This window comes from Hibiscus syriacus, unplaced genomic scaffold, assembly GCF_006381635.1.
Source record: "Hibiscus syriacus cultivar Baekdansim isolate YM2019G1 unplaced genomic scaffold, ASM638163v2 tig00117000_pilon, whole genome shotgun sequence".
Classification (NCBI taxonomy): Eukaryota; Viridiplantae; Streptophyta; class Magnoliopsida; order Malvales; family Malvaceae; genus Hibiscus; species Hibiscus syriacus.
The window spans coordinates 187,966-248,913 of NW_024063516.1; the positions used below are offsets into that span (position 1 = coordinate 187,966).

Below are 60,948 nucleotides of genomic sequence, written 5' to 3' on the forward strand. Positions count from 1 at the left end.
AATCATCATTAACTAAAGAAAAAGGAGGGGAATGAAGGCCCACTTGGAGAGGAGACAAGGTGCTTGGATGGATATCCAACACCAGATAAAACTTGTACAAAAGTAGATCCAAGGCAATATTCAACTTAAAACTTTCATATCTGCTTGAAAACTTTACCAAAGCAAACAACACATGATGGAAATGTAGAAAAAGTTTGAGCTATCAGTTTTCCCTTGATCATATGGAATCGGGATATATGATGCATTTTACAATTTGATAAACAAATGGAACATCAGTATACATACCAGCAAGTGCACATCTTATGCACCCCGAAACAGTAAAGAGATAAGAAAAAGGCACAGGTCACCAAAAGTGCATTCTGAACTTAATTACCTCAATAGACTGCAAGTGGCATCGGCTGGCTCGCAGTTCCAGTTACCTGCAAGGTAATCTCCAATAACATTCCCATTGCCACATAAAATTTTAAAAAAGTGAGGCCATTCTTTCCTTCTCAGTCTCACCACCACAGATGTGAAATAAAAAGTTATATATATGCTATTGGGAAGCAGCTCAGCAAACTTCCAATGAAGGCAAACCCTGTGAGAAACTGACTTGGTCCACTGGAGTTGATGCGGCAGAAGTTGGAAGAAAGGTATGCCTACGATGCAAGTCACTCGTCAGGAGATTTAGCCTAAAATAAGCCCAACTTCAAAATGAACAACAATCGATGCTTCATTTTAATATGTAGTATACTAAATGATGTATTCAAAATAATGGCATATACTTCCAGCTGACAACAACTTAAAATATCATTAAGACCCCTGGAGAACTAATTGAAATTATCAAGCCGATAGACCTGAAAGGAGAAACATTTCCACATGATTTACTCCAAAACAACTGAAAGGAATTTTAGTTAAAACCAACAGACTTGAAGTTATCAAGCCGACAGCCAAACCCATATAATTAATCTCGATCATCAAAATTTAGTATCCATCTTGTGAATCCAATGCAAAGCTCCGCGGAACAAGCACCAAAAATCGACATCAAGGAAGCAAAATCAATGGAAAATTTCGTTAAGTAAAGCCTGGGGCAGATTAGTTAACTTAATATGGGAATTAATCAAGTAAAGTTGGGTGAAGTTGTAATTGTTAGCTTGCGTGCTGCAAAATTTGGTTTTTAGACATTATATTATATCTCTTACATGCGAGTGTAGCTGTGTAGGGCAGGTTTTGCTTGATTTTAACTCTTGTGAATGGCCTTTCTGTGGCTTAGAATCCGATGTGGGAAAGTGGTATAAAAACGAGAGAGATGTCAGTCGCGTGGGCTTTGGCCATGAATAAATAAATTCAGTCCAGACTGACTTGTGTCAGCAAATAATGGACCGAAGATGGCCACTAAGCCCAATTTCTCTGACATTACAAATATTTTTAAATTTTATTTTTAAACTTAACACTTGAGGTTTGTGTTTTTGTTTTGGTTGTGAGAAAGTTTTAGTATAGAAAAGCTTTTTACCACGTCTGAATAAAATATTGTAGTGGAGAGTTTTGTCCTTCACGAATTGGGGAATCTTTGCATACTAACAATGAATGTCCATTTCAAAACTGATAATATTGTAGAGGAGAAAGGGCACGAAGGGAAGGACCCTAATCAAAGGTAAAGTTCACAACATCTAGGACCGGACCCGACCCACCAGACGGGAAGAAATATAGGAAACGGTTCAAATCTTAATTCATTATTAATCTCCTCTCCCTTCTATTCCACCAATACATACACATATATAATAAAAATAAAAATAATAATATTTCAAGAAATAAAATGAAGAGAGTAGATATGATAATATTAAACTCACAATTTATCCCAAAAAAATATATTAAACTTACATAAAAACCTTACAACATTAAAATACTGCTGCATCTTTATTTACTACTAATTATATTAACTTTCTCTTCCTTATTTTTTTCGGCTAACGACGACAACAATTTTGAATCTTTTGGGTATCAACTATCAACTATCAATTTTCTTTTTTTCTTTTTCTTTTTCTAATTTTTAATAAAAATAATTATGTCTATGCGGTATTTTTTTTATCTTTGTGGTATATTTTTTATCATCTTTCTCGATCATTTATAATGATACTCAGTTTTGATTTGCAGTTCTTGATAGTATTTCAATAGCTCAATTTCTTTTGTGGTTCGTTCGCCGATGCAGTTAAGATTATTTGTATCTATTCCGTTTGAATCTTTTGATTGAATTTTTAATATTTTTCATGTATGATCTTTATATGATAAAAATGATTAGTTTTTTGTTTTAATGTTATAGGAAAATATCCAAATTATGTATTTAGTTTATGATGTTAATTGTAAATTCTCATTTTTGATGTTTTCACATTTTAATAATACTAGTACCTTATATTAAAAAGTTTAAGGGTCATTAGACTCTATTTATCATTTTCATCCATATAGTATTATCGTATCAATTTAGTTATCAAAGTTATTTAATTGTATCATCCTATACTCTAAACCCAAAACCCTAACTTAAAATCTTAAATATTAGTAAATATTTTAAACATTGATGCGACTGAGCAACTTCAAAAAACAAAATTGATACAAAAAATATCATAAAACGAAAATGATAAATTGAGTTTAGAGGTGAGCCTTCAATCGAGTCGAGTCAAAAAATTTTGAGTTATTCGAGTTGACGAGTTTTATTTTATAACTCGAAGTTAACTTAAAATTTTTCGAGTCGAGTCAAATTTTTGATTTTTTGTTTAAATTTACTTATAAATATTTATAATATTATGATATTGTTTGATTTTAATTTAAATAGTTTTTTATAACCATAACCATAAACAATATATATATATATATTTCATATTTTTTATATGTGATATACATATATCATAAAAATTTGAGGGACTCGACCCAAACTTAAAAATCAATATACTAGTTAATAAAAAAATTCGAGTTATATTTTACAACTCAACTTGAACTTGATTTTTTTTGAGTTGATTCGAGTTTATGAAATTATAATTCGAAGTCAATTCGAATCTAATTTTATAGGTTAAGGTTAAATAAAAAATCATTTTTCGAATTTAGTCTAATTTTATATTATATAGATAAAAGTGGGTCTTAAGCTTAAAAAAATAAAAAAAAAGGAAAAGTGAAAAAAGAAGCAGCACTACGTACAGACAACACACAATTCCCCCAGACACCTTGACTGTCTCTTTCCCTGGCGATCTTCCCGAAAAATCACCTTATGCGTCTTTATTTCATTGTTAGGCACAGTTTAGATTATATTTTTTGATCTAACACTATTTGAAGGAAAACGTATTCCTTGCATCGCGTTTTATGCTGATTTGACGTCACGTGAGCCTACAATGCGTCTTGTTAAAAATATAAAAAAATTCATGTGTTAATTTTATAAATATTTTTAAACGGGTACCTAATATATAATTAATTTATGTTAAAGTGATATTTATGTAAAAATATTAACTTTATCTATTTATTTTTTTGTGATATTATTTTTAACAACAGTTAATAATGTTTATTGACTTTTAAAATTAATTATTTAAAAATATTAAAATAAAATTTTAATTACAATTGAGAGATTAAATGAATTATTATTCATTTTTTTAAAAATAAATAAAAATGTAATAAAAATGAATTAAAAATGAATAAAATTCAATAAAAATTTAATGTAAAGCTAAAAAATATCATCTCTTTATTTAAAATATTCTTTCTAATATTGATTTTAAAAAATATAAAATAAATATTAAATTTTCATTTTATTAAAAATGAATAAACATTATTAATTGTTGTTAAAAAATAATAATTAATGAATAATAATTCATTTGATCCCTCAATTATAATTAAAAGTTTATTTTAGTCAAATTTATAATTGTTAAACAGTTATATGTGTGTAAAACTACAGGAATCGAATGAAAATTCGATTCTACAAAGTTAATAACTCAAAATTGTCTAATTACTGTCTAAATATTAACTCAATTGTACCACAAATAAATATCTAATCAAAAAGTTGATATTTTCTGCTAAATCTTCACAAAAACTGTTTTGTCTCATCATTTTCTCATGCGTATGAGCTCCTTTTTTTCAATTCTTTTCTATTGAATATAGTTGCTCACGTGCACACATAAAATTCAAAAGTAAAATGACTTTTATTGCAAAAGTCAATTGTAATTAAAAGTTTATTTTAATGTTTTTTATATTTTTAAACAATTAATTTTAAAAGTCAATAATTTTTTTTAAAAATATATGAAATTTATAATTTTTTAAATTATAAAATATTTATTATCATCATCATCATCATTTTGTAAAAGAAATACTAGTTATAAAACTTTTATAAAATTATTCATATTTTAAAATACTTTTAAATATTCTTTTATAAATTATTTTATAACTCGACAAATTTTGATTTTTGCATGAAATTACGCAATACATATATTCTTTTGCATGAATGTTATAAAAAGAAAGGAGCTCATACGCGGGAAAAATTGATGAGACAAAACAGTTTTTGTGAAGATTGAGCAGAAAAGATCAACTCTTTGATCGGATGTTTATTCGTGGTACAATTGAGTTGATATTTAGACAACAGTTAAACAATTTTGAGTTATTGACTTTGTATTATCAAATTTTCATTTGATTCTTGTAGCTTTCTACACCTACGACTGTTTAACAATCATAAATTTGACTATAGGTATTGAGAATAGAGAATTTTAAAATTAATTTTTTAAAAATATAAAAAATATTAAAATAAACTTTTAATTATAATTGAGAGATCAAATGAATTATTATTCAGTAATTATTATTTTTTAACAACAGTTAATAATGTTTATTTATTTTTAATAAAATTAAAAATTAATATTTATTTTATATTTTTTAAAATTAATATTAGAAAATATATTTTAAATAAAGAAGTGAAATTTTTAATTTTACATTATATTTTTATTGAATTTTATTTAATTTTAATTCTTTTTTATTGTATTTTTATTTATTTTTTAAAAAAATAAATAATAATTTATTTAATCTCTCAATTGTAATTAAAAGTTTATTTTAATATTTTTAAACAATTAATTTTAAAAGTCAATAAAAATTATTAACTATTAAAAATAATATCACAAATAAAATTAGTGTTTTTACACAAATATTATCATAACATAAATTAATTACATATTAGGCACCAATTTAAAATATTTACAAAATTAACATTTGAATTTTTTACACTTTTGACGTAAAGCGCGTGCAGGAGAACGTCTTATTTCACGTGACGTAAAGTGAGGTGCAGGGACGTGCCTTTATATAAAAAGTGTTAGATTAAAAAATATAATTTAAACAGTGTTTGACAGGAAAATAAAGGTACATAAGGTGATTTATCGGGAAAATCGCCTCTTTCCTTTTCACACATTATTTCCCTGTTTCTCATCGTCCCCTTCCTCGTTATCTGCCTTGAATTTTTCGTCGCCCTTCAAATCTCTCCTCTCTCTTTTTCTTCTGCTTCATTATTCTCTGCTTCTTCAATCTGTAAGTTCCTTTTTTTTTCCTACAAAAAATTAATGTTATTTTGTCGTTTGAGCTTTTGTGTGGATGTTGAATGATTTTTTTTGGTAGAACTGTAAATGTGACGCAGACTAATTTTTGGGGTTATGCCTTTTCTTTGATAAAGTGTACAATAAAACTATGCTTTGAAATAGTTGAACTTTGAAGGCTTTAATTATGCAAATATTCTTGAATTAAATATTTTAGTTTACGTTATTCTTATTCTTATTCTAATTTTTGAGAAAGCTAGGTAATGCTTAATTAAAGTAGTTGAGGATGATTCTTTCTACTAGCTGGAATTTTCGCGTTTACTGTTTATCTTAACTTGCTATCTGCTACTAATCTATTTTTCACTTCTACTATTATTTAGTTTTGTTCTTGATCTCCACGAGCACTTCAAACTGAGAATATAACATAATGTATACTACTCTCAAGTAATTTGCTCTTATTTTAATTGCTTTTTTTCCCCTTAAGAACTGATCTTCTTGGGCTTTTATATAAAGAATAATTTTAGCTCTAAATTTGACCCCAGGTTTTGATCTTGGACTTGGACAAATGAAATGAAATTGTAAAATTGCTCTTAGAAAATGAAACTTAGCAAGTCGGTTGTGGTTTGCGGAAGTTTGAAGTAGTTATCTTTTAAGTTTGATAAGTTGGTTTAAGCTGTATATTCTATCAATCTTTGCAATGTTTAATTGTGATTTTTTTTACAGGAAATTCCTGGTTTTATCATCTATGCAATATTTTGCCTTGAGTTCATAGCTGGGATCGGTGTTGCAATTTTGTAAAAAATAATTTTTTAGGGGGTATTTCAGTGATCATGGGATCCGCTTGTTGTGTTTCCGCAAGGGACACAACCCTCCCAAACAGAGGACATGGGGACTTTGCGCAGAAATGTGAGGTGCTCGCCATCATGGAGCTTCTGCCAAGATAACCGAAGGCGTGTAGCTGGTGAAATTGATGGGCCTTCTTATCAGGTGTCTAATGGAACTAGCAGAAATGTTTGCATGGAGATAAAAGGGACATTAGGATCTGATAGAGGTAATCTATCTGATCAAGGAAGTCCACTTGAGATTGAGACCTTCGGAACTCCCACTTCTGAAAAATCACCAGTCCATGAAGGAATGGGTGGGAATATGATGACCCCTCCTTCAGGTAAAATCACTTGCCGATTGAAATAGCCTAAAGGGGTAGCTTTTTGTATCACTATTTTGATTATGCATGGGGGTTTAGGAAATTTTTGTTTTATGTCAATTGTTCCATTTTGATATCATGTAATTTATGTAACTTTGCCCATGAATGCAAAAGGTTACAATGGTATTCTAATCCCATATACTGCTGGCTACCAACGAGGCTGTTGATAATCCCTAACCTTTAAAGTGCAGAGTAGCATGGTCGAATAAATATAAAGCAAACATGTTTATGTATATTCAAGTTGCATTTCATTATGTTATTGTCTACGTCAATCATTTTTCTCCCAATACTGTTCTGAGTAATGTTGCTGGCAGTCTGTTCCCTCTATTTTGTAATTTGTTTCTGTTGTGTTTGATATTGTTTTACGTTGTTGGTGCAGAGATATCAAGAGCAAGCAATTATTCAGTTGACGTAAGTTTGATTTAGCTGATATTGATTTTACTTGAATAGCCTTTTATGATTGTGTGTGTTTCCTATGACTTGTGGTGATACACTAGCCTATTCTTCTGATGGCTAAAATACCTTTCCTGGTTGCATTTCAGGTGAAGAATTTGGCAGAATTGCCTGATATCATTGATTCATCTACACCAGAACTTTCATTTTGTGTACCTTCATCGTTCTCACCACCAATATCCGATACTTCGTCTAGACATGCTCATTTTCTTCCTCCAAATTTAACCCCATCACGACGGGCTCGCTGTTCACCTGGGCAGCAGCTATTGAGGCAGGTGTCTGATAGTCGAATCTTGGGATTGAAGTCACCAAATAATTATTCAATGTCTGAAGCAAGGTCATCTTTTGTACTCTCCAGATGTAGCAATGACTTTACAGCTGGGTCTTATGGTGGCTCTTCTGATGGCTGGTCCATGCGCACTTTTTCAGAGCTTGTGGCCTCTTCTCGAAGAGAAAGGAGGTCTTTTGAGAGTGAACACTTAGGTTCTGGTTATGGCAAGATAAATGGATGTAGCAGCAGATTCTCATATTCTCCAACCAAAGATTTGCGAACTTGTGGTGTTTGCTCAAAGCTTGTAGCTGAGAGATCCGCATGGAGTAGCAATGAGATTTCAGTGGTTTCTGTGCTTGTCTGTGGACATGTTTATCATGCTGAATGCTTGGAGATAATGACACCAGAGGCTGACAGATATGACCCAGCCTGTCCAATATGTATGGTTGGAGAAAAACAGGTCTCAAAGATGTGCAGAAAAGCATTAAAAGCTGAAGCAGAGTTGAAGGCAAAACATCTGAAGTTGTTCAAGAATAGAGTTATAGATAGTTCTGTTGATGGTGGTTGTGATAATATTGAACACGTAGAAAACACCAAACAAGGAAAAGCACCAAAGCTGGAACTCAGTTCAAGCCGGAGAAGCTCCTTGTCAAAGCCTTTCTTGAAACGCCACTTCTCGATAGGGTCTAGGTGGGGTAGATCACTATCTGAGAACGATTCTTCTAGGAAGAAGGGATTTTGGATAAGATATCGAAAAGATTGAGTTCCCGCTTACTGGCATGAGGTGAGGAGCCTGTCTGTTACATCATAGAAATTTATCACTCACTGAATATGCTTTTGTTAAGGGTCTGTGAGGAGCCTAGTCTCAGCTTCTTAAATTTAGAGGCTTCCCTGTTCAAGCTAATATCATCAACAGGATAGGCATTCAATTTCCATTGACCCACCTTTGCCCTTTACATTTTTGTTTGGGTAGGGCATGACTGTTATAAACTTTGAATTGGTTAAAATGTAAATGCTTAGTTTTGGAATTTATTAGGTACTGAGATATCCAAAGGTGGAGTTTTGGGAGTTCAAAGTTGTCTAGAAATGAAGTTATTTTCTTGATTTCTAGATAGCTAGTAAGGTTGTTCATTGTAGGTTTTACATGCCATTATGGATGGCTGATCCGATGATCGTAGGCCTTCAGGCTTCGGCGGTTGACAGATAAACTACGAAGCATTGAATTGGTTAGAGAAGTGGCCACTAACAACTCTTCTTTGCTTTATTATCAGTTTATCAATTTTCAGAACCAAATGGTTCATATTGCCGTTACTATTTCAGCATGTGGTAATTATTCGGTTTTAAAACTCATTAAAACTCAGATAAGGCTGGTTCAGTTTCTTCACATGTGCGCTAGAAGTTGCCTTGTGAATTAACATTTCAACCGTTCTTATTATCGGAATCTTAAACAACCGAATCGTCAAACAGGCCTAAACTTTAATATAAACTTAAATGGAATATTATTTTATTTCAAATCGAATTCAGGTTTCAAAAATAAAATCTAACTGAACTTAAATTTCGAGTTGAAATCAGACTTGGGAAAAAAGCGAGTTGGTATGTCATCTTACAAACATCAACGGTTCGGAGTTGGAAACAAAGCAAATAATATATAACCAACTAGGCTTTTTAGTACCCCTCAATTCTCTAGCGTTTTCTGCTGCATCTTCTGTCTTCTTTGGATTCATTTTTCATAGTTTCTCATAGCTTCGACTATAGATGATTACTTGAGGCCATGTCCTTCTTTTAGAGCCCATGAGGCGTATAGGGGGAGGGCTCGACATAGTGGTGACAAGGAGACTAGACTTAGAGTTTGCTCGTTGAATGTAGGCACATTAAATGCTAGGCTTATGGAGCTGACCGGCATACTTAATAATAGGAAAATAGATTTTGCATGTATTCAGGAGACTAGGTGGAAAGGGGCTCGCGCCAGAGAGTGTAATGGGTACAAGTTGTGGTATTCAGGCGTAGATAAAGCTAGAAATGGGGTGGGTATCTTGGTATCCTCTAGGCTCAAGGAAAATGTAGTTGAAGTTTGTAGATACCGGAATAGGATCATGATGATTAAGGTTATTACAGAAGAAGAAGTGGTGAATGTTCTTTCAGTGTACGCCCCACACGTTGGCCTAGGGGAGGGGGAGAAACGTTGCTTCTGGGATCAGTTAGATGATGTACTTATGAGCATTCCGGAGGACCCAAGAGTTTTCATAGGGGATACTTCAATGGCCATATAGGTAGTGCAACCGACGGGTTTGACGGTGTTCATGGGGGTTTCGGTTATGGTAGCAGGAACGATGAGGGACGTACGTTGCTTGAATTTGCTACTGCACACGATTTGGTGGTCACTAACTCCTTATTTAATAAGAGAGATGCGAACTTGATTACGTTTCATAGCGGGGGACATTGTACCCAAATCGACTACATCCTGGTTCGAAATAGGGATCGATGGGCTTGCATTGACTGTAAGGTGTCCCCTGAAGAGACATGTGCATCACAACACAAATTGTTGGTTTTGGTGTTCCGCGTATCGCACGGGCGGAGCACTCATAGGAGGGCTAAACTGGGTAAACCTAGGATCCTTTGGAAGAAGTTGCATGCAGCTGATGACTTTAGGAGTAAGGTTTTGTCTAATACAAGTTTTGGAATTACAAACTCAAATAATGCAGATTTGTTATGGAAAAATATGGCAAATTCCATCAGAGAGATGGGCAAAAACACTCTGGGGTTGTCGACAGGGAAGGCCAAGGAACATAAAGAATCGTGGTGGTGGAACGACGAAGTCCAAACTAAGGTGAAGACAAAGCAAACTTGCTTCAAGGAGTTTCTATAATGCAATTACGACGAAGAAAGGTCGAGAGCTAAACAAAGATACAAGGAGCCAAGAAAACGGTGGCTAAAGCAAATGATAAGGCATACGAGGAAATGTACAAGAGATTAGACACCAAGGAAGGACAAAACGACATCTTCAGGCTTGCAAAATCTAGGGAGAATAGGAAAAAGGATCTAGGTAGCATTAGGTTTATTAAGGACAACAATGGTGTTCTTTTAGCGAAAGATCATGATATTAATAGGGTTTGGGGTATTTACCTCTTTGGCTTATTTAATGACGGTGCCTCTCCCTGTAGAGATAGTACCGTTTATGGGTCAGCCGACCATCATACTACGGCCAATGACTGCCCTACAAGTAGGATTGGGTTTGAGGAAGTCAAAATGGCTCTTAGAAAGATGGGAAGGGACAAAGCTGTCGGTCCTGATCAAATTCCTATCACTGTGTGGTTGGCCCTAGGAGAAGAGGGAGTTAAGTGGTTGACCAACATCTTAATATTATTTTAGAGACTGCCAAGATGCCAGAGGAGTGGAGAGAGTCCACGGTGATACCAATCTATAAGAATAAAGGAGATCCCCAATGTTGTGGTAACTACAGAGGTATTAAACTACTCAGTCATACCATGAAGCTATGGAAAAGGGTGATAGAGGCTAGGTTGAGACAAGTTACTAGGGTTTCGGAAAACCAATTTGGCTTTATGCCAGGCAGGTCTACCACGGAGGCGATTTATCTACTTCGACGACTTATGGAGAAATATAGGGAAAAGTCTAGAGATCTTCACATGGCGTTCATTGATCTTGAGAAGGCTTATGATAGCGTTCCCCGAGATACGATCTGGAAGACTTTGGAAACGAGACGGATTCCAACTGCTTATATCCGGGCGATTCGTGATATGTATTGTAGATCTACTACACACGTCAGGACTACAGTTGGCGACATCGAGGCATTCCCGGTGGAAATCGGACTCCACCAGGGGTCGGCTCTTAGCCCTTACATCTTCGCTTTGATTATGGACGACATCTATTGTGCGACACCAGACGGTGTACTATGGTGTATGCTTTTCGCTGACGACATTGTCCTAGTTGCTGAAACAAAATCTGAGTTGAATAGTAGACTGGCTACCTGAAAGACTGCTTTGGAAGAAAAAGGTCTAAGGATCAATATTGAAAAGACAGAGTATTTATGTTCAAACTTCAGTGGGGACCAAAACGATGAAGATGTAGAAGTATACATAGAAGGACACGTTCTCCCCTCAAAGGATTATTTCAAGTACCTAGGGTCTATGATACATAAAGATGGGGGTGTAGATGATGACGTTACACACCGTATAAAGGCGGGATGGCTAAAGTGGAGGGCCGCTACTGGAGTTTTGTGTGACAAGAAGGTGCCTCTAAAACTTAAGGGAAAATTTTATAGAATGGCAATAAGACCAGCGTTATACATAGAAGGACACGTTCTCCCCTCAAAGGATTATTTCAAGTACCTAGGGTCTATGATACATAAAGATGGGGGTGTAGATGACGTTACACACCGTATAAAGGCGGGATGGCTAAAGTGGAGGGCCGCTACTGGAGTTTTGTGTGACAAGAAGGTGCCTCTAAAACTTAAGGGAAAATTTTATAGAATGGCAATAAGACCAGCGTTGTTGTATGGATCAAAATGTTGGGCAACCAAGAAGGATCATGTAAGGAGGATAGAGGCCGCAGAAATGAGAATGTTTCGATGGACATGCGGTAGGACTGTGGGATATGGAGGGAAGACTATGGTGGTTTGGGCATGTCCTTAGGCGACTACCGTCGGATGTGATCAGGAGGGTAGAGTCGATTACAATCGACAGTGCAAGAAGAAGAGGACGACCAAGGCGGAAGTGGGAAGACTGCTTGAGATCTGATTTGATGGATTTAGCCCTTACCGAGGACATGACCTCTGATAGGAAAGTATGGAGACTTAAGACTAGGGTAGTCGAGTAGTGTGGGTCACATCTCTAGGGTGTATTATCTCTGTCTTCTTTTAATGTCTTTGTAGTAATTTCCATGACTTCTACTTTTTATACGTTTCTGTTATTGGTATTTATGAAGGCTTAGAACTAGGCTTGCTATCGTTGACTTCTGTGTAACATTCTCTTTTAAATTTAGTCGGTCTTACGTTTCTGTCTATATGCAGAGATTTTTTCGGTGGGATTTATTTGCAGGGATTACTGCCCATTACAAACGCGCATATGATATTAATGATATTAATGACTGCATATGCATACTGTTCAACTATGTATTTATTTATACATGCATTGCATTTTATCTATATTTTAATTTCCTGACTGCCGGAGGTCTTCCACGGAAGCTACTCTCAACCTGGCGTTGGGGGCAGCCTACTACCCTACCTCCCCCTTACCCCATTGCATATGGGAATTGGGTTTTGTTGTTATTGTTGTTGTTGTTGTATTGGATTTGTAATTATAAAAGCATCTAAAAATTGCATGAAACAAGTGACTTCCGTGGTAAAGGAATTGTTATTATTCCTTTAAGACCTGGGTTCGTGCACTATATGTTGAAAATTGGTTTTTCGGTGCAAGTTGTTGCACCGAAAGTTGTAAGCACCGAAAATGTTAAATTTTGGCATGGTAAAATCACAAAGTTAGTCCTTTTACTTTATGGTATTTATAAGTTTAGTCCTTAAGCTTCAACTCTAAATACCCTAACTCGTTTAGTTTCAAAACCCAAATCATTCTAGCTTTCTCTCAATACTAGAGAATTTAGAGAGTTTTCTTGAGAGTTGTTTTCTCCTTTTTATCAAGAGAAAATTGTTATTGTTTTATCATTGTTAGATCGAGAGAAGTTGTAATTCCTATTTTCTTATAGTAAAATTCTTCTATCGTTGCATGTGGTTTTTACCCTATATTATTTAAGGATTTTCCACGTAAAATTTGTGTCTTATTTATCTTTATTTTTATTTTCTCAAATTATCAGTTGCGATTTTGCTCTATCCGATAGCCGTATTCCGCAACACTATAGATACTATGAGCGTGGGCATTCATGTCGAAAGACTGAGAGTTGTTTATGAATAGATATTATCTTGTATTTACCTTATAATAATAAAAAAAGCATCTAAAACTTTTATTACAATTAAATAGACATTTTTAGAAAACTTATAATTTATGATTATTTTATACCAAATATCATACACTGGAATACATTCCTAATACAACACATCGATATATATATATATATAATTTGGAGGTCTTAAAGTACAATTAACCTTATTTGAAATTAAATTTTGTACCTATACTTTCCCTTTGAAGATCACTGTAAAATGACTAAAATCACATAAGACAATGGTAATAAATAGATTAAAAAGAGGCAGGACTTAGGAATCAATATTAATTTAATAAACCAATATTTGAATAGGACTAATTGCATTTTAGATCCCTTAAATTTTTAATATATATAATAGGGGTACATATCAATGTGTAGCATTGGTAGTGCATTTTATTATAGAGTTTTCCTTTAAATTATACCTAAAGTTGATAATCTTTCGTGTAAAAAAACTCAACTCTTATTATAAATTCATTCCTTGGTTGTTTCAAGGAATGGGAATAATACTTTCCAGAGTAACATCTTTTTTCAATTTCTTCACGCCAAGTACCAAATTTATTACTCTGCATTCGAAAACAAATATGATGTGCACTACCTCATAAATTTATATAGTTTATTTTTATATATAATTAAAAGCCCCAGGAACAACTGAGTTTAGGTTTGGAAGCAAAAGTATGGTCCCCGTTATTATATTAAAACCCCTTTATAATTTTTGTAAGAACAACCCTCGCAATAACCCTAAACTATCTTGCATTTTACAAAAAGTGAAGTCGGACCTCATGTTTTACTAAAAGTAAGTTTGATGCATTTATTATTGTTTTTATCTAATATTAAATGATTTTATATGAAAAAATTGATGGGGTCTCGCGCCTTATAAAACGCGAGATACATTAAACACGTTTTACAGAATGCGAGATAATCCTACAACAACATTTTAAAATTTATTTTTCTAACAAATCTACTAAGAGACAACAACAAACAACAACAAAACTCTAATCCCATATGCAATGGGGTAAGGGAGAGGTAGGGTAGTAGGTTGCCCCCAACGCCAGGTTGAGAGCAGCTTCTGTGGAAGACCTTCTGCAGTCAGAAAATTAAAAATAAAGATAAAATACAATACATGTATAAATAAATAAATAAATATATAGTTGGACATTATTTATATGCAGTCTTCATATGCACGTCTGTAATGAGAATTAATCCTTGCAAATAAATCCCTACGTAAAAATCTCTGAATATCGACAAAAACGTAAGTCCCGACTAAATTTAAAAAGAGGGAACATGAAGAGAATGATGCACAGAAGTCAGAAATAGAAAGATACGAGAAGGAATAAAGTCAAATGAGTTAAAACCTAAACTAAGGCAACACTACTCCGTTACCCTAGTTCTAAGTCTTCATAATTTTCAATGACAGAAACATATAAAAAGTAGAAGTCTTGGACATTATTTATATGCAGTCTTCATATGCGCGTCTGTAATGAGAATTAATCCTTGCAAATAAATCCCTACGTAAAAATCTCTGAATATCGACAAAAACGTAAGTCCCGACTAAATTTAAAAAGAGGGAACATGAAGAGAATGATGCACAGAAGTCAGAAATAGCAAGATACGAGAAGGAATAAAGTCAAATGAGTTAAAACCTAAACTAAGGCAACACTACTCCGTTACCCTAGTTCTAAGCCTTCATAATTTTCAATGACAGAAACATATAAAAGTAGAAGTCATAGAAAATTACTACAAAGGCATTAAAAAGAAGACAGATATGTTACACCCTATGGCTGTGACCCATACTACTCGGCTACTATGGTCTTAAGTCTTAATACTTTCCTATCAGAGGTCATGTCATCGGTAAGTGTTAAATCCTTCAAATCAGCTCTCAAACAATCTGCTCACTTCCTCCTTGGTCGTCCTCTCCTTCTGGCACTGTCGACTATAATCGACTCTACCCTCCTGACCGCATCCAACGGTTGTTGCCTAAGGATATACCCAAACCACCATAGTCTTCCCTCTCTCAATTTTTCAGATACAAACACCACCCCCAAAGACATCCTAATTACACAGTTTGGTCACCATCCAAAAGCCATATCATATGCCCTTAGCGATGACAGGTAGAGCGACGGTAGCTTTCACGAAATCACTTCTTTTACTGCATGTTTCTGGAATTTGGAGAAAAAGATTGGGCATGTCATGTCATGTTCTAAAGTTTCTTCCTTTTGCACCTCCTTTATTTAGGGATTGTCTCAGGAAAGACGGGTTAATATACGGCTAATATACAGCATTACCGGATACATTAAAATGTATTTAATAAATTCGGTTTAGCGGTACCTATTATGTTGACAACTAATAATGTTTTAGGTAGAAAATATGAAAAACTATTAAAAAATTTGGTAACCGGTAAACTTTGGTTATCGGTAAGTATCTATCCTTTTTATAAAAGTGTCCATACGTTTAACATATCAAGTAAATTTTACCGGTTTTGTCATAATGAATCTGGTTTTGTCATATTTTTACCTGTTATATTGTAAATTATCTATCCTTTTTATAAAAGTGTCCATACTTATTTCACTGTGAAAATATATTTATTATTATCTTTAGTTAATATTGTTAAATTTAAAATCTAAATAATATTTTATAAAATATCAAAACAATCAAATAATTTTTTGTGTAAATGAAATTATTAAATTAATATTGTAGGTGGAAAACATGAAACACTATTAAAAAAATTGAAACATAAATTACATAACTTTCAAAAAAGTATATATCATTTTTATAAAAGTGTTCATACTTATTTCACTGTTGAAAACATATTTATTATTATATTTGGTTAATATTGTTAAATTTAAATTCTAAATAATATTTATAAAATATCAAAACAATCAAATATATTTTGTGTAAATTAAATTATTAAATTAATATTGTAGGTGGAAAACATGAAACACTATTAAATAAATTGAAACATAAATTACATAACTTTAAAAGCAGTTTTAAATCCTAAAAGGTGTCGATACTTTTAAAAAATATATCGATCCAAAACGATATACCAGGTAAAAATATGATAAAACCGGTAACAAAATGATAAAACCGGTAAATTTAAAAGTGTCGATACGTTATATAAGGATCGACACTTTGTGAATTTAAAAGAGAAGCAGTTATAGCGCCTATAATGTGTCGATACTTTAAAAAAATATATCGATCCACAACGATATAACAGGTAAAAATATGATAAAACCGGTAACAAAATGATAAAACCGGTAAAATGATACCGGATATATTGAAAGTGTCGACACTTTCGTAAGTACGTGTAATAAATTATCGACACTTTCAAAGAAATAGGTAATTATCCTTTCGAAAGTATCGACACCTGACATAAAAGTATCGACACTTTTGTATTTGTATCGATTAAATATAAATAACATATCCGATGAAAATATAAAGGCCATAGCTAAATATCCTCTGAAAAAAGATAGAACGGACGAGTTTTTGAAATCGAAGAGTAATTGTTGCTGCATTTCAGAAGGCGTTTCTAAAGCGAAGTTTGTTTGTTGCTGCAGTCGAATCGAAAAGTATGTTGTCGAAAACCTAATTTTTTATTATTACAGTAATCGCGATAGGGTTTTTTATGTGTTGTTTGGGGTTTTGGAGTAAGGAAGCATTTGGGACCGATTGCAGGTAGAAATAGATATTCAAGGAAAAATATAAATGTCGATACTTTTATTAAATATTATAGGTAGAAAATGATATTATAGGTTGTATAAATGTGCCGACACATTTTGGTGTGGCCATTCAAATTCTTTTGAAGAAAACCGTTTTACCACAAGAGTAGTTATCTATATTTGTATATTGAAAAGTGTATGTAACAAAATAATTTGATTTGCGTAAACTGATATATGAAGGAAAAATGGAGTCAATGGGTTGGAAAATTGTTGGTGGAGCAGATGACTTTGAAATTGAGGCCGAGACTCGAAAGCAACCAAAGGGTGGATATATGTACTTCTAGTAAGTATCAATGTCTTTTTGTTATTATTGTTGAAATGGTAATTGGATTAAAGTATCGATAAACTTTAAATTGATTACAAATTTTAAATGTTAACAGTATGGCCGAATGCAAAAGGATGAAGGGAGATGGCACACAGAGCGGTTCGGTATGTAAAATGAAATTGACATTGAGTAGTATTAGTATTTAGTGTTAATGTATTGATTAAGAAACGTTTATGTTTAATATTAGGTGAAAAAAGATGTGAGGTCCAAATGGAATTCAATGAGTGATGCTGAAAAGGAACCTTACATCACACAGTCAAGGAATGATAGTAAAGAATACAAAGAACGGAGGAAAGCACATGAAAATAAGGTATTCATTAAACTTGTAAATACGTTGATACAAAATATATAAGAACTATAACATTATATATTGTTAAAAATGTAGGAAGTGTCGACAAGATGCAGCATTAAAAGGGTGAATTTATTAATTAAACACCTTAAGGAGAAGGGTCAGTTGAATGTGCTGGGAGAAATAGGTTTTGGATCGTTGATCGGAGTAAGGGATCGACCTATTCGGAGGGAATTGTGTCGATCCTTGATGGCACAATTTGACGTCAGTCAATGTATGGCTAAGTATGGTGATTATTCATTCCCTCTGGGGGTATCGACTGCTGCAGCCGTATTGGGGGTACAAAACAAAGGCAAAGTGTTATAGAAGTCTGTAGGAGTAAGAACTGGAAAGCACTTGCCTCCAAATATGGTTTGAATCATAAGGTGACATATACTGAAGTTGAAGAGGATATCAAAAGTGGATCTTACTTGGGGGATGAGCTGAAGGCCCGAGTTCTATTGTACCTTGTCGGGATATTTCTTTGTCCAACGGGTGATACGTCAACGAACAAGGAATATATGAAGCTCATTTGCGATGAAGGCTTGAAGGGTGAATTCAATTGGGCTGAATATATCCATTCGAGATTGATTGAATCAATAATCACCTTTAAAAAGGGTAGCCAGAGATACCTCAAAGGGTGCATAGCAATCTTAGAGGTAAATGAGTGGAATCACTTTTTTGTGTTTGTATATAAAAATATAAATTTTATTATAAATGCAGGTTGCACTGTTCGATTTTTGGTCGGGCTGTGAGGCAGTGCCGGCTTATGAAAGAACCGGAGTGGCACGCATCCATGCATGGGGGAAGGAAGAGGTGGTTAGAGTGATGGTGAAGTTGAAGTTGGATAGAGAGAAGAAGCAAGAAATGGTAATAAATGTAATTAAATAATATTAAGAATATAATCAATGTCTTAATATTGTAATTTAATTTTTTGAAGGTTATTGGCAAGGATGTAGAGGAGGCAGTGGAGGCAGAGGAGAAGAAAGGAGGGATGGTTGTATTGGGGGATGAAGGTGAGTGGGACGACGGTGAAGCAAAACAGAGTAACTTCGACATTTTGATGTCTGAATTGGCTGATATCAAAAAAATCCAATTTGAAATCATGCAAAGACAATCAAGAGTCGAAGAGAAACTTGATCAAGTCGTAGAGAAACTCGAGAGAGTCGAAGATACACTCGAGAGGAATAAGGGGGAAATCCCGACCATTTTATTTTTTGGTCAACTTGATCAAATCATGTAATTGGAGTTTGAATTTAAATTTCAATTTGAGTTTGAATTTCAATATATATTTCGGCTCCACTATAAATATTAGCCCAAGCCAATATGCATGTTATCATTGATTATTCCTAATTTCCATTGTTTTTTTTCCAACGTATAAACGCGAGGGAAATCCCGACCATTTTATTTTTTGGTCAACTTTAAAGCGTCAGAAACGTTTCGGGCGTATGATCTGGGTGGTATACAAGAAATGTAACAAATAGCAACTAAAATCATAAGTTGAGTACCACCCAAATCATAAGTCTGAAATACTTCCGATGCTCATCAAAATCCAAAGCTCATATGGTGCCAAGCAAAAGGAAATCAAAATCCAAATCTCATATGATGCCAAGCAAAAGGAAATCAAAATCCAAATCTCATATGATGCCAAGCAAAAGGAAATCAAAATCTACAACTTGAGTTTGAACATTGATATGATATGTTCAGTTGTTATCATGTTGGGATTTTCTCGTTTTTGATTGCTTGGATAGTTGTTCTCTTGCTTCTTCAAGTGTTCTTAAGGTTATCCTTTGAGTGAGTTTTAAGATATTAATTTATTAATTATAGGCGTCTAATGATTTATTTCTTACGTTACGATATATATTATTAAATTAAAAATTCTAAATATTTTTATAAAATATAAAAACAATCAAATAATTTTTGTGCAAATTAAATTATTAAATTAATATTGTAGGTGGAAAACATGAAACACTGTTAAAAAAATTGAAACATAAATTACATAAGTTTTAAAAAAAGTATCGATCATTTTTATAAAAAGTATGGACACTTTCAATATAATAGGTAAACATATGATGTAATAGGTAGCCCTTATATAATGTAATAGGTATCGTTTATATAATGTAATAGGTAGTGGTTATATTTAGTAATTATAGGCGTCTAATGATTTATTTTTTACGTTACGATATATATTATTATTAAATTAAAAATTCTAAATATTATTTTATAAAATATCAAAACAATCAAATAATTTTTTGTGCAAATGAAATTATTAAATTAATATTGTAGGTGGAAAACATGAAACACTGTTAAAGTATCGATCCTTTTTATAAAAAGTATGGACACTTTCAATATAATATAATGTAATAGGTAAATTTGCAATGCTATCGGTATAAATATACCGGTTTACTTATAAAATAGGTAAATATAAGCGCTACCTATTACATTATATAAGCGCTACCTAGTATGTTATTGTACTTTATAATATTTCCGGTTAAATAATATAACATAACCGGTCTAAATTTTAACCGGTCACTTGTTTAACCGGTCACGCCGTATATTAGCCGTTTTTTAGGCGCCGCACCGCAGAACCACCCCTTTATTTACTCCCTCTCCCAAAAGGTTTTTTATTCGGTTAAATAAATTAAATTGACAGTCCTAATACAAATTTCTACGTCCGTCCTGATTGGACCTCTCCTTCTCCTCGCTCTATCGGCTAATAATCCTATACCGATCATGGTATTACTTGCCACTACAATTACCCTCTTCTTCCATCATCAATAAATAAATAAACATGAAGTAACTCAGGCAATGGCCGTAGGACTGCAGTTAGTGAGTGCTTTCTGGTTCTACGAGATTGTAAAGATGGTGAAATACAAAGCTTACCAAAACAAGGGAGAAGCTGGGCCAGGCTTCTACTTCTCACCAAACTACAAAATTGGATTAAGCCAGTACAGTTACGTACTCTTTTTGTCCAAGTAAAATAATGCTCTACTTATTAATAGACAAAAGTCGCATTGATTCTAAGAAAAGAAGCAATAAGCTAAGAATCAACTAGACATTGGGTTTGGAAGCAAAAGTAGATCACCTCTCTCACTATGTGCAACTACAGTTTATGTCATTGTTTGTGGTCATCTAATAAAGTTTCTTCTTTTTTCCATATATATATTACTAAACTATATATATTACTTGAGACCTGAACATTAAAATCTCTTATTTATGAAAATTATACATCTGTTTATATTTATAATACAATAACATTTATTAAAATATTTTGAAACGAAAAAAGTAAATAAGATAAAATAAATGTGTTGTAAAACAAGTTATAATGAAACAATACTTATTAAATTAAATTTAAAAAAGAAATTATTTGCTCTAAAATGTAAATTAAAAAATAATATCCAACCAACAATTCTACAATACATCAACACTAGAAATATATAATTAAAATTACAAAAAAAGTAACCAATAATACCAGCCAAACGTGACATAATTGAACAGAAAAGCACATTTTACTGAAAATACTTTTCAAAAGCATGATTTCTGTCTCTAGCAGAATTTATAAATGAGAGTAGTATTTCTGAAAATAAACTTGTAATAAATAAGCCATAATTTTTTTAGATCAAGTATCATTATAGGTTTTTCTTCGTTTTTTTCGGTCATCATACTAGGGTTTGTCTTCATGAGTAATCTCTCGCGGCCGGCTGATGGGGCTCTTCCGGCAGCTGATATGGAACCACCAGACTTTTTCATGGTGATAGATAGGATTGGGGAAGGAGAGAAACCAGATGCTGTTGGGAAGGGTTCGCTTGGTCCTTTCGTTCCTATAGAGAATAACGTTATGGATGGTTGTTTGTCTATGCAACAGGATAATGGGGATACGCCTGCCCTTTCTGTGGTTCCAGTGAGTAAACCATCTTATTCTGAGATGGTGTCGGAAGCTGGAAGAGGGGGTTTCTCGACAACAAGTTTTTTTTAGGGTAATGACGTGACTCTTCAAGATGGAGAAGTAGTGGTTGATAGGAGTGGGGCTTACCCGGTTATTAAATTTTCCAATAGAGTTCATGACGCTATTGATGAGAACATGAAGCTTTCGATCATTGTAAGGTTGTTAGGTAAGTCGATCCGATATCATGCTTTGCAAAACAAAATACATACGTTATGGAAACCGTCTGGGAATATGCCATTGGTAGACCTTGATAATGGTTATTTCCTGGTTAAATTGGAGAAGGAACAATATTACAATAAAATCTTGTCGGAGGGGCCATGGATGGTGTGTGGGAACACAACAGGTGCAAGGAATGGAGCTCAAGAGGAACAACAACTGAAGAACCCGGAGGCGGTGCCAACTATACCTAGTGGTCATGAGGAGCACTACGGGCCATGGATGGTTGCACCTACAACGAGATGTCAGGTGCAGAAGGGAATTGGTGACATAGAGAAGCAGCTGGGAGCTTCGTAAAAGGTAAATAATTCAAGGTTTGAGGTGCTCTAGACATTGAATGGGGAGGAAGCTGGCGAGACTATTCAGGAAAAACATTCAGTTTTTTTAATGCAGTTAGAGAGTTATAGGAGGAATTGAGGCAGGTGTTGTGCCAGGAGGAGAGTTTGTGGATGCAGAAGGTTAAATGCGACTGGTTTACCCAGGGAGATAGAAATACCAAATTCTTCCATATGAGTTGCATGGATTCATCGTCGGCAAAATACGGTTGATATGTTGCAATTGGAGGATGGATCCTGGTGTTCGGTTTTGGGTATTCTCCAAAAGGAAGCAACCAAGTTTTATGAAAAAGCTCTTTACTAGTCAAGGTAATGCCACGCATTGCCATTTTATTTCAAATAAGTTTCCTTTGTTGGACTCGTCTCTTCTCGCCTTTCTGTCAATTAATGTTGAATGTGAGGAAGTTCGGAAAGCTTTGTTTGAAATGAGTCCTTCTAAAGCGCCGGGTGTGGATGGGTTCCATGCTTTTTTCTTCCAGAAGAATTGGGAGGTGGTGGGAGCGGATGTGTGTCGGACAGTCTGTGAAGCTCTTAGTTCTTGCGCTATAGGGGAGGATCTGAATAGAACGCTTTTGGTTTTGCTTCCTAAGGTGGGTAACCCGGTTAATTTCATCCAATTCCGTCCGATTAGCCTATGTACAGTTGTATACAAGATTATTACTAAGGTGATTGTGAATCGGCTTAAACCCCTCGTGATTCTATTGGTAGCGGACAATTAGACAAGTTTTATCCCAGGTAGAAGCATAACGGATAATATCATTATTGTACAGGAAGTGATACATTCTATGCGGTATAAAGCTGGAAAAGTGGGTTGGATGGCGATAAAGATAGATCTAGGTCGTTCATTGAGGAGTTTGGATGTCCAGTGCCGATCCGGAGACTTATAATGAGCTATGTTTCGATGGTCTCAACCCAAGTGCTATGGAACAGAGCTCAATCTGAAGAGTTCAAACCAACAAGGGGTATCCGACAGAGAGACCCGATTTCGCCATATATTTTTGTGCTCTGTATGGACGTCTGGCGCACGCTATTAGACAAGAAATTGAGGAAGGAAGATGGAAACCTGTTAGGCAGGGTAGATGGGCCCCTGAAATCTCGCACTTGTTCTTCTCCGATGATTTGGTACTGTTTGCGAAGGCCTCGATAGACCAATTAGCGACAATTAAACGTGTGTTAGAGCGATTCTCTATGTGTTCAAGCCACAAGGTTAGCATCTCCAAAACCACTATCTTCTTCTCTAAGAATGTTCCGTTTGACTTGAGAGAAGCTATTAGTCGGGGGTTTCAATTTAAGCTGTGGATAATCTTGGGCGCTATCTGGGCGTCCCGTTACTCCACCATCGAGTGTCGTACGACACGTATAGTTACCTGGTTCACAAGGTGAGGGAGAGGCTGGCAGGATGGCGTGCGCAGACCCTATCGTTTGCGGGTCGGGTGGTAATGGTAAAGGCAATTCTTTTTGCCCTTCCTTCGTATGCAATGCAATCTTGTGTCTTACCTAAGAAAATATGTGATGAGATCGAACAATTGATCCGCAACTTTGTTTGGGGTCACTCTGCCGGTAACCGTGGAACTCACCTAGTTAATTGGGAGGCCATTTGTAAGCCTTTGGATCATGGTGGTCTTGGTTTAAAGAAGATCCATGAGCAAAATATGGCTTATTTAATGAAATTGGGGTATTGTATAATTGCCGAACCGGAGGATATGTGGGTGAAGGTCGTACGGTCAAAGTATGGTGTTGTTAATGATGTTCCAGAGTCAATTAAAAAACAACGTTGTTCTCTGCTCTGGCCTGGAATTTCGATGTGCTGGGATCAAGTTAAAAGCAGCATAGTGTGGCTCCTAGGGAATGGGCGAAGAACGGATTTCTGGAAGGACATCTGGCTTGACCAAATTGGTCCGTTAGAAGCGGTTCGAGTAACACATGGACAGGAGATATCGCAGACGGTGAAGGTTGCTGATATGGTCACGTCGGGAGAGAGCTTCAGGTGATGCTGCCAGGGGGATTCAGGTGATATCATCACTAGTTTCGCATTTGCTGGAATGTTTAGCGTGCAGCTGGAGGGTGCAGTTTGTTCACGTCGTCTGCAAAGGCAATAAAGCGGCGGATTGCATGGCGAAGCTTGCTTGGGAGTGGCAACATGGCTTAAAGATTTTTTACTCTCCGCCGGGTGAGGTTCGGCCTATTATCCAGGAAGAACACCGGATCGAGGATTAGTTGTGTGTTTAGCTCTTTTCATTAAAAAAAAAAAACCATAATTTTGCATGTGCATTATGCGCTACCCTTTTGTCATGAAGGTAGTGGTAATAAAAACACAACATTCGGAATGTATAGGAATGTTAAATACACAAGGAGAACATTTAAGTTGAGCAAATTATTAGCGGACAGCGAAAATATATGCACTGCCCGGTACTCCATGGCTTCAGCAACAGAATCACTTTTCTTTCCCAAAATCACTACTGAAATGTGCACTTGATTCCAGTTTCTTGGCTTCATTCAATTTTCTTACCGCTGCAATTTAACCACAGAGAAGAAAGCCCACCTCATTAGCAGTTAATCCATTTTTTTTAATTATCCATTCCAGATGGTTCTAGTGCACATAAGCCAAATGAAATGACAATCTTCCAAATTTCATGGTTATATATACCTTCATGAAATCTTCATGGATGACATAATCGCGTTCTGCACGGATTACTGACATTCCAGCTTCCGTCCAAACATTTCGTAGATCGGCACCATTATAGCCCTACAGCAATGGTTACAAAAATCATATTAGTGATGAAGATTACAGCCATGAAAAAGAAACAAGCCACACTTTTGACTAACCTCAGCTAGTTTAACAACAGCCTCATAGTCAATTTCACCATGCTTGGCAATTCCAGCGGCTTGAATCTTAAGGATTTCCATTCTTGATTGCTCATTTGGCAATGGAATCTCTATCTTTCGGTCTAGCCATCCAGGGCGATGAAGTGCAGGATCTAGAACATCAGGTCTGTTCGAAGCCATGATCATTTTAACCTACATGAAACAATTAATTGATAATTGATTTTGGGTTTGAAAACATAAAAACAAACCAGAGTACCAGGCAGCAATGGAGGATGCAACAGGAGAACTTTGAGCTCCAGTTCATAAATGCTTTAATGTGTTTTTTAGAAAAAGGAACATATAATTAATCTCCCCAGGCACACACTTTATAATATCAAGTGGTAGGCCAGTTTTCCAAGGATCATAAAAGAGATGTTATAATACCGCAGTGGGTAAAATGGAATATAAACCACACTGGATAAAACAATGACCAAAGGCACTAAGAACTTTTACAAAAGCAAGCTAACAGGATACGCCACTCTTTACCCACTTAGTGACCTAAACCATACAAAATATAAAGATTATGCAAACTATGGCATGTAGAATATCTGCTTTAGATTACAATCTTGAACTATGTTTATGACCAAACTGTGTACCTTCCCGAGTGAATCAAATCCATCAAGCTGGTTAAGTAACTCCATCAGTGTTCTCTGTATTTCACGGTCAGCACTTGTTCCCTCACTGAAACGGCGCCCACCAATGGCATCAATCTCATCCATAAAGATGATGCAAGGCTGATAAATATGAAACAACATAAGAATGACATTAACAGATACAAAGAAGCATAAAAGCAACCATTCATATCTCCAGGCTCTAACTTGGTGATCACGTGCATATCCAAACATTTCTCGTATCAGCCTTGCACTTTCTCCTATGTACTTGTCAATTATTGCACTTGAAACAACCTGAATTCAAATGAAAAAGGTATAATGCAATCATTCAAGGTCAGGATGAGAAAACCACCAAGGTAAGTTAAAGGTACAAAAATACCGACCTTTAAGAAGTTTGCATCGTTATTACTTGCTATTGCTCTGGCTAGCAAAGTCTTGCCCGTACCAGGAGGTCCATAGAGGAGGGCACCCTGCAAAGAAAACAAGAAAATTAAGATGATCCTCAACCATATATCACTTCACCACAGCATTCTTCACCTGTCAAATACACAAAAGCATACCCACTGCAATTCAGGAATCAATGAACACAAGAAGCAATAATCACCTTGGGATGTTTAATCCCAACTCGAAGGAAAAGTTCAGGATTCATGAGAGCAAGCTCAATAGATTCCCTAAGCTCTCGAATTTGATCAGATAAACCATCAACAGCTGAATAGCTGACATTACCAGGGTCTTCGTGCAACATATTGTAAACAACCGTCTTAACCTGTGAGCCAAAGATGTAAATAATGTCAGATATCTGCAAAGAAAACTTGCTTTCATGTCATGAATACAATTGAACTAATTAGGATGCCAATACTTACCTCACGTGGAAGGGCCCGCTTTATTGTTAGTGTTGTCATATCAAGAACTACTCTAGTTCCTGAAGTTAGCTTCTCCTTATCAACTTTGCTGCGGCAACCAACCACATAACGAGGGCCACTGCTTGCTTTAACAATCACTGGAAAGTCATATAAACATCCAATTTTATAGTTACAATCAATTCTAAAGAAAAATGAAATGAAAAAAAAGCCTAAAATTCAAATGCAAAAACTCTGATGCCAGACTCTGCAATTTTATAAATAAGAATAATTATATAAACTTTAAACACTTCGAATGCAAATATGGAAGATCCTTAGCCACTGGGACTAACAATAATGTATTGGCATCAACACTAAAAGACAAAAAAGGGGGGGGTTACAGCGTTCATTATCAAGAGGCCTGAGAACTTCTCCTGTCCGACACTCTGAAGAGACTTCAAATCATCTTCTGTTTTGTTAAACTCCTTCTTAGCAGCTCTCAGGTTCTCCCTAGCTAAACATTCAAACAAGTCAAAAACCAAGTCACGCATGCGCTATATTAATAAGATAAATAATTGATCTTCAAACGATTAATACACCTTAAGTAGCCAAAGGCGACAAACATTCTTTTCTTTCGTTTCTTCTTCCTCCTTTATTTTATTAGAAAGCAAAAATTTCAATTTCATCAAGACATTGGAAAATGATACTAAAATAATATATTAATATTAAATATACAAAATAATAATATTTTGAGTGTTTATGCTTGAAGTGAAAAGTTCGTAAAATAACTTACGAAAAGTCAGTCCGTAAGTTTTTTTCCAGAAAATGCAAAGGAATTTTAGTTGACCAGGAAAATGAATTACATTGACCATCTGTTTTCCGCAACAAACACTGGAAAATGAGGAAAATGTTTTTCGAAAACCTAATTACAAACAAACAAACAGACTCTAAGAGTTTTATTAAAATCAAGAAATAGATAAGATATTAACAGAAATAATCTAAATACTAATAATTTCCCTCTTCAAATAAAACTTTTAGCTGAAATGCAAGAAGAAAGATATAGTAGATGGTTCGATCCCTTTTTACATGGTAAATCATTTTGTTTTTAACCACAATTTCACAGTATAAATTACCCATATCTTCAGCTTCGTGTTGTCATAAGGAATAGACCGTGTTAACCTTGAGACCTCTTCTATTAAACTCAAAATCTTTCATGAAAGGATCAGAAGCATACAAGAAAGCTTTTAGCTTTTCACAATTTCTTCCAAGGAATCATACCCGTACTGGAGTAAGCATGAGAGTCACACTACTTCTGCGAGCTAATTTAAGTCGAATTCCCATACAAACTTATCCTTACCACCTATGACGGATGACCGCGAGTTTACAACTCAACTCGAGTATACTAGAAGAAGAATGATGGAAGGAATCGTAAACTCCCAATATGTAACGGTATATTTGGAATTTTGAATCGAGCTAATTTAAGTCATAAGCATTTTTTTCTATATCTTGATTACAACCCTCATTGTATAAAAAAGAATAAACTTAAACGTAAAAAGAATGAAAAATGGTACCATAGCATGAATATCTACTGTACTTTAAAATGGTACCAATTTAGGAGTCACAAAACTGCAGAATGTTGAAAGATACTACTGGATGATGAAGGCACTGAAATGCGGCAAAGTTTTTTAAGAAACAGAGTGGCGCTTTGCCTTCTGCAGTACTTCCTTCAGAACCTTAGCCATTCTTTCCGACATTTGATGCTCTAAAAACCTTTCTTTCACCCTTTCATATCCCTCCTTCCCCATTGTCAGCCTCTTCTCCACATTTGTTGCTAGTTTCACAATGTTTTTTGCTAGGGGCATCACGCCTTCTTTGCCAGCAGGATGCAACAAGCCTGTTGTCCCGTTTACCACTATCTCTGTGGTGCCACCGGCTGCAGTGCCCTGAATAATATAATAACCAATTAAAGAAAATAAAAGTGATTACATTGCTGTGCTAAAATGAAAAAAAATGAGAAGTAATAGATTGCAAAAAAAAAAGGAAATCCTATGAAATACCACAGGGCATACCAGCACAGGAAGCTTAAAGGTCATAGCTTCTATTGTTATCCTTCCGAAACATTCTCCCCAGGCCTAAATGTGACAGCAACTTGTAAGCTTAGGCAGCAAAGCAAAACCAAGGCATGATATTTTAATGATTTCAGACAATGGGAACAAGAGTGAAAGCTATATAGTACAAAATATGAGTCAACGGTACCACAACCAGTAATGTTTGCAACACAGATAAACAACATGGTTATTCAGAGAATACCTGAGAATTTTGAACAAGAACATCAATAGAAGCCAGATAGGGAGCTACAGTCGGGGTTTTATTAACAAAGTGCACTCAATATTATTCTCTGATACAAAGTTACGCAGCTCCGTTTCAAACTTTGTCTGAGCATTCATGTCACTTCCCACTATCGCTGCATGAATTGCTGGCACCTATAGTTTTCTCTCTTGGATCAATTTCAAACTTTAATGAAATGAATGAAGAAAAGGTCCTGACCCTTCCCGCGGGAAACACCTGTTGGTGCTCAGAAGAGGTTCAATTAGTAAAGCAGGCTATAAGCATAACGAGGGAACATAAACTATAACAGCTTCTTACAACATTTTGCATAATCTAACTGCTCAGATTTGAGAAAGAACACAAAAGTATTTACAAGAACATGAACACAAGACAACATGAGATGTGGTACCAAGGAAAATGGAGGAAGAAATTGGCAACTGATGGGAGCTCTAAAATATAAACCACAATTATATTGAAAATACTCATCTAGAAACTCATTGAAAATGAAGAAATAATGGACTTATGGAAACAAAGTTGCTAGAAATTCTATGCTGGTAAGAAGAGGATTGGATATTAATATTACCCACACCATTAATTCTCAGAAAGGCAAAAAATACCACTTTGAAACACATTCAAACTCGGATTTAAACTTGGATTCAGATCAGAAACCTTCGTCCACATATTCACTATTTTCAACTTTAGACCACAAAATCGAACTAGGATTTTAATCACCAAGGAATCATTGCAAGTATGTGTCTGATTTATAAGAGCAAAGGCTAGATCTTCACTTCGCACTCCAAGAGATTCACGAACATGCTCACAGAGAATCCTCTTGGCAACTTTATTTTCAGACACTTCAATTAGTTCCTTGCTGTTTCCCAAGTGAACAACATATGTTTCAGGCATTTTAATCCTGTAAAATAATTTGTAAAATTAGAACAAACAACCAAAACAGCTAAAAATAAAGTGAAACGCAGATTTAAGTTATGGAGTCTGTATGCAAATTGCTGAACTATATTTTGATATAACAAATTAATCCAAAATGTTTTTGGATTTGAATTAAATTTATTCAAAGTTTTCAAAAATAATTCAAAGTTTTCAAAAATAATTCAAAGTCCATTAAAAATGAATTTGAGCACAAAACTGATTTTCAACGTACGTAGTACCAATACTGCTCTTACAGTATAGATGCTATATGAACAATATCGACATTGTTCATGTGGTACCGATACCATAGGTAAGAGAAGTATCGATACTCTCTAAGTAGTATCGATACTACCAGTATTGCTCAAATTCCAGAATGTAAAATTGGTATCGATACCCAAAGGGGTACCAATACTACTTTACATAGTAATATGATACCATAAGCTTAGTATCGATACCGTCTGGCTCAACGGCTAGTTTTATTTAAATATTACAAAGGTAGTACCGATACTCCCTATAAGAGTACAAATACCCTCTGTACTGGGCAATTTATTTTAGCAGAAAAAACATCCTCAAATGGCTAGAAATCATCCCAAACGGCTAGAAACGGTCACAACCTCATTCCAACATATAAATACAAGTTCAAGACACTTGAAGAATGATTATAACACCTATTCAAACAATCAAACACAAGAGAAGAGTTTTTCATTCTTATTTTACTTTCTCTTGTAAATATTGTGTTTTTGTGAGCTTTATTTTGTAAACTCTTTCCTTTTTAGAATTTTTTTTTTATATTTTTCCTTGTAAAAGAGTTTTGGTTCTAGCTGAGCCTGTTAAAAACTAGGGAGTTGTGTAAAGGTAATCTCTTTGTCATTGAAAAAGAAATAATAAATTAGTGGATTTGTTAGAAAATCCTTAGAGAGGGGCTAAGGTAGTGGATGTAGACTTGGTTAAGAAGTCGAACCACTATAAATTCTTGTGCAAATTTTTCTATCTCTTTATTCTTCTTACTCTCCATTCTCAAAAACCATTTCAACCCCCCTTAGCAAATTATTTGGTTGTCCAAATTGAGCTTCGACAATCCCAACAATTTGTATCAGAGCTTAACTCATTAAAATGTTTAACAACTTTGAGACGGTCCTAGAAGAAGTTCTACCGATTCCTGACGTAATCGACAAGAATATAGTTTCGACCTCTGGCTCTTACTACATTAAAGACTCTCAACTGGTCAACAAATCACCTTACTTCAATGGAGCAAATTATGCCTATAAAAGAATATAACGAAGCTCTTCATTCAAGCCAATGATCTAGGAGCTTGGAACTCAATCATGAAGGGATACTCTATTCCACTCGGTGAGATGGATTATTAGAGTGATGGAGAGAAGAAGAAGTTCCAACTCAATGTCAAGGCTATGCACATTCTCTTTTGTGCATTAGACCCAGATGAATATGGAAAGGTCTCTTCTTATTCCAATGCCAAGGAGATATGTGACAAGCTCCAAGTTACTCATGAAGGAACCAATGAAGTGAGGAAAACCAAGATAAGTCTTCTCAACCATAGCTACGAAAATTTTAAGATGAAACCGGATGAAGACATCAAGCTATGACAGATAGATTTTTCGTGATAGTCAACGGTCTCAAGGGATTTTGGAGAAGTAATCCTTAATGAGAAGCTTGTGAGGAAGATGATATATTCTCTTCCAAAGTCTTAGCAATTAAAGAAGACGACGATCATTGAGGCTAAGAATCTAAAGTCTCTCACTCTTGATGAGCTTATTGGTTCTCTTCTCACTCATGAGTTGATGGTGAAACAAGAGGAAGAAGATGAAGAGAAGCAAAATAAGAAGAATGAGGAGGTAGGCATTGCCTTCAAATCCACCAATGAGAGCAATCAAGATTTAAATGAAGAGGTGGATGAAGACGATGATGAATAAGAAGAGATGACCAAGCTCTTCAAAGATTTAAGAGATTCATAACTTCTAGGGAAGTGAAGCATGGATTGAGCAAAAAGAAGAGTCCCTCGGTGTGCTTCGAATGTCAAAGAACGGGGCATGTCAAGTATGATTGTCCCATTTTAAAGAAGAAGAGATCAAGTAAAAAAGAAGGCATTTATGGCAGCTTGGAGTGATGAAGACGACTCCAATGATGAAGATGAAGTAGCCAACCTATGCCTCATGGGCATCGAATAAGATTCAATGGTAACTTCTAACTTTAGTGAATTAGATTCTTATTCTTTTGATGAGTTACAAGTTATTTATAATGAGTTGTATTTGGAATTTGAGACCATGAATTCCAAATATAAGAAATTAATTTCAAAACTTAAAGTTGAAAATGATTAAGTTTTGAAAGAAAAAGTTGATTTTGAAAAATAAAATGAATTTTTAAAAAATGATTTAGAGCTTTCAAAAGTCAAAATCAATGATTTAGAAAAAGAAAATCTTGATTTGAAAGTTAAGCTTGAGAGCTTAACAAAAGAAAAAGAATTAATTTCTAAAAACAGCTCATTATGTTTAAAAGAGACAAAATGCTCACATTTCCATATTCATGGTTATTTGGAACATATTTGTCCCATAAAGAAAAGAAAATATTTTAAAATTAAAAAAGTATGGGTTCCCAAGGGAATAATGGGCATTGAAACTAAAGTCTAAGGATCCAAAGCAATTTGGATACCAAAATCTACTTAAATGTCTCTTGTAGGTGTGTGAGAGAAATGGTGATGAAAGTGACGATACTCAAATGCTCTAGTCACACTTGAAAAGGAATGAGTAACATCTAAGTTTAATGCTTTTGTTTTTTGATTATTTGGTTGCTCATTTAGGTTTATGCATGCACGAGTTTTGATTTTAAATGATTTTATGTTTTCTATCTCATGTATGTTGAAAAATGTGTTATGATGAACATTTTCTAAGGTTTTAATGATTTTTTATAATTTTTAGTTCATCATAGTGAATTTTAGTCAAAATTGGTTTTAAATGCAAATGATATCTCTCTAACAATTGATATCAAATTTTCAAATGCTTTGATTTTACAAATTTTAATTTTTAACCTTAATTTAAATGTTTATGCATGTGGTTTAAAATGCAAATGATATCTCTCTAATAATTGATATCAAAATTTTCAAATGCATAACATTTTGGATAACTTTATGCACATGAACTCAATTTCAACAATTGGTATTGCATAAAGTATTTTAGCATTGAATATATTGAATTTCGTGGGTTACTAACATGTTTGTTTATCTTTGTTGAAATTTAATTTCTTTTAGTGTCATGCTCTTTAAAGTCAAATTTTTGTTTGGAATGTTTTTATTAAGAGGAAGCTTTTGATTTTTAAAATGATTTTGTCAATTTTAACACTTACTCTTGAATGTTATTTTTGAACTTTAAAGTTGAATTATTTTTTATATAACAAAAAGGGGAGAAGTATGAGTTTGAAAAAAATTCAATTTCTCAATGAAAAATAGGAGTTGAACATTTTTCAACAATTGATATTTGTTTTATTAAATATTTTATTAAGGAAGAGTTTTGCAAAAAAACAAATTTTCAATTATTTATTTATATCAAAAAAGTGGGAGATTGTTTAACTATATTTTGATATAACAAATTAAGGCAAAATGTTTTTGGACTTGAATTGAATTTATTCAAAGATTTCAAAAATAATTCAAAGTCCATTAAAAGTGAATTTAAGCACAAAATTAATTTTCAACGTACGTAGTACCGATAATGTTCTCACAACATCGATACTATATGAATAGTACCGATACTGTTCATGTGGTACTGATACCCTAGGTAAAAAAAGTATCGATACTCTCTAGGTAGTACCGATACTACCTGCCTTGCTCAAATTTCATAATGCAAAAATGGTACCGATACCCAAAGGGATACTGATATTATTTTACATAGTAGTATAAATACCATAGGCTTAGTATCGATAACGTCAGGCCCAACGGCTAGTAACTACTAGTTTTATTTAAATATTACAAAACTAGTATCGATACTCTCTATAAGAGTACCGATACCCATGTACTGGGCAGTTGATTTTTGCAGAGAAAACATCCTCAAACGGCTAGAAATCATCCCCAACGGCTAGAAACGACCCTATAAGAGTACTGATACCCTCTGTAATGGCAGTTGATTTTTGCAGAGAAAACATCCTCAAACGGCTAGAAATTATCCCCAACGGCTAGAAACGACCAACACCTCATTCCAACATATAAATACAAGTTCAAGACACTTGAAGAATGATTATAACACCTACCCAAGCAATCAAACACAAGAGAAGAGTTTTTCATTCTTATTTTACTTTTTTTTTATAAATAATATGTTTTTGTGAGTTTTATTTTGTAAACAACTTCATTTTTAGAGGTTTTCTTTGTTTACATCTTTTTCCTTGTAAAGGCGTTTTGGTTCTAGCTGAGCATGTTAAAAGTTAGGGAGTTGTGTAAATGTTATCTCTTTGTCCTTGAAAAAGAAAGAACAAATTAGTAAATTTATTATAAAATCATTAGTGATGAGCTAAGGTAGTAGATACATACTTGGTTGAAAAGTCGAATCACCATAAATTTGTGAAAATTTTCCTCTCTTTATTCTCCTTACTCCCCAATCTAAAAAACTATTTCAACCCCTCTTAGCAAATCATTCGGTTGTCCAAATTGAGCTTCAACAATCCCAACATAAATTCTACCATCCACATATCTCACAAACATTGTAACTGTAGCATTAGCATACAGTAAAATCTTGAAACTTGTAGTAGATAGTATAAAAACCATTACCCTAATCGTTCCTTTGTCCGGTTTTTCCAGTAAAGTGTTGTGATCTGTGAATCAATCATGGCACCTCCAACAAAAGGGAGTTGCTTAACATATTCCAGTTTGATGTAATGTTCTCGCATTTCATGAATCCACCAGAGAACCTTTGGAAGAACATCAGCAACATGTTCTTTAAGAACAGCATCCAGCCACTTTCCAGCAACTGCAGTATTCAAAACTATCAAATCAGCCTTAAGAGCAGTGTCCACAGCTTCTTGACCTCTGGCAGAAAAAACCTGACAAGTGTAGGAAATCCCAAAAGTTTAGCACAACATTTGAAATTGAAGAAGGAACAAAGCGAAGAACAAAAACAATTTCCTGAACTCCTCGATCCAAACTCTTGTGTTCTAAACTGTAAACGATGTCATCAGATTCGGTTGGTTTCTTGTTATTACCCAAACAACGTCGGCGCCAACTCCTCTTAGCAGAAATGCCAGTTCCATTAACAATAAAGTCCCACCGGAAAGGGAAAGTTCGTGAGAGACTAAGAGAACGAGTTTTGACATCATGAAATCGAGAGGATTTTGAGTCGGTGCTTCATCATTGGGGTTAACTTCATTGTAGGCATCCCCTTCTTCTTCTTCTTCGTGTCCTTCCCTGACGAAGTGGCTGACATTGTTACTAGATCTGTTGCTGCAAGAATCGAAGGTGGATCTTATGAGGAAGGCTATCAGCGTGATAGAGAAAGGAGTAATAGAATCATCAGTGGCCATCTCTTTTTCTGCTGGCTTGTAATCCATGAGCTCGATTGCCTTCAAATTCTTCCAAATATTGCTAGCTTCACTAATTCGCTACTGCTTCGATCTATAAATAAATATCAGCAGGGACTTGCGAGAAGTCGAGAACTGTTCTGAGAGTTTACAATGATTACACCGTTTGATTCGAGGACACGTGATTTGCTCATTCGCTTCACTGGATGAAGAAGCGCGTCGACCAAAACCATGAGCCCAGCTCGGCCCGCGTTTGTCGGACGGTAAATTTAGCGGGCTTTCAGTTTAGGATTTGCCATTTTAAAACATCCAGCTTTATTGGGCTATTTAGATCTCCATCCATTCTAGTGAGCTGGATATTTCCCCATAACATAAAATAAAAACATCCCATTTTTTTAATTCTAGGATTTGAAAAATAAATTGTTGTTATTTTAATAATAGAGAGTTAACCATATCAATAAAAAACATTTAAAATCTTTGGTCTAATTCTGCTCCCACTCTCCGTATTTCATAAACACTTGAAATTTAGCCCCTCTACTCTTTTAACCTAAAATTGAAGTCTAATTGATAACACTATTCAAGAACATTGATTATGTGACATTTTGTTCCTCTATTTTATGAAAATTGAGAAATCACTCTTCCTGATTTATCAGAATTTAATCTTTATCTTCTGTGAAATATTGTCAAATATTATCATTAAATCGTTTGAATATCAGAATTTTAAAGATTTAAATATAAAAAAGTAAAAAAAAAATCAGCGGTTTAACAATTTATATATAATATTTGAAAAAAATCAATTTAAATTTATATGTTAATTATTAATATTGAATTAAAATAAAAAAATAAAATTCGGAGTCAGAATCAATAAGACGTTCTTACGAGCAAGAAAAGAAAACCTACAAACAAAGAATCTAAATTGATCGTAATAATAAAGCTTTGATTCATTCTTCAAACATTAAAAAGGTTAAATCCTCAACAGCTTTTTCTAAATGTAACTAAAAGGGCGGCACTCAACCCATTCTTGCAATTAAGCAACACAATTAACTATTAGACACGACATAGACATAGCACTATACCAGATACCAGAACTCATGTCCTAATTAACTACGCGACAATTCTTCCTAACTTCCCCATTAAAACCAGTTAGAGGACTAATGTTTCCCATCTTAATCATTGACTTTGCGAATTGTTTAAAGAAGAGTTTGTCATCCTCCGCATAAGCTTTAACCAGTTCCATGGTGTTCCCAACATTCCCCGACAGAAGCACTTGATCCGAATTCAGCAGTCCTTTTCCCCACAAAATGAGCTTGAAGTAAAGGTTGTCGAATTTTACAGGGGACCCAAAATCCAAAGGTGAAATGTTGTTGTCACCACCAGATTTGGGACACACAGATTTCAAGCCATTGTAATAGGATTTCTCTAATGTTAGGTCTGGCAGGTTGTTTCCGTTTTGATTGTATAGTCTCTGCTTGAAGGTCGCACACCTGGCTACACCGATGGTATGTCCTCCTGAAACATTATTATTACATGTTTGAAAATGAGTAAGGTAAAACAAAAATACGAATTTATGTTCTGGTCTGAAAATGTGGACGGTTGACCTGAGAGAGCAACGAGGTCGACTTCATCGAGACTTTGACGTTGGAACAATGTTATCAGGTTCTGAAGAGTGGAGTTTGGTGGTGGGATGTTGGTGTTGGAGGAACTGAGGCTTGCGTTCTTTGAATCCCTCCTCCCAAGCGGAAGCTCCCAAGATGGTCCACCGCTCTGTGTTAGGCGTTAATCTTGGTTACCAAAAATAGTACTGAAAGAAGTAATGCTGAACTGGTTTGCATTGCATGGTTACCCCTTACCAAAACAGTGGAGCCACGAGCAGCCATTGCGAGTATATCGGCGCAAGAAACAGTTTGGGGACATGCTTCTTCTAGTTTAGCTTTGATCTCATCGATCACTTCAAAGCCTCTAATGGAGTTCCTGTTTGGTAGTGCATTCTTTTCACTGGCTATGGTCGCACTGTCGTCCAACAGTATGGATGCATCACAGCCCTGTAAGACAAGGTATAGACGTGGAAATTTTAAGTAATTTTACGAGGTACTGTAACCATTTTAGCAATACTTACTTTTAAACATTATTTCTCATCTCAAGCCAACTTCTCTAGGCATATTGTTTGCGTCTGAATTTTGAAAAAAAGGAAGAAGCAAGTAACCTGCACGAAACAGTCGTGGAAATGAAGCCTTAGCAAGGAGGCAGCCATCCTAGGCTGTTTTGCAATGGCCTTGTTTAGTACTGACATGACAATGTTGTCAGCTTGAGGGCATGAAAACTGATAGAACTGTGGGAAAAGGCCGAACGGGTGTGCACCAAATTGGCCACCTGGGGAACCACCGATCCCCCAGCCAAAACCCAAACCAGGGTGAGCCAAGGATACAGTGGCCGACAGGAAAGCTGTTATTAAGAAGCCAAGAGCAACTTTCAGAAAAACCATTGGTGATTGGAGTTGGTCTTAGGGGTATGTACTCATTGGATGGCAACGGAATTTATATTATTTGGCTGTAACGATTAAATCAACTGCTCCCCTCACCAAATCCTTCCTGGAAAACACCTAATACTCATGCCGAAGACTTCGTCCGTTTGTCTTCACGCTTCTTTTTGTCACAAGAATTGTAAGCATCCGAAAATGGAATGGTGGCAGTTCTTCTGGTTTACCAGCTCCTTTACCTTCATGGTTTAGACAGTACGGATTAACTCACCTAACTTAGCTACCATTCCCTAAGCCCAATCTTATCAAACGCATCATTTAACGATAGGTTAAAAAGAAACAACATAGTTTTATATTAATTTCTAAAATATTTGTATATTCATTTTATGCTCATTTTCTTTTTCATAATCATGGTCTGTATCGTTTATTGTCGAGAGAGGTGGAAAAGAGTAGATAATTTAAACGTTATATAAAAAAATAAAAATATTCAAGAGACCTTAATAAGTAGCCCTTCAAGAAACAAAGGATTTAAAAGAGGAAAGATTACGTCCGAATTTGACCCTTTCACAAATCCGAGTGGTTAACCTGCTCCCAAGCTACTTAGCTTTCACATTCATCTACTTACGGTAGCAACCAAAGATGGCTCCAATCGACTTGACTTTGGACTTGCCGTTTTTCGTCCTATGGATTATAAACCCCTCTTTTATTCAATATTTGACGGTTATGCTTCGAGGTCTTGTAATCCGGCACCCTGAGTTCACACAGAATACTGACACTGTCTTCTGGGATAAAAACTAGAATTCCATTATTACCGTCAAGTTCAGTTACATCTTTAAGAATAACGAAGTGGGTTTTCTATATACACTGGTATTCGGGCAATGCTGCACTGAAAAGCCACCTCTCTTCCAAATCACCTGAAACCTCATCGAATTTAACACGATCTATTCAAAGGATACATTGGAGAGAGTTGAAGTTACGATTTACACAGTTGCCTCATTGGGGTTAGCAGCCTAGCAAAACGAAGAGGGACAAATGCCTTGACAAATGTCCCATTCTCGGTATATTCCTGCAAAAGGGAAAGATATATAAGAAAGCAACAGCAATAATATTTCTCCACCATTCAGTTAACACTTGTCAAGGCTTTATGATGACTTTAAATTAGATTAATTTAACATTCAGTTAACACTTACAGTTTTCTCCACCATTCCAACCTGATGTATAGTACTCAGAAGTTCCCCTTTGTCAAATGGGAGTAAAGCCTCCACTGGAACCATAGAATCCTATTAAAAAATAGCATTACTCATCACTAAAACAGAGTTCAGATTCACGAATACGCAGAATCAACGACCTTCATGTTTTAAATATTTTGAAATACAGGCAATTAATTATTACCTTCAGTTTTTCCTGCACAGCATTGCAGAATTCCTGTAATCCCTCGCCAGTCACAGCAGATATACAAATAACATCTTCTCTTCTCTCTGCTTCCAACTTGAGTTTTTGTGGATCACTAACCCTATCAACCTAACATGCGTGTGTAGTTCAGAAAGCAATCAAATCTCTTTCCCGTGCACGGTTCTTAATACAGGATGCAGAATATTGAACATATGTTATGAATAAGATCACTCTCAATAATTTAGTGTCTAAAAGCAAAAACTGCCTGTAAAAGTAAATTATCAAATTTTAAATCGATAAATAAATAACTAAAAAGGAATTATGAAAACAAATAGTATGAGCATGCTGGGGTAAGATAGATTTATGCGATTAAGCAACAAAAAACACGTCTGATGCAGGATGTATTGAGTATGCACGGAATTATACAAATCACAAATATAATAAGATGCGAGGAAAAGGTAAAATTGTTTATTTTGCAAGTTTCAATTCTTAGTAATTCAGAGATGGAAAATATCATCATTACCTTGTTCCAGACCATTAATTTTGGAATTTCAGACACATTTAGTTCTGCTAGAACTTTTTCCACGGCATCTATCTGCTGCTCTGCAAGGGGGTGGCTGAAGTTCAAATGGAACAGCGTTAGTTGATCATTTGAGAAGAAAAACAACTAAAAATAGTTGATTGAATATTATACCTGATGTCCACCACATGCACTAGAAGAGAAGACTCAGATATCTCCTCCAATGTAGCTCTGAATGCAGCAACCTGCATGAAGCAACCATTAGGCAGAGCTGACATGATTTCTGGGGCTCCACTCAATACAAACTTGATATTAAGATTCAATGGTAGCATCTTTCAAATTGAAATAATCACACATAAAGTAGTTTGAAATTGGAAGGCACGCTCATTGACAAATGATTGAAGGAGCTCCTGCTAACATAAACATCTCCAAAATTTGAGAAGCATTACCAGAGTAGTTGGCAACTTTTGGATGAAACCAACAGTGTCTGTAAGAAGAAATTCGCTTCCATTTTTCATCTGGATAAGTACACAAAGAAACAAATATCCCTTGTTACCGATAGAGATCATAGATAACACAGCACAAACTCATTTCAATACCGGATACGAACAAACAAATTTTGTCCAGGAAGAATGTATTTGTGCACAAATTTATAAAACTAACATTCATAGATCTAAATCACATGACTTATTCAAACTCTCAATTCTTTTCTACCAAAATGAAGTAGCTAGTAGAATTATGCTCTAAATTTGAGAATGAAATAGCAGTTGTTGTGAATAGATGTATCAAGAATGGCACAACATAGAAATTATATGTTCATAGATAGAGAAAACTTATAGCTACTGCTGGAAAACATTGTTTCAGTTTAAATCTCCTCTAACTACTCAATTGCATAAAGAACAGGTTAGCTTGAAATCAAGGTATAACGATAGCGTTTCCAATTTATTTGACAGACCTGAACCCTTCTTGTTGTAGGATCAAGGGTTGCAAAGAGTCGGTCCTCAGACAGAACATTAGCTCCAGTCAAATGATTTAGAAGTGTACTCTTACCAGCATTTGTGTACCCAACCTATAATGATATCAAATGGATAATGTCCAGAAACATAAACCAACAAAATAAAAACGTCCTTGTATTTTTAAAAAAGAAAAAAAAAAGAAAATCAGGCTAAGTGCTTACCAAAGATACTACAGGAACAGGAACAGAAAACCGGTGGTTTCTATATTGCTTTCGATGTTTCCTGACAGATTCAAGCTCTTTTTTAAGAACTCCAATCTAGCAAAGCACATAAGTTAATGCATGGGAACAAGTTCAGAGTTTAAAAAGTATAAGAGAAAGGAACCAAACTGCAACAATAATAAATCCTATTCTCTGCCAAAATTTGAGTTTCTATAGCAGAAGATAGTTGTCTACAAAATATTGGAAAACAGAAATTGTTGCTCACTTGAGTACGTAAGATACGTTTGTCCACTTCAATTTGTTTCTCACCCATACCCTTCACCTTGCCTCCAGCTTGACGCTCAAGGTGTGTCCACATTTTAGTAAGACGTGGCAATTGGTATTCCATTTGGGCCAATGCAACCTAGAAAAAGGACCCATAATTTGAGTAACAGATGTATACATTATTCTTCTTTTGCCCATCTTCATTACAGAAAGATTTTACCAACTTCAATCTAATATCAGTTATGTCCAATTGTCCATAATTTCCCAGTTTTCATTAAACAATAAGAACTTGCCTGTAAAGCTGCTTCATGTGTTGCAGCTCGCTGATTGAAGATATCCAGGATTAGAGCAGTCCGATCACATACTCTAACATCCCCACCAAAGGCCTTCTCCAAATTGCGCAATTGTCTGAGATTCAATTTATAGGATGGTTTCGTGTCAATTTCATAACGTCCAAACAATCGACATCCCAAATGATATTTCATTGAAAACACTCAAAGCTAAGATGGATTCTTATATAAAGGTTGAAACTAAGAAAATTACTACAAACCTTACCCCGGTGAGAGTTCATCATCAAATATTACAGTCTCAACCTCAAAAGCACGGATTGCGCTCTTAATTTCTGCAACCTTTCCCGATCCTATGTATGTCCTCGGGTTCGGTGAAGCTAACCTTCAAAGGCAAAAAAATACAGACAGACAGTATCAGTTTAGAGTATGAAAATGCAATTCCATTTAATAGATAAAACTCCTACTTTTGATAAGTAGAACCGACGACCATAAGCCCAGCAGTGTCGGCCAGCTGAACCAGCTCTTTAAGGGACTCCTCGATAGCAAACGAATCCGATATCTCGCCTTTTCGCTCCACGCCGACTAAATAAGCTTTTTCTTCAAAAACCTTCAAAGAAATCAAAAAAAAATTGATTAATAATTCAAAAATTGAACTGATAAAATCCAAAAATTTTACCTCCTTGCCGTTTCGTAACTTGAACCTATCCTCAAAGCTTTCATCATTACTGCCGTCATCTTCGTCTCTCTTCTTCCTAAATCTTACCGGTTTTGGAGTATCTTCCACCGGTTCATTGACGACGACTCCACTAACGCTTTTATCGACCACATCCTCTTTTTCCTCGGCCTCAATTATCGGACTTTGGGACGAAACACTATCCACTTCGTATCCTCGTTGAGTGACCCTCGCAACAATACTCCTGTTATTGTTATAAGGACGGCCAATAGAGCGGTTAAGATTCAAATTCCATGGAAATTTGGCCTCGTAAATTAAAGGTGAAGGAGAAATAAGTGAACAAAAACATAAGCTCATCGTAAAATCCTTTTGCTGGGATTGCAGTAACTTCTTCGCCCCGAAACTGATACTCGTGCAATCTTCAATTTTTAAACATTTTCCTTTTATTATGTGGTTTATCGTTATTACCCCGATTTTCAGATATGTTTTGTCTGGACTCAGTGTGCTGAATTGCAGCCCAAACAGAGTGAACAGTTCTTTTAACAGGCCGAACTTTGGCCCATTTAGTTAATACTATTAGTATTCTTTTTGGATTTCTTCCTTAAAATGTCAATAAACTGTACGAGGAAAACAGCGGCAAAACAATCCAAGCGGATTAATTATTTGACCCAATACATCAATTTCAATATTATTTTGCATTCTAGAATATTTGTTGCAGTATAGGTTAGCTAGTCACCCTCACGTGAATAGGTTTGCGGGTCCCATGTCACCAAATTGTTTATTAATTTTTTTGAAATTCGTCACGTGAAAAATACATTAATTTTTTAAATTACTTAAAATAATATTTTTAATCATACATTTTTTTTTTAATTTATGACATTCGTCATGTGGGGTGACGAGTTCCTTTCGAATTTGAAATTCATAATCGTTATTTGAACGTTAGGCAATAAGCAATTTTTTTCAAATTTCATTGGAACTCGTCATGTGGGAGTGACAAGTTTCAGCTATCAATTTTTTTTATATAAACAGAAGTGAGTTATTTTAGTTCATGCTTTTAGTTGTACTTTTTTTAATTGTGTTTATATACTTCTCTAACTATTTCTCTAACTATTTATCTATGGGTTCATATTTTTTAGATTGTACTTTTTTATGTGTTGTTTATGTATTTTCAACTTTCACTTTAATTCATACATAATTACAAATTATTCATAACTAACTTTACTTAATATAATAATTATTTAATACACCGACAACCAGTAGATCTAGTGAGATTAAGCATTAGATTCCTTAAGCAATGTCATAGGTTTGAACTTTGGCATTTGTGAATGGAGTAAACTAGGTTGGAAGGGTCGCCCTTGCCTCTCTTGTACTCGATCTTGATTAGTCGATCAATAGATCGGATACCGATGTTTAATTCAAAAAAAAATCATACATATATTTAAAACATAAGAAACAACAATATTTTTATATTATTTTAATTTTTTCAGCCCTCTAAGCAATTAATTTCTACATCGGATTAGTAAGTCTTCATATTTATCTTTCGTTCTTCTTTTTCTTCCCAAATTTAATATTTTTATTTTTATTTTTTCATCATTCTCTACAAGTTGTTTCCTACGTCGGATTGGTAAGTCTTCATACTTCTTCTTATCCATTTATGAAATTTTATCTTCCAAGTCGATATTTAGGAAAATGAGAATAATGTTTTCTGTTGTGATGTTCACCTCTGCAGTTGACACAAAGCTTAAGTAGACTTTGCTCTCTTTGAGGATCATTCATATCAGTATAAATTTGACTAGATTCAGGCTAACCCTTCAATTTCCTGCGTAATTTCTGAATTTGATAGCTATTCTTCAGAAATAGTTGGTGTAAGCAAATAAGCATCTTTTGGGAGATACTTAAACTCACAATTGTATAATTTACGCATAGTGTGAAGACTATAACAACCATCAACATAAGAGTATAGGTCAAAATTAACATGTAAACATGCAACGACGACATGAGCACATGAGAACTAAAAGCTTGAAATCAATTGCAATCACAACATCTTCTATTTAGATTACCAGTGTATGTGGTAGAATTGTCTCCCTCATGTGGTCGAACAAGTGATTTGACAACGTAATAAAAATCAAGTCTGATAAAATTATGAATAAACATTAATATTGCATGTGTTTTTTTTTTTTGTATTGTCTTCTCCAAGTCTGGAGCCCAATTTCTCCCTTCGTTGTTCATAAAATCTTAGTTTGCCCAAACTTTATCTAACATAAAGTAAGTCATCTTAATAATACTTGTTATCGGAAGATGTCGAGTCCCTTTAAACACTGAGTTTATACATTCAACAAGGTTGGTTGTCATATAACTTTAACGTCGACCTTGATCATCATAAACTTGTGATCATCTTTCCTTGGGGATTTCAATTGTGAAGTTATAAACATCTTCTTTGTATCTTCTCGAAATTTCTAGTCGTGTACGAAAGTATGATTGTAGCAAAGCATACCATAAAAAAAATTTATATTTAAGGATAAAATGAATAACAAAAATGAAACATAAATAATTAATGAAAAATATCATATTAGTTACTCATGTTGATAATTTCATTTTTGATATTTTTTATTCTTGAACCTCTTTATATGATTAAAGGCGATATGTTGTATACAATATGTCATATATGAGTGGAGAGACGTTCATTTACTTCCCGGTCTAAAAATTATAGTTAACAACCCAGACAAACAGCCTGATATCATGTAAACCTCATTTTGAGTGGCAACATGAGAACACAAATGGGAGAGAAAGAAATTTCAACTTTTCTTTGATTCATTTTTAATAATAACGAAGGCAATGGGAAAATGTTTCTGACACCATTTTATACAACAACTTTCATCAGGACGTGTTTAAATACCACATATAAAAAATCCCATCGACTTGAACTATTTGTTTGCAAAATTGGAATCTTTCAATAGATGACTTGAAAGCCCAAAACAAACATGTTGAATTTATATTTTGATATAAAAAAATATTTATAAAATTGGTTTTAGATTTCATCAAATATTTCAAAAATAATTCAAAATCCAAAATAACTTGAGAAATATGTTTTCTATATTGTTATATATATATGAAATGCTTTTGAGTTAAATTAAATATGTCTAAATCTTTTAAAATATGAAAAATATTATTCAATCACTATTTGACATTGTTCATACAAGTACTATTCATAAATATCGAGTTTCGAAACTTTTGACAATGTTTTGAAACTTTGCTCATAAAACAGTTTTAATAGTCTGATTTTCTTCACCGATCATATTTTTAATTTGAAGTTTTAAATTACAGTGACTTTAAGAGTTTCGAAATTTTCTCAAACGTTTTGAAACTTCATGTGCAGATGATCTTAATTGCATGTTTTTAAAACTTCCAACAGCTATAACTCGTCTCCAATGGTCATAAACAGTTAGAAATACATTCCAATTGATAAAAACAACAAATGGACACTTGAAAAAGGTTATTGCACCTATCCAATCTAAAAGATAAAAAAAAAAGAGTTTTCATTCTTTATTTCTTCACTTTCTCTTGTATATAGTGTATTGAGCTTTATTGAGTATTTTTGTCTTCATTTTTTGTAAGCTTAACAAAGCTACTAAAAATTCTCTTTCCAGTGATAACTTCTATGTGAAACGTGGTCGCAAGAAGAGTATAGGATCTTACAATGATTTTAAGGATGAAAAATTTTATTGCTTGCAGCAAAGTAGACCTGACAAACTTGACCCGAATTTGATTATTTTAATCGATTTACCCAACTCAGTACTTGATAATGATCCAAACATGATATAATACCATATGCATTTGTAAATCTATGGTAAATGCGATAATTACCGTGTTTTTTTTTCCTTTTAATGAGACATAATCTAAATTTGACTAGCTTTTGAGATGAATTTGAAATTTTTAGTAACAAAAATGATATGTTTATCTTCTAGGCTGATTAAATACCCTAGCCATTCACCCTTTTTATTTACCTTAGTCGTTTATCCTTTTTTTCATCATCTTTATTGATTAGGGAGGGCATTACTTTTATTGTTAGTCGCTAATTAGTAATATATTGTTGAACTATGTTTCGATTTAACAATTTAAGGCAAAATGGTTTTTGGACTTGAATTGAATTTACAAAATGTATTTGGACTTAATTGAATTTATTCAAAATTTACAAAAATAATTCAAAGTTCTTTTAATTTAAATTGAGCACAAAAATATTTTTATGAATAATAATTCCAGTATGTAAAAGGGGAACCGATTCCCCCCAAGGGGGTACCGATTCCCTCACTGTCCATCAGCCCAACGGTCATAATATTTGAATATTATGAAGGGGTATCGATTCCCTATGAAGGGGTACCGATTCCCCCCATTCTGGGCAGCCTATTTTTGCAGAAAAATCACTCTCAAACAGCTCCAAAACATCCCCAACGGTTATATATGACTTCAAACACATTCCAAGCTATAAATACAAGCTAAGGACACTTGAAGAAGTAAGAGAACAATTATCCAAGCAATCAAACACAAGAGAAGAGTTTTTCATTCTTATTGCATCTTTCTCTTGTAAATATTTTGTTCTTGTGAGCTCAATCTTGTAAACATCTACCTTAGAGAGGTTTTCTTGTTTACATTTCTTATCCTTTTGTAAATGGGAAAGGTTCTAGCTTATCTCGTGTAAAAGCTAGGGAAATGTTCTAGTTTAGCCCGGAAAAACTAGGGAGTTTGTAAGGTTACTTTTTATCCTCAAAAGAAAGAACAAATTAGTGAATTTGTTGGAAAATCCTTGGTGAGGAGCTAAGGTAGTGGACGTAGACATTGATTGAGAAAGTCGAACCACTATAAATCGCTATGCAATTCTCTATCTTTCAATCTCCTTACTCCCTAAACACAAAACCGTTCCGACCCCTTTTTGCAAATCGTTCCGGTTGTCGTTTCGAGCTTCCAAAAATCCCAACATATATGTTTTTTCACATAGCATATATCTCTTTATTTTTAATTTCAAATTATTCTATTTTTTTTAATTATTTTTAATAATAGAGAGATTACATCGGTATAGGAACCTAAATGTCAAGAATCAAATGAGAATTATCTTCCTGGACAAACGAAACAAGTTGATCTGGTGGAGAGTCGAATACCATTTGCCAAGAGAGCATTATTTTGACCCAATTTAGCCAATCTATCAGTTACCAGATTGCCTTCTCAAGTGACATAAATAAAATTCACCATCCAATCTTGAGAAATTAGCCGCCAAATATTTATATATATCTTTTGACATTTTTTCGATCTTTTTTATTCGATCGTTTAAACGTTTTCTTTTTTTCAATTTTTGCATATCTCGACTGATAAGATGATATTTATTTGTTATCTTATTGGTTTATCTTGCTTTGGACCATCGAATTATATTTGGATAGGTGATTTTTTTTTCGGAGAGTTTTTTTCACAACACCCAACTGTAATTTACGGTTGTCGGTAGTCTTTCCGTATAACTTTCAATATAACTTTCTAAGTTGACACGATAAAACATAAAAGTTTACCTAGATAAGCATGCATGTAGATTTTGATATATCAATGCGTCATTGTAGAATAGGGGTAAGCATGGCACCAATACGAGGTGCCATTAATGATGTTAGTTCAATCTCAGTTATTGAAGGGTCATACTCGCAGATGCTAATCTAAGTTACATAAACAGGAGGACCGTTTTTTTTTTAATTATATTGGCCTGACTGTGATGGGTTCATATATTCTCTCTGTCATGTACTTATATCTTGCTAATCAACTTAATACCCAATTTCTACATGTAATCTGAATGGATTCAAATCCATATACACCCTATAGATGCAGTTATTTGTTTGAACTCGACCACTAGGTTTTACGTACTTTGTGATTGAATGCTCGTTTTCGGGTTAAGTTTGCATTTGCATTGGTTAAGATGACTGCAGTAACTTACTGGGTGATTTTAAATTTTCGAGTTAAGGCCATATTACATGCAGCCTTAACATCTCAGATTATGCAAGCTTTAACTTAAAAGTAGTATGAAAGGTAGTGGATGTGGGCATTAGATCAGGTCCAGAAAACTACAGTGTTACGGAACCAGAGGACGACAACTGAAAGAAGCCAAAGGAACAAAGCTACAATCATTACTGAAAATGTACAAGAAACAGACCAACCCGAAAGATCACACCACACCCAGAAATCGATCTTATCACCTCACCAAACCAAATTCGATAACAAGCCTTTCTGCTTAAAAGAAATCCTGCACGTCCTCGAAAGATTGTGGCTTTCTTTGTCCTTTCAACATCTCTATGCATTACTCCAACAGCTAATAACAGGAAAAAGGTTTGATTTTCCTACAGGTTTTACTCTTTGCAGATTAACAAGCAAACAATCTTAAAGGTAGGAGTGTGCAAAAGACAGGCTACTTTTTCTCCTCCTTTTTCAGATTACAACGACGCAATGCACAGAAAAATTTTACATATGGGTGTCTCACCTTGTGTGATTAGGCGAGAGAGAGAGAGGTTACACTGTTTTTGAGCTCAGAGTACTTTTGAGTTTCCCAAAGAAATGTAACTGCAGGCAATAAAGCTGAAGGGTTGATGCCTTTGCTTGTTGTTTTATCGTCAGGGAAGAAGTTGGGGACCATCCTTCCCGGACATCTTATTCATTTCTTCTCAGCCAATTACCTCTACGTTTTTGAATAATTAGCAGAGGTCTATGTATCTATAGGCGTGATAGCTTTTGGCTGCTTAGTATTAGACCTATTCACTTTTTCCCCTGATAAGTATGGCTAAAAAGTCATTGTTTTCCTCTAAAGCATTATTAGCATTTGTTGCAACTAGGAATGGACAGAGGTATTATTTATTTGCAGTTTTCCTCATCAAGATTAATGCTTTGTTGATTGCTTTCACATCCATTTTTATGCTCATCAATTATCTTTTTGGCTTTATTATTACTTCCTTAAATTAGTGTATCCCAAACAGGTCTTCAATCACTCACAAATGGCTCTTTAATTTTTCTGTCTGGTTTTCAGTAATACAATTCCTTCACTTCATTCCATCCTTGCTTTTACTGCATTTCCCCCCTCCCTCTCTCCTGCTTTGCTTTTCAAGGAAATTAAGGAGCTACCCTGGCTGTTATCTTGCTTACGGCAAGTGATTCTTCTGATCGCATGGCTTGTAGCGTTTTAGATCTCAGTCAGTACAGATTTTTCCATTTCAGCTCTGTAACCCATTACTTCAGGTGACCCTGTGTTTAATGCCGGCCAACTTTTATATTTGTTGTTTGTCATCTGTTGATGAATATATTCACCTCGTTTCAAGCTGAGTCTTATCATGACCCGCTTTTAATACTTTTCACGTGGAACGGTAGTTTGCCTTTTCTTTTACTTTCCGTATGTTTATGTATGGCTCAATAATTTTAGTTCACTCGGTGACTCACTGCTCTTCTCCTCGCGTTTGAATGCCGATCAACCAGGCGATTTAGCAACTTTCAAAACCTTAGGCTTCCATTTCTGTCACTATGGTTTCCCGAGATTCACCTCCAAATCCAACTTCCAGCTTGCTACACCATTTTATCGTCTCGGATTCTATCAACGGCCAAAACCAATTGGGAGACCAACATTTTGATGCTTATGGCTCCGCTTTGAGAAGCAACCACGACACATTTCCTCAGTCCCTGGGTTTATTGCCCAGCATTCATTCTCTCGGCGAAAGAATGTCCAGATCAATGGATCTCCTTCCAGCTCCCATTGTAACGAAGGAATCGGAGATTAGCCAGACAAGACACCTGATGGACCTTCTTGGAGCAGCTAACGAGACCAACCATCAAACTCAAAGGCTCTCACTGCCTCTGGTTTCTCACATGCTTGGTCCGTCCTTAAATTTTGGTATTGCAAGTTCTAGTTACTTGCTTTCGGAGGCAGAAGACAGAGAAGTTTGCAATCCTGGAGTGGGGACTGCAAGGGGTAATGATTACTCTTTCACTGCTAACACATTTGCTTCGGCTTCCACCTCACTGCACCGGCCTCTTGCGACTACTTATGGGTCAGAATCTTTTGCCACTGCTATTGTGAATTCCAGGTATCTAATGCCCACTGAGTCCCTTCTAGATGAAGTTGTCAATATTGGTGGCAAAAATGTCGATGAGAATTTCTTTAGGAAGTTATATAAAGGTGACAAGGGAGAGAGTTCAAGAATTTCCTCTGAATTAAAGGCAGAATTCTGCAGTAATGAGATACAGCTGCCTGAAAAGCACGAGCTCCGAGTTGGGCTCGCAAAGCTAATTGGATTACTGGAGGAGGTTAGCCGTTTGAATGACGTTGTTGGATGTTCTGTCGTGTTTACTTGTGTTTTAACTCAAAAATTACTGGAATCTTTAATTCATGAATTCGTTGTTGTTTCGTTTGCAGGTTGAACTCAGGTACGAGAAATACTACCAGCAAATGAGAGAAGTGGTTTCATCGTTTGAATCCATAGCTGGTTTAGGAGCAGCAAAGTCGTATACTGCTTTGGCACTGCAAGCAATGTCCAGGCATTTTGGCAATCTAAGGGATGCCATAGTATCCCAAATAAATGTCACCAGAAGAAAGTTTCTGCATGATTTACCCAGAACCAACGCGGGGTTATCGCAACATAGCTTGTTCGATAGAGATTCAAGGCAGAATCGACAGTCTCTTCAACAACTTGGAATTATCACTGGCCAAAGGCAAGCTTGGAGGCCCATTAGAGGATTGCCAGAAACCTCAGTAGCAATCCTTCGGTCTTGGCTTTTCGAACACTTCCTTCACCCGTAAGTACAGATTTGACTTTAGTTAAAACGCTTCTGCATTGACACAATGTAACTCTAATACCATTTTGTTGCATGGTTCTTAACAGGTATCCAACAGACTCAGAGAAGCTAATGTTGGCATCACAGACAGGCCTGACCAAGAATCAAGTATGATCCCTCGTATATATATTTGCAATAAGCTCAATTGATGATCATTCATGCATGTTAATGTTGTTATCGGGTGTTTGTTATTTATTGTCGACTCAGATATCAAACTGGTTTATAAATGCTCGAGTTCGACTATGGAAGCCTATGATAGAAGAAATGTACAGAGAGGAGATTGCAGACTCTTCTCAAGACTCCGATTCTTCATTTGCCAACAGTTCCATTATCAGGGAAGCAACAACTGATCAAGCGGAGGACTGAAGCAATAGCAAGCATCAATTTAGACTGAATGACTTTGTAACCTGAATTCTTAGACTATAATCTGATCGTTCACAAATGATCAGTGAAACTCATTAGACTCGAAATACAGTTTTTGAAGCCTAATGGTGGAACTTAGTTTTCTCATGGCATGATATAGAATTCAGGCGGCTGAATTTTGTGCTTCTTGTAACAGAAAATTAAAGCTTTAGTACAAGAAAAACTGATAGAAATGAAGACACAAATGTCATAACAACGTTTTCTTTTTCCTACCAAAGAATCCTACTCATTTTGAATTTCAAATTAAAAAAGAAAAAAAATTAAATATGGTTATAGCAAAACGATACTATTTTCTTTTTCTTATAAAATAAAACATTGAAAAAATTATAAATTGTTGGTTCACAAAATAGAACAAAAGTAGAAACTGTAAGACATTAACTATTATGAAAGTAATTTCAGGGGTCTCGGTTGGGCTTGGATCTTATTCTGTAAAGTTCAGGTCGTATAAGATGGCTAAGTTGGGTTGGGACCTACTTCTGAAAAGGTCAGGCCCTGGCCATCTGGTCTTGGGTATGACATTATTTGAACGGTTCTGGCAATGGAAAAACTGGGAAAGTTCAAGTGCTGGGCTATTTCATATTCCTTTTTCACACACTTAAATCTATCTGCAAGTATATCTACTTCCACTTTCATGTTCATTTTCATTCTCTTTCCTTGATGTTTTTGTGGAAGGGGGAAAAAACAAGCTGATCATGCAATTTTAAAAGTCGCATTGGCTGTTCAATGATTATGATAAGGAAGGATTCAATTCTATTATGTCGTGCCTTACGAATTACTACTGCTTAAAACTTTTTTTTTTTTGAAATTATGTTGCCAATCCTGCTTGTGCTTGCAAGTGTGCCGTGGGGAAGGCGACAAAGGCTTTGGAATCAAGTGCATCCTGCAACTCGAGGGATATCCCAAAACAAAGATGATTGCAAATCATGTAATATTCTGTAGTCTTATGTCATCCATCTGAAACTTTAAAAAAAAATTACCCAACTAGTTTTATATTTACAGGTCTAAATGAAAAGGGTAAAAGAGAAGCAGCTGTGCCAAGAAGCACAAGTCGATCAGTTGGGGCGGTCGGGGTCACGAGCACCTCCATTCCGATTAGAATAACATCACATGTGCCCTGCAAATATCCCAATCAGTCGTTATCTTTCCACTCCCAGTATCCAACTCCGCCCCCGAAAGCAACTTCTCAACTGCACCCTTCCTGGTCTTCGTTCAATTTCGTTAACCTTATATCATCATTTCTCTCTTGTCCATTACTATGCACAAAAACAAAAAGACTATTCCTAGGTCCATACTGTCCGTTAATATCTGTTACTACTAGAGCTTTGTTTTGTATTATAAATATCGGTCATGGTCATGAAGCCACCATCTTCAAAGAGGAAGGAAAAGTAGGCGTGAAAATCTGTTGGCCTGAAGCCAAAATGTGGCTTGGGTCAAATTTCATTTTCATTTGATAGAACCAATCCCACTTATTACCAAAGTGATTCATCCACTCCTCATGTGTAGCGTAATGAGGTAAATACTGCTTGACGTTGATCCTAGCGTCATCGCAGAACCTGAGAATCTCACGGTTCTGATTAGTTAGGTACTCCAAGCTATGGATCTCCTCCCCATTATCCAAGGCTGATCTTAGCAATGCCACCAGGTAAAATACATCCTCATCCGGCGTAACCGCGGAGCTCCTATGGTCCCATCTGCAACATACAAACATGCACGCATGAGCCCCAAATGCAGCGAAAACCATTTTTGCATGGTAAAAAACAGAACACATGTAATGTTTTGAGAGCATTATTTGCGTTAGTTGAGATTTGATGGTTTTGAACGAATCAAATGGACCCGGGCTTCGCAGGGTGATTGGTCGTTAACCTGTACTAACGGCCCTGTTTATGGGGCGATACTTCTTAACCAAGACATGGATACTTCCCATCAGTGGGTCCCCATGAGAAGATCTTCTAACAGCATAATCTTCCACACTTGGATCATCATATTTCCATTACCATCGATTTGTTAGGTTCCACCCCGTCAACAGATGAGCTAAATTGTTCATCTATGACACATCCTAGCTGGGTTTCTTTCAACATTCAAGATATTCATCTGTTGGCCTTGGGACTTGGAAGCATCTGCATGCTCCCCCCCACGTGTTTCTCTTTCTGATCGATTCGCTGGTGTTAAAGTGTCATGGTTCTATGTCGGGACAACCCTGATTGAATTACTCATGGTACTTGCTGATTTTTATTTTTATTTTTCATTTTCTTTCTCCTTCAGCTTCGGTTTTACTCACACTGTAGAACGTGTGGAAGTGGAACCACGGATTCACCTAATGAAGTAGATAACACTCCTTTTCGGAATGCGACCTTGATTAACGATGAATTGTGGGTGACTAATGGTGATTCCTAGAACTGAAAAGTGAAAGCCAGATGCCGGGATTTCTCTTAATTATTTAGCAGCAAGGATAATATCTTTACTTTATATATATCCATACCATGTGGCAGTGGCTCAGTGCAATTAAGTTAGTAGTAGTGTGAAAAAAATTTCTTCGAAACAGACGGGTGACTTCAACCTAATGATGCATCATGAGTCATGACCTAACCTATGGTATAGGGCCATAAGAACTGAAGATATGATAACATGTATGCATGTTTCATGCATGGGATAACAAGTGCATTGTCGAAATTTTTACTTGTCTCTGTTCATCGGGTAGATGAGGATTGGCCCACTCGTTTTATTACCCAAAATACCCTTGAAGACTCCCTTTTCAAAGTCTGCGATCTTTGATCTGGGAACCAAAAGGTTTAACCATGGGTGCGGAACCTCCCATAAACCCTTGGATCGGAGCTTCAACTCCGCCTTGTGGACACGATCCAAGAAATCTACATACAGCAGATCTGTTGTAAAGACTGTTGCCGGTATGAAATCTAATTTCTTCAACAATGACTCTACTTCCTGCAATTTAATCACCAGCCAAAAATTTCGGAATTTAAAATAAAAGTTTAAAAAAAAAGAAATTTTTAAAACAATAAAACATAAAAGATGTAACCTTAAAAAAAGTTGCTACCAAACCAAAAGAATTGCTTTTGTCAGGGTTAAGTTTGATGGCAATTAATTGTTCAAGTCGGGATTAATTGGAACTTCGCAGTTGAAGTTTTTTTAGCGGATAAGGGCATATGGACACCAACTTTGGATTGCATATACATATAGACGTACCTTAGGACATAAGGCCACCAACTTTCGATTGCATATACATATACGTACCTTGTCGATGGTGGAAGCGGTAGATTCATGGTAGTTCTTGGTGATTTCCAAGCAATACAAAACGCCTCCGTTAGACTTAAGTGAAGATATTTTGACGGGGTTGCTAGGGGAAAAGAAGGATGATCTCCAATTGTTGATGAGACCTTCATCTACAATCACAAAACCTTCAACGTAGTCGAATTTTTGGCTACCCGGTTCTGCATGCAGTGAGATAAGATACACTTGATCCCTGGTAAAAGCCGAGAAATTTGAATACAGTACCCTGATCCACCTAACCTACAGTGAATCAAATATATGTATATACAACGTTAGAGGTAAAAACGACAAATCAACAACGATGATTTGACAATAACACTTAGTTAGGTCATGAATGAGGAGTACTTTTCCTTTTAGGTTTTGAGAATAACTAGTACTGGGATATTAGTTTTATGTCGCAATCTCGAACCATCACTAGACCATTTTATAAAAAAAAGTTCAAGTTTTTACATGAATAATGTTCAAAGACATAAAGATATACCCTTTGTGGAGCTGGCTCAAGAGAAATTCTAGCTCTGGTGATAATTCCAAATTGTCCTAAACCACCAAGCACAGCATGAAACAGCTCTGAGTTTTGTTCCTCTGAGCATGTCAAGAGCTCCCCTATGCCTGTTCACCAGAAATATAAGCTCAAACACCCCTCCACATACAAGTGCAATACCCATAGTTTCTTTCTTTTAATGCGAAAGCCCTTGAAAATGAACAGTTTTTTGAAACTTTGTAAAATAGGTAAACAGAACAATAAATGACGCACGTACTATACTTGACATTTCTGTACATGATCCCAAGAGTCTAGACAAGACTAACTCAATAGTACATATTTCATGCGTGAAAACAAAAAGGAAAAATGTTTTGAAGCCCGCTATTAAGACAAAAACCACCGCTGTACAGCGCACTGAAAACGTTAAAGCTGAGTGTTTATTTTTCATCATGCATCGTATAACTAAATTGTTTTCATTAATGAATATTTTTGTCACTCGTATAATTTAATTTAAATAAATCTATTATTTGTTTTAAATAATTAATAATTAATAAAATAATACATAACCTGTAACGACATCAAGCTCATGGACATTGCTAATTTGTGGACCATGGTTGAAAGCCTGGCCACTAATTCCAGCATTTGACAACGTCCCACCAACAGAAAGGTAGAGGTAATCAGTCCATGATTTTGGTGCGAGTCCATACTCTAGGCTACTCCTCAGCACATCTATCCAAAGCTCACCACCCCACACATCCACGTACCTCTCTCGAGGCCAAACTCGAGGCTGCGGTGGCTTCCTCCCTGATCCCCGTCTCGACCCACTCATCTGAACTACCACCCCGTTTTCGGTTTGAGGCTGAGCCTGTCCACTTATGGAATGCCCATGCCCCCTAGCCGAAACGGTGAACCCGAAGTCTGACCTGTAGGCCGCTTTGATAAGTTGAGAAATGTCCTGAGCAGAAGCCGGATGCAAGACAGCTAGCGGCGGCGTAGCTCGTGTCAACCGTCCAAAATCGAGAGAAGCGGTTTCAACGTCGGTGGGATCAACGCTTAGTTGGCCGTCAACTCCAAGGAGGACAAGTTCGGAGGGGTCCAAGGTCAATCCCACTGTAACAATCAATCTACAAATAGAGAAGGTTAAAAGAAGCTTAGTTGCCATATCAAAGAAACAATGGATGTTTCTTCTCCCCCTTGTTTTGGGTGGCGCAATAAATGGTTTGTTTAGAACAATGAAATGAACATATAAAGAAAGAGAAATGCTGTTGAGGAGGTGAATGGATAAGGATGAATTAAGTGAAGTGAATCGGCGAAAGGAATAAAATCTTTGGTGGCAGAGTTAACGCAAGCCCAGAAAACACATTAAAGATTAACACTTACTACCTAATAATCAACATGCACGTGTACTTTTTCCTTGGGGTTTTTTTTCACGTCAAGACTCAAGTGTACAGATAAAAATGGGGGGATTTTGAAGGGAAAAGTCTGAATTTGTGGGGAAAGAAAATAGAGGATAGAGGGGTGGTGAGTGTGATATATTAGATGTGTTGTCGAGTATATAGGAGATGCATGATAGAGGGGGTGTTTGTATGTGATTTTTTTATTAAATTAAATTGGTTATAATGTAGTATATATTCTAAATAATCTTTATTATTTGACAATAAACATTCAATCATCTTCTTGTTGTTGTTAGTGTTCGAATCTATAATTTTTAAAAACATTAACTATTCTTTTAATTATTTAGGTAAGTTGGTTCATGGATGTATCAAAATTTATAAGGTGATCCGGAGGCCACAGGAGCAGAAACGAGGCCATTCACGTGCGAGGAGTGGGAATACAGGTGGTGTGAGAGAATGAGAGAAGGGGGCTGGTTTCTGCCCTGGTGCTGGTGCGGGGTGCCCCCCCCCCCCCCCTCTAAAAAAAAAACCCCTCGGAAGAGGAATGGATCAGTGGTCCACTTCGGATACGGAGTATCTAATGGGGTCCTCTGCTGCCGATGGATCACGTGGCTGCTGCTCTGCTCAATTCCACTCCACCCACTGCCTGCTGCTTACCAATCGCTTCCGACTCATTTGACAGAAAACTAGTAATTGGGGAAAGCTCATTCTTTGTAGACGTACCAATATATTGTACCAGACTACAGTATTAGTCCCCAGTAAGCAGTTAGGATAAAATTCTATAATTTGTAACTTAGGATTTAGCGTTTAACTTCGTACAATAATATTTAATACATCATATCTAATGTACGCATTATTGTTATGATCTCATATTCTCTTATCTGTTTCAAAACTTCAACCAATAATGATCTTTGTCTACTTCAAATTACTAGTAGTAATATAAAACTTCAATGCCGACTGAAATCACCATCACCTGCATACATATCATTGTTCTTGTAGTACCAGTCCTGATCATCTCCCTTCCCGGATAAACAACAAGCGATGCTGCTTGTTTTGAGGCTTCCTACTCATCAATTTAGTTTCCGGATTTTGTTAACCAAAATCTTCAATCTGCCGATTTTTAGATGGGATTTTCATTTTACGTACTATCATGTAATTTCCATATTAATCTGGGTCGCTACTAGCAAATAACGTACCTTTGTGTCAAATAAATTCGAAGTTGACTTGCATGGCCCATGTTCTAATATTTAAGCACGCCCATGTTCTCTCAATGAATGTGCTAACTACTGGTGCAGGCAGTTACTTTTACCGCAGTCTATTATAAATAGGATCGAGCAACTCTGCTCTCGCTTTCTCTGGAAAGGTTCTGACAAGGCTGCCACTGGAGCTAGAGTTAGCTGGAAATTGATTTGCCACTTGAAATCTGAAGGAGGGCTTGGCTTAAAGGACTTAAAAACATGGAACAAAGCGTGTATGATTCAACTCATTCGAAACATCTTAGCAGGAGAGGACTCACTATGGGTTGCTTGGGTCAAATCCTATGTTTTAAAAGATAAAGACTTCTGACAGTCAGAATGTGGTACTAATGCTAATTGGAGCTTGAGAAAACTGCTAAGCCTTAAAAGAGAAGCACAAACTGTTTTTTCTGCAGGAGCATTGACAACTCGCGCCATATGGGATGCGACTAGAGTAAAGAGAGACAAAGTTAATTGGCATAATCTAATCTGGTTTCCTCTACACATACCAAAACACAGCATGATTGCTTGGATGGCTATCTTGGATAGACTTCCAACTAAGAATAGGCTTCAACATATGTGCATTTTATCCGATGGCTTGTGTGTTATGTGCAATGATGATATGGAGACGAGAGACCATCTGTTCATCGAATGCTCATTGTCGGATTCCCTTTGGAAGGCCATTATGCATCTCTCAGGATTAAGGCCATCTTCTTCGTCCTGGAACAACTTGTTAGCATCGGCTTCTCATGCTTGGAAAGGTAAATCTTTACTTATCACTATTTTGAAACTTGCATGATGTGCATTTCTCTATTCTCTATGGGAGAAACGAAACAGAAGGTTGTTCAAAGGAAACTCCAGGAATGAAGCTGAAATTCTTAAAGTTATCAAGGAGATAGTCGTAACTCAACTTAGAGGTCGGAATATTAATAGACTTGATAGTGTCAATATAACTCTTTGTAAGAATTGGAGTATTAAATATCCTATACTTGTTTTGTGAATAGGTTGTTCTCGACTTTCGATTGCTTTTAGGTTGTTTTTCCATTGATGATTGTTTTGTAGCAGAACTCTGCTCCTTTGGGTAATAAATTTTAACTTATCCAAAAAAAAAAAAGTAAGGGATATTTATCACTTGCTATACTTGTGAGATATTCAGGGATTATAAATGAATATTTATTGAGGTAAATGAGTTGTTATTTTCTTCCATGATTCCTTCCGATTGGCCTATTGGGTGCCTAATTTCTAGCATTAAAGTCTAGGCGTGTTGTTGCCCGTATCAATGTTTTGAACAAAAGCGTACGGTAAGAAGGGTCAGGGACTCAGGGTAAGGTTTTGGAAAATTTGTATTATACTTTTTAAATTAAATTTAAAATTTGAGATTTATTAATTGATGGATTAATTACAGATATTTATGCTATGTTATGTAGATTTGAATCTTAGTGTTTGTTTTGGAAATATAATGTTTTTATACTTAATTACAAATATATATTTAAAATTTTATTTGGATCGTTTCAAAAAATTTAGAAATTTTTGTAAAGTTTAAAAAAGTTTTGAATTTTTCAATTAATTTTCTCAAAATTATTAAAAAAAATCATCAAACTTCTGAAAAATAAAATAAAAATTGTGATTAGACCCTCATACATTTTAAGAAAAGTTTTCATTGAGTCTTTAAAATTTTAAATTTTTTTATTAATCCCCTAAAAAATTTAGTTAGACCTCCTCAAACTACACAATTATGATACGTTCCTGCCCTGGTTTTAAATGATGGAGAAATATTATAACTTGTTACAATTTATAAAAGAAAAGGAGAATTAAGTTTAGAATTACTAATCTTGAATTGGTCATTGACCGTTTAGTTTTTTACTTCCTTTGTCTCTCTTCCTCTTGAGAAATTATTTCATTGTCCTTGTTCAACACGTCATCTATGGTCTCAATAAAACGCATTCATCAATCTTAAAATAACTTCCAAATAATTATACACTCTTTATATGTGGTCCCAACCATATAAAATATTACATATATAAAATGTTGTTAATTGGTGACACAAATGACGTGACGAACCAAATCCATCTAATAATTTGTAATTACATTTATAAAATGTTATTAATTGATACTACAAATGACGCAGTGAGCTATATCGATTTAATAATTTTTCATTTTTTGGGCTGTCATAACTTTTGTCGTATTTTTTATATATGTAATTTTTTACATAATAGAAATTCCAACAGCAAATGAATTTGCCTGTCCTTTGTTGAAATCAAGATTTAATTGGGGAATTAAGATGCATGCACGTAATTAAATGAAAATTGAAACCCTCCAACCATCTATTAATTATTAAGATGTTTTCGAGATCCTAGATTTGGGTTGAATTAATATTATTTCGTTTTTAATATTTATTATACATAGGGTTTGAAAGACAACAAACCAATGCAAAGTACATACAACTAAACTAGAATAATTTTGCCTCAAATTTTATATGTTTCATATATAAGAACTATTGAAGGGCACTCCTTTTGTCATCTTATAACAAAGAAATTAATTGATAAACGATATAGGCAATAAGTTTTACACAGATGTGTTCAGAAATTCCAAGGCAACACCAATTATCATATATTTTATGCGTCCGTTTTCCTAAGTACACAACCTGCTGGCAATGTCCTGAGAATGATTTGCTTGTAAGTATTTTTATACATATTTAAAACAAGTGGGAAAATTTAATTCCAAATTTTGAAATTTGTATGTATAAATTAACATATCAAAATAAAGACTCGAAAGATTTTCATTGTACAAGTTAAATATTTTTATAGGGGAAATCTTACGTGCGGCAGCCTAATATACAATTAAGGAAAGACGCTACTAAAATTGTTATTATTTTTTTAACATTTCCGGTAAAAAATTACCTAAAATATTATTATTTCTACAAAAAATGTTATTATTGGACGCTTTACCAGGCTTGTTAACATATCTGGTAAAGCGCTACTAAAACATTATTTTTTCTATCAGAATGTTAATATTGGACACTTCACCGAAAATGTTAAAAAACATTAATGTTTTAGGTAAAAAATAATAATATTTTAGATAATTTTTTTAACAGAATATTATGACAATAGTAAGGAAAACTTCACATTTTTATAATATAAGCGTGAATCAT

At 35.1% G+C, this 60,948-nt stretch overlaps 4 protein-coding genes and 3 pseudogenes across 4 annotated transcripts; 2 read left to right on the forward strand and 5 right to left on the reverse strand.

The window, feature by feature from the left end:
* Positions 1-5,436: 5,436 nt before the first annotated feature.
* Positions 5,437-8,581, forward strand: LOC120194674 (annotated as a pseudogene).
* A 16,256-nt stretch (positions 8,582-24,837) lies between these two features.
* On the reverse strand, positions 24,838-27,128 carry LOC120194713 (annotated as a pseudogene).
* A 558-nt stretch (positions 27,129-27,686) lies between these two features.
* LOC120194676 lies at positions 27,687-35,451 on the reverse strand (annotated as a pseudogene).
* Positions 35,452-36,265: 814 nt separating this feature from the next.
* LOC120194675 (peroxidase 9-like) lies at positions 36,266-37,834 on the reverse strand. Its single transcript, XM_039196922.1, has 4 exons — positions 37,550-37,834; positions 37,197-37,388; positions 36,945-37,110; positions 36,266-36,855 (listed from the first exon to the last, which is right to left on the reverse strand). Exons 1-4 carry the CDS (start codon positions 37,826-37,828, stop codon positions 36,443-36,445), a joined length of 1,050 nt encoding a protein of 349 aa, XP_039052853.1. The 5' UTR covers positions 37,829-37,834; the 3' UTR covers positions 36,266-36,442.
* Positions 37,835-38,602: 768 nt separating this feature from the next.
* LOC120194673 (GTPase HflX-like) lies at positions 38,603-42,574 on the reverse strand. The gene is made up of 13 exons (XM_039196921.1): positions 42,142-42,574; positions 41,930-42,072; positions 41,731-41,847; positions 41,469-41,583; positions 41,177-41,314; positions 40,912-41,007; positions 40,690-40,803; positions 40,184-40,252; positions 39,909-39,979; positions 39,738-39,831; positions 39,215-39,343; positions 39,013-39,102; positions 38,603-38,888 (listed from the first exon to the last, which is right to left on the reverse strand). Exons 1-13 carry the CDS (start codon positions 42,493-42,495, stop codon positions 38,796-38,798), a joined length of 1,623 nt encoding a protein of 540 aa, XP_039052852.1. The 5' UTR covers positions 42,496-42,574; the 3' UTR covers positions 38,603-38,795.
* A 6,603-nt stretch (positions 42,575-49,177) lies between these two features.
* Positions 49,178-51,484, forward strand: LOC120194699 (BEL1-like homeodomain protein 11). The gene is made up of 4 exons (XM_039196937.1): positions 49,178-50,451; positions 50,561-50,940; positions 51,027-51,087; positions 51,187-51,484. The coding sequence occupies exons 1-4, from the start codon at positions 49,672-49,674 to the stop codon at positions 51,343-51,345; spliced, it is 1,380 nt and encodes a 459-aa protein (XP_039052868.1). The 5' UTR covers positions 49,178-49,671; the 3' UTR covers positions 51,346-51,484.
* A 679-nt stretch (positions 51,485-52,163) lies between these two features.
* On the reverse strand, positions 52,164-56,533 carry LOC120194660 (cytokinin dehydrogenase 5-like). The gene is made up of 5 exons (XM_039196909.1): positions 55,736-56,533; positions 55,169-55,296; positions 54,652-54,927; positions 54,080-54,342; positions 52,164-53,093 (listed from the first exon to the last, which is right to left on the reverse strand). Exons 1-5 carry the CDS (start codon positions 56,328-56,330, stop codon positions 52,754-52,756), a joined length of 1,602 nt encoding a protein of 533 aa, XP_039052840.1. The 5' UTR covers positions 56,331-56,533; the 3' UTR covers positions 52,164-52,753.
* Positions 56,534-60,948: the final 4,415 nt, after the last annotated feature.

Excerpts from the sequence above, each read along its gene's own strand:
- LOC120194699 (XM_039196937.1), top strand. The coding sequence starts at position 49,672 with ATGGTTTCCCGAGATTCACCTCCAAATCCAACTTCCAGCTTGCTACAC. Across the intron at positions 50,452-50,560 it reads TAATTGGATTACTGGAGGAG|GTTGAACTCAGGTACGAGAA; the intron begins GTTAGCCGTTTG and ends TTTCGTTTGCAG. Across the intron at positions 51,088-51,186 it reads CAGGCCTGACCAAGAATCAA|ATATCAAACTGGTTTATAAA; the intron begins GTATGATCCCTC and ends TTGTCGACTCAG.
- LOC120194675 (XM_039196922.1), bottom strand. The coding sequence starts at position 37,828 with ATGGTTTTTCTGAAAGTTGCTCTTGGCTTCTTAATAACAGCTTTCCTG. Across the intron at positions 37,111-37,196 it reads CTCGTGGCTCCACTGTTTTG|AGCGGTGGACCATCTTGGGA; the intron begins GTAAGGGGTAAC and ends CGCCTAACACAG. Across the intron at positions 36,856-36,944 it reads CGACCTCGTTGCTCTCTCAG|GAGGACATACCATCGGTGTA; the intron begins GTCAACCGTCCA and ends ATAATGTTTCAG.
- LOC120194660 (XM_039196909.1), bottom strand. The coding sequence starts at position 56,330 with ATGGCAACTAAGCTTCTTTTAACCTTCTCTATTTGTAGATTGATTGTT. Across the intron at positions 54,928-55,168 it reads TTGAGCCAGCTCCACAAAGG|GTTAGGTGGATCAGGGTACT; the intron begins GTATATCTTTAT and ends GATTCACTGTAG. Across the intron at positions 54,343-54,651 it reads CCGCTTCCACCATCGACAAG|GAAGTAGAGTCATTGTTGAA; the intron begins GTACGTATATGT and ends ATTAAATTGCAG.
- LOC120194673 (XM_039196921.1), bottom strand. The coding sequence starts at position 42,495 with ATGAGCTTATGTTTTTGTTCACTTATTTCTCCTTCACCTTTAATTTAC. Across the intron at positions 42,073-42,141 it reads AGTTACGAAACGGCAAGGAG|GTTTTTGAAGAAAAAGCTTA; the intron begins GTAAAATTTTTG and ends ATTTCTTTGAAG. Across the intron at positions 41,848-41,929 it reads GTCGGTTCTACTTATCAAAA|GTTAGCTTCACCGAACCCGA; the intron begins GTAGGAGTTTTA and ends TTGCCTTTGAAG.